This window comes from Ictalurus furcatus, chromosome 1 (genome assembly GCF_023375685.1).
Source record: "Ictalurus furcatus strain D&B chromosome 1, Billie_1.0, whole genome shotgun sequence".
Classification (NCBI taxonomy): domain Eukaryota; kingdom Metazoa; phylum Chordata; class Actinopteri; order Siluriformes; family Ictaluridae; genus Ictalurus; species Ictalurus furcatus.
The window spans coordinates 22426231-22497689 of NC_071255.1; the positions used below are offsets into that span (position 1 = coordinate 22426231).

The 71459-nt window shown below is 37.0% G+C and overlaps 2 protein-coding genes across 3 annotated transcripts; both read right to left on the reverse strand.

The window, feature by feature from the left end:
* Positions 1–47276: 47276 nt before the first annotated feature.
* On the reverse strand, positions 47277–54476 carry paqr7b (progestin and adipoQ receptor family member VII, b). 2 transcript variants are annotated; one of them, XM_053632548.1, is made up of 2 exons: positions 54235–54476; positions 47277–52287 (listed from the first exon to the last, which is right to left on the reverse strand). In XM_053632548.1, exon 2 carries the CDS (start codon positions 52252–52254, stop codon positions 51190–51192), a length of 1065 nt encoding a protein of 354 aa, XP_053488523.1. In that variant the 5' UTR covers positions 52255–52287; positions 54235–54476; the 3' UTR covers positions 47277–51189. The 2 variants fall into 2 exon arrangements, with proteins under 2 accessions (XP_053488523.1, XP_053488516.1); XM_053632541.1 differs by lacking the exon at positions 54235–54476 and adding an exon at positions 53199–53947.
* A 1999-nt stretch (positions 54477–56475) lies between these two features.
* stmn1b (stathmin 1b) lies at positions 56476–60086 on the reverse strand. Its single transcript, XM_053632561.1, has 5 exons — positions 60017–60086; positions 57981–58026; positions 57681–57853; positions 57221–57412; positions 56476–57122 (listed from the first exon to the last, which is right to left on the reverse strand). The coding sequence occupies exons 2-5, from the start codon at positions 57994–57996 to the stop codon at positions 57054–57056; spliced, it is 450 nt and encodes a 149-aa protein (XP_053488536.1). The 5' UTR covers positions 57997–58026; positions 60017–60086; the 3' UTR covers positions 56476–57053.
* Positions 60087–71459: the final 11373 nt, after the last annotated feature.

Genomic DNA, 71459 nt, shown 5'->3' on the forward strand with positions numbered 1-71459 from the left:
CCGCCCGATCGCCCTTCAACCCACACACACACACACACGTGCACCCACACACGCACCCCCGCTCACCGATTGTCTTGAATAAATCTGTGCTCCACCCACTGCTGGCTAAAATCCCTACAATATACAGTGGTGTCACTCTTCAGAAGCCGGCCAGGCCAAAATAACAAACGAAAATACCCTCTAACTTTACAAAAAGAAAACTAACTAAACTAGAAGAAAAGAAAACAAAAATACACCGTCTTCCCTCACTCCCTAGCTAACCCAAAACCAGGAGAAAAGAAGAATCAACACAAATTAACCGTGCAATATTTACAAAGGTGACTATTAATGTGTTAATTAACAAAATAATATATACATATATACACGAGTGTATCACACGAATCGTAACGGGGCAGAGCATAAACAAAGTCAGAACAGGCATAAAGTCATATGCAGGCAAAAAGCACTTCTCTCCATACACAACGCAATGGCAGTGATCTGCCATGGGATAGAGACTGACGAGGCTTAAGTACACTTCCAGAAACGTGCAGGCAACCAATCCTGTCGCACAAGGCCGAAGCAGGCGTGGACAAGACGTGATCATCCACTAGCAAGCTGGAACATGCAGTAGGCGGGGCCTAGAGAAGGGGGAGGAGATAAAAGAAACCCATCCCACCACTGACATAGACACACAAATGGTACATAGAGCAAACAGAAATACATTGGATAACGCAACATATGGCATCTCAGATGTAAATATCACAGGTTTACATCCCAAACCACATTCTAACAATACATTTTGCCAGTACACTAATAATGCCATTCCTATTTATGATTTAGTGGGTAGTATGTGATTTGGTACTGAATACTCGTTAAATGTATATTGACCTGTAATTGAATGTATATTAAAATGGGTATTTCAATAAGACTATATTTTATAAACAAGAACCAACAAGCTGGAATTAACTACATCTAAAGCAACTACTTTCTTTTTCATAAAGGTTTACTTTCTTCATTTAGATTCACAGAATCCCACACTGTGTAATGCAGAGAACTGTGAAGAAATGAAACCTTTGTGAATTGTATATCAAGCACAGAAATTAAATGAACACATGAAAGCAGCACCTCTTAAATCTCATATTAGAGATGTACCAATGTATCGGGCAATAATCAGTATCGGGCGATAAAGGCTATTTTTCCCACTACCAGCTATCGGCCGATAGTTTAACAACATCCGATGATCAGGGCCAATTATATCCTGTCAATAAAAAGAGGGCGGGAAAACACATCGATTTTGTAAAGAAGATGTCCCTTATGTGGAATGATGACAAAACTGCAGTTTGTAAGCTCTGTAATCTGTGCACTGATAACATTTTACACCGGAAGTAGCAGCAGTAAAGCGTTTCGGCATCGTGTCTAATCTCCCCCCCAGCAACCCCCACCCCCCCACCACCCCATACCACCCTCACGCTACTCGCGCTGCTAGCACTAAATTAAACTGCCAGTACACTGTTGAAAGATTTAAATGAAGATGAGTTGAAAAAAGGTATATATTGCATAGAAAAATATTTGTAGAGTAGTATATTTCATATGTAGTTAATGTTAATATGAGTATATGAGTTAATATCATCAAAATAAAGGTTTATATTAGGCCTATATATTAGCAGTTTGATGTTCAGTGATGAAGTAGAAATGATTTTGTTTGTGGTGAGTTAATGTGAAGCCTAACAGGAGGTTTTTAAGAATTCAGTCATTTAATTCTGTTTATATGAATTAATAACATTCAATAAGTTAAGAAATCTCATTTTAATCTTCAGAATTTAGTTAATATGTTCATGTTAATTTGAGTAATGTGTTTTCTGTGTGAGACCAGTTACTGTGAAACAACTTGTTGAAATGGAGAGAATAAAGTTTTTATTTGCATTTCCTTCAGAATTGTCGAATTAATTCTTATTAATTTAAAAGAAGGCATAGAAGGCAGAACTATCGTTAACGGTTAGCGGTATCGGCCAATATCACTCTGTATAATCGGTTATCGGTAATCGGTATTGGCTGAGAAATTTAGTATCGGTGCATCTTATATATATATATATATATATATATATATATATATATATATATATATATATATATATATATTCACGTGTTCATGTTCAGTGAAACAAGCAATTATTGTTGCACATGCACCTGTGGAACAGTCCTTAAGACACTAACAGTTTACAGGCGGTAGGCAATTAATGTCACAGTTACAGTAACTTAGGACACTAAAGAGACCTTTCTACTGACTCTGAAAAACACCAGAAGAAAGATGCCTAGGGTTCCTGCTCACCTGCATGAACATGACATAGACCTGCTGCAGGGAGGCATGAGGACTGCAGATGTGGACAGAGCAATAAACTGCAATGTCTGTAATGTAAGACGCCTAAGACAGTGCTACAGTGAGACAGGAAGGACAGCTGATCATCTATGCAGTGCAAAATTACATGTAACCATGTGCCATGTGTAACCATTATATATATATATATACTTGATTTTTTTTCCTTCTCAGAGCATTAACAAAATTTATTGCACTACTATCACACTTGTTGTTCTGCTAGGGCTATAATAGCATTTCACCTTTTCATGGAATTAATTATCAGTGGCTAAGTGAAGAGCTTGTGGTTGTCTTCTCTTATTATGCTCACTCAGGTTTCCCCATGGGATAATTAATGTACAGTCATGTTCTGCTATCATCTGTCTTTCTATGTAATTGTCCCTCTGCAGCATCTCTACCTCACCAACAGTTAATAACTTACACAATATTTTGACTACCGTTACAGAGCTCATAGACTGAACCAGCTGTTGAATAATTCACCATTAATAAATGCTCTTATACAGTAGGCATTCATGTTACTGGGTCTGTGTGCTTTGTGAGTGGTGTGTCAGCAGCTCATTCTCATATTCCTATTTACTCATAACAGTTATTTAATAACTTGTAAGACATTCATTAGATTATACATTTGGTTTAATTTGCATACTTCAGTAAATGTGAGTGTTGATGACATTTATGGTTCAACTCAAGTCTCTTTGTCACAGTGTCTGGGAATGGTAACCTCAGAATCTGATCCCATCAGATTGAAGTGAATTAATTTTTGATTGAAGAGATTGCCAGTATAGTTGAACAGAACTGTGCTGTCTTCATCTAGGAGGTTTTAGACACTCTGAGACAGTCAGTATTTGCCCTGTGTGCCACGTAGCACACAAACACACAAGTGTCAGTAAAACAAAATCAGTGTTGCAAACTGTCAAATGTCAAATTGCTGCCCCTTGCACTAGCCTTCTCAGTTAGGCATGATTGATGTAACTGCTGCCCATTTGTTCTTAATCCCATGAATTTTTAAACAGCCATGCAGATGCTGATTGTGAACTCATTGTAAAAAGTCTGTTGCTGTATTGTAATGAGAGAGAGAGTGCTGCTGTGATACTTTCTACACATAACACTCCCTGGTGATTAACAATTTAAATAAAACCTAATATTAGACTAGATAAATATAGCATAAAATCATATATATATATATATATATATATATATATATATATATATATATATATATATATATATATATATATATATATAATGAATGTAAATGATGGTTAAAATGGTGCAAATTGATTGATAAAAGATATAATAAAGCAAACTGATGATCTCATGTAATCATGTAATTATTGCAAATATTATTATTATTATTATTTTAATTATATTTTTTTAATATTAAAATATCCTGGAAAGATCTAAAAGAAAAACCACAAATTTAAAAGGATTTGATTCAGTTTAGCTTTGTTTGTGTCTTTGTATTTGTAACTACACTGTTATTGAATGATATTTCATCCATGGCTCTGTATAGCTTAGCTTTTTCCACAGTAGAATTGATTTTATTTCTGACTTCTGACACTCATCCAACCCTGTCTCGTACATGTGCCTGTAATATATTGCATGACCCAGTAAGGCAAGAAGAAGGAAATAACTTTAAAAGGAGTGTGTTAAATATTTCAGTAGGTCTGCATATTCTTCCCATGCTGAGCATAATGCTTCACTTCTTTCTCTCTCCATCGATTCTTCTTTTCTATGAGGAAGTAAAACTTGCTATGGCATAATTTCACATTTGGCATTTTGTAAATTATTAAACATCCATAGCAAAAAGAGGACAACCTACACAAAGTCACACAGTTGTGTTGTGATGGTAGAAGCAAAAACTGAAGACAAGGAAGCACCTCAAGGAATTTACTCAATTCTGTACAGATACAAGAGCAACAGAATAAAGTGAGTTTTCCAACAAATTTCAGAAAATTCTGGCATTTTCCAGAAAACATAACTAATTCATTATCAAAGAGCATCAAGTGAACAGACTATATTGTTGCAAACCAATATTGAGTGGCACATTTTTTCAAGTATTTGAAGGATCTGTATTTGTGTCTGCGAAGATACAGATACACCTGCAGTACTGAGAGGCATATGCATACATGTATTGTATGTTTATTGTATATACAAAGTGCTGATAATTTTATATCTGAAGGTACTACAAAACATATACCTCTCAGAGATGGCTACACTGAAATTATATAAATTCAGAAATAATCATAATACACAAAATCAATTACTGGTGGTGGATCATAATTCACTTATCCTCCTTACTCTGAAGTGCTAATTTTTTTTAAATAGGGAGTTATTTAATACTGTGGGTTCCAGGAACCAATTAGCAAAGGCATCGGAATATGGGCAATCATAATTATAGTTACTTTTTTCAAGAGAATTAGTGTTTTACTCAGTAGCACTGTTTCCACTTCCCCGAAGCAGCCCTCTGTGACAGAAAGATGAGACAGTGTGCGAGACAGTGATGACAGGTGAACATGGACTCTGTGTTCTAATGAGACTCTGGGATAGGCTTTAAGACCTTAATCTCACCATAAAGGCATAACAGCATGGCAGCCATGATGGACAGTAATGGGATGTTGCAATGAAGTGACATAAAGTAATATTAATGGTGTGTTTAACATGAATGGGAAAACCTAAGGTAGCACATGGCAGCCGTTGATGACAAGAAAACTGATCAGTTTGACAAATCTTTGTTACCACATGTTGTATTTAGAGAACTGTCATTCTCACTGAAATCCCTATAACAAAGCTGCATAGACTGTCACACTATGACTTCTGAGCTCAACATGAATGTCCTTTAGTTGCAGTATACAAGCTGTAAGACCACAATGATGTACAGTTCAATTAGATTTACGTGCAATAGAAGAAAAAATGCAATGTGTGACATCACCTATGGCATATCAACCTCATCTTTTATCAACCTCAACATCTACATAGCATTCTGCTCATATACGGGTGCCCATGGTGCACAGTTACATCCTGATTCTACCCTATGCAAATAAGCCTCATAGCTGGTGCATCCAAATTCATTGCCTTTAATATTGTTCCAACAAACTACTGGTAGTGGTTTGGTGGCTTTCAACATAGATGACATGACCTCTAGCAAGTAATCATAAAGAGTAAAATATTATTACTGTACCAGCACAAAACAGGCTATTTGGTTATAGCAGATATGTAATGGTTTTGTCAACAGTAGATTTCAAAAGTTAAACTGGTAGTTTCTATACAAAAACTATCTAGGAGTGAAGTCAGCTGTGCAGACTTCAGAATTTATTTTCCAGTGGTTAATCTTACATCCAAAGTTACTTAAAGCAGGTGTTACAAACTTGAATAATACTGATGGGAAAGCCTGACCCTTCAGATAAATGTAGTAACTGTCATAAAAATGTGGTAATTCTAAATGTATTAATCACAGTATTAGGATAATTTATATACTACTAATGTTGACACACAAATTTCACATATTTTTGGAGATCTATTTTATGTTGAAACTTCATTTTGTGGCCAAACTGCATTACATTGTTTTAGGTGTCATTGATCACAGCTTGTTTGCTTTATTATTTGCATGTACTCATGACTGTAGTAATAATCTATATTTTTGTTCCTTCACCACTGACTTTATAGTATATTTGATGGTTTGTATTTATTTGTACTGTATGACTTACATATATATTACATATAATTAACAAACATTAAAATCGTTAATGCAAGTAGGCCAGGCTCTTGTCAAATTGCTGTCTTTTAAACAAAGAAAGATGTGAGAATAAAAAACACATGTCTGTGTCTCATAAGAGTATAATGTATCAACATGCTTGGAATACAACATTTCACTGCTTCAGTATTCAAACTTCTCAGTGGTGGAATGAGTTTCCACCTCCACTCATAATGCCTTTTGTTGTCCTGTTGAGTCCACTGAATAAAATTTAATAAGTCTTTGAATAACTTTTATTTATTCAATGATTTGTTTTAAATTATCCACAAATAATTACAGTAATCTACAGTAAGATTTTACATCTTGAAATCATAGATATGTTTGAATTTGATCTTTAAGGAGCTGGGACTTGGGCGTGAGCTGGGACTGTTTCTGGACTGTAGTGGACTCTCTGAAAGGATAATGATTGATATGGGAAGTTACTCAGTGTTCCTTCTCCTTTTCCTTTAAACATAGTGTAGAAAACAATCTGTTCTAACTGCAGGAGTGGCACTCAGCTCCATTATCTCAATCATTTCTATGGCTTGTTTATGCTATTTATTTTCTCTTTTTTTTTCAAAAAAGAAAGGATGCAAAGCCACTTTTGTATGGTCTTTTATTCTTCTTGTGACTTGTTGATTTACCTCTTTAATATTTCAGTTTAATCCAGGCTAGCCAAAACAATTGCTTCTTAATGTACACTCTCACTAGTACATTAGATTAATTGAGGGTCTATATAAGCTAATCAAGCTCACATTCTTCTCTTCATAGTGCTTTTAATATATGACTTTGCGCTTTGCCAGGCACACTGTAATCCAGAAACATAAAACAGCACAGCAGCTTACCCTGAGGCATCCAATCAATTATATGTCTGCCTGCATGTCCGTAAGAAACAGCTTTCGATATGGATTATGTACATTATACAGTACATAAAATACAGACCACAAGTAATCAAACAATTATGCCATTTTTGTTGCATTCCATCTCATTGAATAATTATGAGGTTAAAACTAAGAATGACAGCACTGATGAAATGTTATAGAAATCTTCTCTTGATGCACCATTAGTGCATGCACACATATGCTAATAAATGGTCTACCGTTAATTCTAGATGTGATATCTGAATCTGCTTTGTGCAATTGCCACAAACAAAGACAACATTAAAACTTCATGTCCAAAGATTGTAAAATGCAGAGAAAGAAGACCATTATGAATGTGAAAAATTTGATTACATTCAAGACCTAGCCAAAATAGTGCATTCATCAAAATCAACATTTTTTTATATTGTTAAGAAGTAAGGATGTTTTATTTCTCATTGAAGAAAGTTATATATGTTTAGTTTTATGTAGTTTAGTTAACAGCTGGTATGGATGACACACTTATGAATAGAAGACATCATTCTTCTCAAAAGAACACAAGTCTAAAACTCTGTTGTGGAATTTAGTACAGTATGAAAAACACACAAGTCAATGACTTTTTTATATCAAAATACTCATTTAAGTACTTGGTGAAGAGGTAGGTCTTTAGATATCATTTTAAGACAGCCAGTGAGAACAAAAGAGGCCCCAGCGCTGAGCCTTGTGGGACACCAGTGGAAAGTCTGTATGGGGAAGATGTGGATCCCCTCAGTGTCACCTGATATGACTGTCTCTCCAAGTAGGAAGCCAACCATTTCCATGCAGTGTCATGAATTCCAAGGCTTATAAGGATGGACAAAGTCGATATATTGATATATTGCAAATTTGATATATCAATATATCAAGCGGCTGGCCTTAACCCCAATGAACCCCCTTTAAGCTGAATTGGAACGCTGACTACATTTCAGGCCTCCTATACCCGACATCAATGCCCAACTTCACTAATGCTCTTGTGCTTGAATGAGCACAAATCCCCAAGCAACATTCCAAAATCTAGTGGAAAGAATTCTCAGAAGAGTGGAAGAGGTTATAGCCACAAAAGGAAGGCCAACTCCCTTGGCCTCCCTTTTTAAGTATCAAAATACAACACCATTTTAAAAATTACTCACAAGATCACTGTAATCATTTGCTGTTTGTTTTTCTAGTGATCTTGTTAAATATCTTGGGATAATATTGTTGTCTCCAGGGTTGGAGGTTTGGTTCCTACCTGTACTCTGAGTGTGCAGAGTTTGCATGTTCTCCCTGTGCTTCTGTGGTTTCCTCCCTAGTCATGCATTGTAGTCTGATTGGCATCTCTAAATTGTCCATAATGTGTGAATGGGTGTGTAACTGTGTCAGGGTGTCCCCCACCTTGTGCCCAGAGTTCCCTGGGATAGGCTCCAGGATCCCTGCGACCCTGTGTAGGATAAGTGGTACAGAAATCATATGGATGGGATGGGTACTATTGTACCAATGCAGTGCTACCGGTTTATCCACTGGGAAGTAGGAAGTAAGTTCTTTGTTGCTGAGACATAACATTAATTAGGTCTATCAACATGAAATTGTTCCTATTAAATGTCACAATTTTTGTATTTTAATATGTAAAGTAAAGTACAATTGATGAATGTAATGTTATATACATATATATATATATTCATAAGTCCCTTGTTTGTCCAGAGCAGTTACATTGAGGTGTCCATAGTGTACATATTACCATTATTATTATTATTATTATTTTACTACTCTAATTCTTATTTTTCTATTCCTATTGTGTGTGTGTGTATATATATATATATATATATATATATATATATATATATATATATATATATAGATAGATAGATAGATAGATAGATAGATAGATAGATAGATAGATACTTTATTTCAATTCTATTCCTATTTAATGTGTATTCTTTCCTATCTGTTTTTTGTGTAAACGAGCTGCTGTAACGAGGGAATTTCCACAGTGTGGGATCAATAAATGTCATCTTATCTTATCTTAACTTATCTTAAACTGCTCACTGTTCTTCAGAAAAATTCTTCAGGTCCTGCATATTCTTTGCTTTTCCAGCATCTTCTGCATATTTGCCCCCTTTCCAACAGCGGCTATATGATGTTGAAATCCATCTTTTCATGCTGAGGACAACTGAGGGACTTGTACACAACTATTACAAATTGTGCAAATATTGACTGATGCTCAAGAAGGTAACATGATACATTAAGAGCCAGGGGGGATTTAAACTTTTGAGCAGGGTGATTGGTGTAAACTGTTATTATTTTGTTTAAAGATCTTTTTTTTTAGCAGCTCCTCTTTAATGTTCTGTATAAATGCAGCACACCACAGTGCCATAATATGATGCAGAAGAACCTGTGGCAATTGGTGTATCTCTAATGACAGGATCATTGGCTGTAGCTTAGAGAGAGTTCATTAGCCTCCTTTTAATTTAGCATGTTTATTAATTATGCATATTTTTCAGCAAAAAGGTGCATTTTGGTTAAATAAATCCCTCTTTAGTAGTTAACAGCAGAGTACTAAACCTTATGTCTAATGTCCTGTGCCGCTTCCTGTTTCCTCTCTTCAGTTTCTTTCTACAGAGAGGAAAGTGTGTTGCTAAAGCCTTTCATCATATTCACTACATTCATTTTTACTACACTGAGCTCTTAAGAAACAAAGCGAAACAAGAAAAGCGTCTTTGTGCTTTTCCTGAATTACGTTCTGCTTCTACATTGTCTATTATACTGGAACACATCAGTATACATAAGATTGTTTTTAGATTATGCTGAAATTTCAAAGTTTTTCACTGTGAGTGATATCTTGATTTGAGCTGGTTTATTCCTTAAGACACATCATTCTGTTATCCTGCCTTACAATGCATCAACACAGGGACCAATTAATAGGATTAAGCTTGATTCGGCAATTATAGAATTAATTTGCGCTGTTTAGTTCAACTATATTTGTTCAGAAATTTCATAATATCCCCTGATTTAATTGTTAACTCACTGTAAAATGACCCTCCTTCAATCACTTGATAAAATGCACCTTCAGACAACATTTACACATAAATACACAACAAACATAATATACATAGCATAATATATTTTACTCCTACTCTTATTAATCATTGAAGTTCCTTTTCTTTCATATTTGTAAAGCATTTAGTAGTTGCAGCAGGTACCTTCAGAAGGAGACAACTGTGACACACACACACACGCCCACACGCGCACACGCACACACACACACACGCACACACACACACACACACACACACACACACACACAATGTCTGCCTTGCTCTGATTTTAAAAGGTGCATTAGCTCTTTCAAGTAAACTCAACATTCCCCTTGACATTTGATGGAATCTTATAAGCTCATAGTGAAAAATCAAAGGGAAGCTTTTTCCAATCCTTAATGTAATTCTACTATTTATCTTTGGTTGTTGGGATAGAAAGTTTCCTAATCCCTTCTCTCTGTGTGTGTGTGTGTGTGTGTGTGTGTGTGTGTGTGTGTGTGTGTGTGTGTGTGTGTGTGTGTGTGTGCGCGTGTGTGTGTGCTCATTTTATTCCCCCTATCAGATGGTGAGATGCCATCAGTCAGTAATGTGAAAATTCAGTATTTTTCAATTGCCTTGATTTTAAGACTTTGAAAGACAACACATAGGTTCCCTTACCTAAATCTGATTAGACTTTTTTTTTAACATAATCTAAATGGATAGATTCTCAAATAATAAACATGCCATAAATGTTCATATTTTTTGGTAAATCGTAATAGGCTTTAATATTTTTTCCCCCTTTCACATACACAGGAACAAAATATCTTACCTCCAGGACCCTGATGCAACTTACAACACCAAATGGAGCAGAGCAGTACATGAAGGACACAAGGACTACATGAAGTGTTAAACTTTATGTAAAATAAGAGCAATTTATAAAATCAAACAAATAATAAATTGCAGACGAAAATAATACATGCACAGGACTGGTAACTACACATTACACATTAAGTGCATGACAGTCTGTGTTGCTGACTTTATCGCACTCCAGATGGCTCCAGATGGATTGATGGCTTCAATACCATTCCTAGTCATCAATATACCGAAACACATGTCTACTAGTATAAGTTATCTAAATGTATTTTGGTTATATAACTATTTTTATATTCTTCTAACATACATAGATCTGACAGTTGTTATGTAACTGTGTGCTATAGGATTCACATTTTATAGTCCTCTGCATCACTATAATGCATTATTTCTCTGTATAGTTGACAAGGTGTCTTGTGTAGCATAGGCTGTGAAGTAAAGACAGCCAGAGTGAGCACTCACATTGTTTTGATAGGAAAGTGTCTCCTTTGTGAAGATTGTGGATATAACTGTTCCTTGGTCCCACTTGGATAGTCTTGTATAATTGAGCAAAGATCTTACTTATCATCTGCCATTTTAAGCTAAATGTGCAACTCTGACATCAATCAGCTAATGCTATGTAATTCTAGGTATGGGCAGATTTGTGAGCTTTTTGTGTTATAGTAGCAACAACAGCATGGCATATTTCAGTATTTTGTTGACTTAACCTTATTACAGATTTTGTTGATGTCCATGTGACGTTGACCAAAGCTTTTAAAAGTGCATCAGCAGCAGTAAAGAGGGAAATAGTTTTGTCTGACAGAGAATAAAGATCTTTTACTAAGCCCATGGGGGAAAGAATTCTTTTCCTCCCGAATAACTAAAATCTGTCTTGTGCTCATAGTGAAGAACAAACTACAACAATTTCTGGCTCACTTGCTCCCCCTGCTGAAAGCTAGATACTCTTGCATCAGAATCAGAAAAAAAATTCTGCATACTGATTCGAAACCACTGAGCATTTAAAGTTGAATAGACCACGATTATAATTCCCACCATCATCATTAATGTATGAGAAAGCAGAATGGTTTAGAAAAGATGAATCATTCAAGCATTTTTAATCATTCATGTGTGCATTTCAAAAATAACCATATGAATACAAGAAAGTTAAATATGCCAGTAAGTATGTTCACCTAAACATTTCTAGATACAGTGCTGTTTCAAATGCAGGGGCAAAGCTAAGGGGTGGCCTTGAAGTGATAGATCATTGTTCAATTTGAAATTTGGAGAACAAGCACAATTCAGTCATTATGTCATTTCTCATGATCTTGAGATTTCCAGCAACTTGTTCATAAATTATTCCATCCTTTCATTTTCATATGTACATAGAGAAAAGGAATTCAACTAACAGGAATCTAGTAGATGACATCTCAAAGGTAAACAATGACAGTTAAATCTATCCTAATTTAAGATATTTAAGATTTACACAAATGACAGATTTGCTCATTTATATGCCGTGCACGCTAGTGGCAGTGATGGACAGGTAGAAAACAGGGTTGCCAGATAAAATTGACCAGTCAATCAAATCACAGTTTAAATCCTGTCCAGTCGGCTGCCAACCATCTCAAACTGTGGTTAAATTTAGCACAATGTTACCTGTAGATTAATTGGATTAAAAATAGCCTACACGGTTTAATAAATCTGTAAATTCATAGAGAATAATGGAGAGAAGTTAGCACATTTTCCCTGTTGTTGTTGTTGTTGTTGTTGTTGTTGTTTTAGAGAAACTACTTTATAGTAGCATGAATGAATATAGAATGAATATGGTCCAATTAACAATTAACCTTTATATTAATAGCAATTACCAATAATGGAAGAATTCAGTTCTTTAGCTGTAATTTTACAGTGCTTGATAATTTCAAGTATTTTTTAAGTTAATGTAAAAGAAAAACTTTGCATGAATGCCTATATCAATGACATTTATTTTAAATGGTGACACTAGAATTTTAAGAAACACCTTAAACCCTTTGAGAATCATAAACTGTACATTATAGTAATTTGGCTAACATTACCTTAAATAAGACAATAAAACCACAGTCATGCATGTGATCTTGTTTTGAACTGTGCTTCCGCAAAAACAGGTTGAGTTTCTCTCTAATATTACGTTGTTTGTCATGATTCTTCTTCTCTCTGCCTAAGTTAATTAATTCACTAATACTGTCTGAAGTAACTAGCTCCATTAACATTATTGTTGGTGAGTAAGAGCTAGCTTTCATGTAGTTTGTACTAGAGACAGGCCTGATTAAAGTAATCAGCAAATAGCAATGCTTGTTATGCTTACTGCTTGTTAGAGAATTATAAAACTTCTCAGCTTGTTAGAGAAAAAGGAAACAACCATATTGTGACTTGTCAAAAATTATGTTGCCTTTAATTCTTTCCACAGGACCGTCCTCTCTGGTGTGCTCATTGTATACAGTGGCAGTTGATGGAGTCATTGTAAGCACGACTAATCTGTTTCACCAATGCCCTAATCTGGATGTTTACCTTGTACAACTGCCTGCCCTGTCTATGTTTGAACTAATAGCTACATTAGTTCACTTTCTCACATTTAGGCATTTAATAAATTAATTAGTTAATTTGGCCATTGCAGCCAGATGCTCCACTTTAAGCAAGCATAATTATTGTATTACTTGTCTATACATAACCCATAACTGTCAGGGTACATTAGTAGTTCTAGCTTTAGCTAATTCCTTTGGTGTCATTTGGAATAAACATATTCAAACAAATAGACTATATATTAGATATCTATGTTCTCTTCTTCCAAATCATTGTGCTTCAGGCATATTTTGTTATATCAGTAAATGTGAGTGAGCCGGTTCCATATAAGTCATTTTTACATAATTGTATTAATATGGTTTTTTAATAGTTCAACAGATGCATTTTCCACACTAAGCCTGACAAGGGAACCAAAGTCGAGAAAATCAAGAAGCAATCTGCTGTGAATCCAAAGGTTTTTGCTCACTGAAAAATTGGTACACTTTCATATACGGCACTTGCAGAATAAAGAAAGGTAACATTCATTAACATAGGAGCATACTGGATGCTACAGATGCTGCTCACATACAGCTCGTTTACGAAGTTCATTCATTCGTCTTCAGTAAATGCTTTATCATGGCCTTGGTCACTGTAGTTTAAATCACTAATTTGTTCATATTTTGGTAAATAGAGACAGCTATATTCGTTAGAATACATCACAGGCAGCTACAAGCAAAATAATTGTGGGAACAGATGGGATTGGTCAAGAGACTGTGCACGATTGAGTGGGATTGGTCAGAGTTCATCACGTTATTGTTGCTTTTTTTTGTCTTGAACATTAGTTTATTTTCTCAAGTGTATTTATAATGTTGCTTTAAGTTATTATATCCTGCAAGCACTTGTAGCTGTTGTCTCCATGTGTTTCATTTGTCAAACACTGAAACAATAGTATTGTGTGGTTTCTTTTCTTTATGATGTTAAATTTTAATTTGCTGTTGTATTTTTATTTTTTAGGCATGATTGACTGTGCATTATTAAATGTCTGAGCATGTATGTAGTGTATATAATTATGTAATATATTATTTTCACAGTTTTATTTTATTTTATGCTGTTTTATTTTATGCTGCCATCGAGACGGCAGAGAGAACGATTGGTCGACGCATGGAACGCAGCGAGAACGGTGGATTCAGGACCGGACATGGTCGTTGCTCGATGAAAGACGGGTCAAGAAACGTCAGCGCGATCAAGCAAAGACTGAAGAGGAGCGAAATGAAGCATCGCAGGCATACCGAGAACTCGACCGCAGGGTCAAGAGGAGTTGCCGAGCAGACAAGAAGGACTGGCTGGACCAGAAGGGCACTGAAGCACAAGTGGCTGCGGACCAGGGTGACAGCAGGACTCTGTTTCGTGTGGTTAGAGACCTCACTCGGGCCCGAAGCGGTTCCACTGGGCCGATAAGGGATACAACCGGCAGGATGCTAGTTAGCAAAGAAGAGCAGGACGCGCGTTGGGTGGAACATTTCAAAAACACCCTAAACCAGCCGGCTCCCGTAGCCACACACGACTTTACAGTCTTTCCTCCTCCCTAGGAGCTGGAAGTGGACATGAGCGACATCATGGATGCTGAGGTCGCTGCAGCGATTCGTCATCTGAAAAACAACAAAGCACCTGGTCTTGACCAAATCTCGGCAGAAATGCTGAAAGCGGGTGGTGATGAAGTTGTACGGGTGCTCACTACGCTGCTCAATGACTGCTGGCACATGGAACGTGTCCCAAATGACTGGAGACAGGGTGTCATCGTCAAATTACCTAAGAAAGGTAATCTCGCAGACTGTAACAATTGGAGAGGCATCACCCTTCTGTCTGTCCCAGGCAAGGTTTTTTGTCTCGTCCTCCTCAAACGGATACTGCGAGCAGTCGATCAGGCTCTACGGGATGAACAGGCCGGGTTTAGAAGCGGTCGGTCGTGCACTGAACAAATCTTTGCTCTTCGAAACATCATTGAACAAAGCTCCGAATATCAGAAACCACTCTTGGTCAACTTTATAGACTTTAAGAAGGCGTTTGACAGTGTCCACCGGAAATCGCTTTGGAACATCGCACGGCTATATGGCATTCCACAGCGGTTTATCGCCATTTTCCAGAACTTATATCAGGATTCTAGCTGTTGCATCCGGACGGACACAGGTCATACTGCCTTTTTCACCATCGAGACCGGAGTTAGACAGGGCTGCATTCTTTCACCATTCTTTTTCCTCATGATGATGGACTTCGTCATGCGACGAGCACTAACACAGCCAGCGTCTGGAATTCCGTGGACAGGCCAGGGACGCCTGACCGACCTGGAATTCGCCGATGATATTGTGCTATTGGCGCAGAATGGGAAAGTTTTACAGGAGATGACCACTAGCCTGGAGCACGAAGCAGCCAAAGTTCGGTTACGGATCAGCACTGACAAGACCAACGTCATGGCGGTCGGCCGGATGACGCCGGTGCGGATCACGGTGAGCAAACAGCTGATCGAAGAAGTCAAACAGTTTACCTACCTTGGCAGCATTGTGGCTGCGGATGGTGGGACTAACGTGGATGTCAATCGCAGAATCGGCAGAGCATTTGCAGTTTTCCAACAGCTACAGCCGATTCGGGCTAGGCGAACTATCCACACCAACAACAAACTTCGCCTGTTTAATAGCATCATCATCCCAACCGCCATCTATGCATCTGAAACTTGGACGAGCTCGAGGGCAGTCATCCACAAGCTGAATGTGTTTCAGCAACGATGCCTGAGAAGAATACTCAGTGTATCATACCGTGATCGTATTTCAAATGAAGAAATTCTAAGAAGAACAAACTCCCGCAGCCTGGCAGAAATGGTCGTAGAGCGAAGAATGCGCTTTGCAGGACACATTCTACGGATGTCTGACCACCGCCACGCAAAGATCGCGCTGCGCTGGACGCCGCCACGGGGGAAGAGAAGAGTAGGGCGGCCGCATAATACATGGCGACGAACATTCATGGAAGATCTACGAACGCTCGACGTCAAGTGGGAAGATGTGGAAATCGACGCTGCCGACCGAGCCCGCTGGCGAATGCTTGTTGCCCGATGCGCCCCGCTGCTGGACGGAACTAACTAACAGTTTTATTTATAATAAATAATATAATGACAATTAAGAAACTTAATTAAAATTGTAAATAAATAAGTATAATTGCAAAATAATAGTAACTGTCAGTTTTCCAGAAAAGTAATTAGCATTTAACAGTTTGTCTATTTCAATTTTCTACACAATTAATTAAATTGAACTATAATTAAAGCTTGAACTATAATTTAAGCTATTTTATCCCTGCTACTACCCATGACCAGTTTTACAGGATTTACACTACATTAAAAGTGTAGCTGACTGGTTCATAGGGGTTTTACCTGTAGGTTTTTTTTTTGTCCTTTATTTAAACTGTCTTGTATTCAATGCCCTTGATTTTTCTATACTTATCAGATTGCAGGTTTTAATTGCTAAGTGTTATATTTTTTACATTTATGGCATTTGGCAGATGGCCTTATCCAGAATGACTTACATGTATCTCATTTATACAACTGAGCAGTTAAGGGTTGAGGGCCTTGCTCAAAGGCCCAGCAGTGGCAATTTCTTGGTGCTGGGATTTGAATTCATGACATTCTGTTATGTAGAATACAGTACTGTATATCAGTAATATATGTATGTTTTCATCCAGACAGCAAATTAAACAACATATCTGGTACCAAAACATTCTTCTAGGCATAAATGATTTCAAAAACTAAAATTCTTCATCAAAATTTGGACCAACTTCAAATACAATGCAAAAGATTCTATTGCTGTTCAATGTATTACTGTGGCTGCATCTTAATTGACAGCATGCCTCTCTATTGCTGTTAAATCTGATCAGGAGAGTCAGCACAGTAGCTAACTGAGCCAGCTAAGCCAGCTTTTGATTGGTGTCCATCTAAAGTGGATAAAAAGTATACACATATAGCAGTAAACTGACTATATCTTATAATATCTATATCAAATCTAAACTTACTTAACCTACAACAATAATCTGGTTGCATAAACATGCACACCTCTTAACTAATAATTTGTTAAAGCACCTTTTGTTTGTAATACAGCACTCAATCTTTTTGGGTAACTTAACACATCTTGATTTGGCAATTTTATTCTGCTCTTTCATAGAGCTCTAGCTCTATCAAATTGCAAGGGGATCTCCCACTCTGTGCTTTCGATATGATTTAGATCTGGGCTCTGACTGGGCAATTCCAAAATATTGATCTTCTTTTTATGATACACTTACTTTGTTGATTTGGATTTGTGTTTGAGTTGTTATCGTACTGGAATTTTAACAGGGGTGCGTAGATTTTGTATAGCCACTGTATCTGACACACCTCAGGAGCAGTGCGGGAAGGGAGTGCACTGATTGCCTCACTCTGCGGGACTCCTAGAGACAGGGAATCATATGAAATCAATGCTTTCAAGAATTTGCATTGTTAGCGAACTCACATCATTCGAGAAATATCTGGTGCACAGATGGCATTTCATGTCCTTGAGTAGGGTGTTTATGAAATGCTTAATATACTATGCTGTCATTCACGTGCTGGTTATATAAAATAATGGAGATGGCCCTGGATAGATGTAAAGTCTTTTTACTGCATTTGACGATTTAGCCAACAACTACACAGTTTCCAAGACTTTCCCACAAGACAAAGACTTCTAGAAGTAATCAAAGCAACTTGAGCAGCTCATTTTGATCTGCCAGTTGAGACGTAATTGCATCATTCCCTGTTCAAAACGGGCAATTCTTTTCACCCTCTATCCTCTATCTGTGCTCAGTTCTCAGCGCATTTGAAATACTCAAGTCATCAAAACTCATTTACACAAATCCCACTAACTTTCACAAACTTCTTAAACACTAACAGCTGCCACACCTCAGTATGTGTGTGTGTGTGTGTGTGTGTTTGTGAAATCATGCCCACTTATTTTTATAAAAAGGTCATAACAGATAACAGTGTCATTCAGCCTCTTGTTAGCTGTTTACTATTAAATAAAGGAATGTTTTTCTATATTATTACGCTAGGCAGAGTTTCTACTATTCATGTATATATACAAAATATATATACATATACACACACACACACACACACACACATATATATATATATATATATATATATATATATATATATATATATATATATATATATATATATATGAAATTACTCTGGGTTATTGGTCAGAAGGTCAGGGGTTCAAGCCCCAGCACTGCCAAGCTGCCACTGTTGGGCCCTTGAGCAAGGGTCTTAACTCTCTCTGCTCCAGGGGCGCTGTATCATGGCTGACCCCAGCTTCCTAATATGCTGGGGTATGCAAAGAAAAGAATTTCACTGTGCTGTAATGTATATGTGACCAATAAAGACTCATTATAAAGTAAGACGTTTTGAAATAACATTTTTGTTTGGCTAAAATAAATGAAGCGAGGCTAGATAATTCATCATAGCTGGCACACCATTCACATACACCTAGGGTAAAATTGGCATAGCCAATCCACTTACCTGTATGTTTATGGACAGGATGAGGAAACCATAGGACTTGGAGGAAACCTATGAAGACATGTGAAGAACATGCACAGAAACTCTGCACAGACAGTAACCCAAGATCAGGATCAAATGAGGAACCCTGAGCTGTTAGGTTCCACTTCACCACCATGCTGCTTCCAATAAATACACTCAGCAGAAATATAGAAATACAATTGGGATGTTGCAGTATGTGTCACTTTGCCTCAATGTTTGTATTTTGTATATCCCTTTTTGCACATTCCTGTACATATATTTCGTATTTCTTATATTTTTAAATCATTAATTCCTATTTCTATTCATTCTTATCTTTTTAAATTTTATTTTAGTATGTATTGCACAGTCTAAAGAGGAGTAGGCCAGGTTTTCATTTCACTGCAAGTTATATACTGTATATAATTAGGTATGTGACAAATAAAAATCTTGAATCTTGAATGCTGTATTACCTTCTTTACAGAATCCATCATTCTACAGCCATTGGATTAGTACTGTATTTCCTGAGAAAATACTACCTTACCCCACTGAGAAATATGTGTGAACACCACAAACATTTCTCATTATGATAAGCCTCTGGATAAATTTAGTCTGATCATTTATCATCATGGAAACACCAACCTCTACATCTACATGTCCTTTAAGGCTTGGAAAAGAGCACGGTATTGCTTCACAAAAATCTAAAACTGACACAGGACAAAGAGTGAGCTTGAGGCAGAGGCCATTTCCATTTTCCTCTCAAACGATCCATGTTACGACTTTTGTTTTTTCTGTCTTGCTTGGTTGTGGATGTGTAGCTTGACATCCAATAAATTGGGAGCCACATAAAAACATGGCTTTTAATGTTATTCCGAATTTCAGCATCAAAGAGCAACAGCCCCAGACTAAAAGAGAATTACATTTTATTTCACCTGTTATTCACACAGTCTGTCAGCTACTTCACTGTACTAAATGCTAGCCTGATCTTTCCTCTAATGAGTTAAAAGAGGATAAACATACATTTTGCCATAAATACCATTATATCCTTGGGATGCTCAACCATCTACTGTGCGCTTAAGCTGAACACATGACATTGTTCTCTGTGTGTGTGGCGATCTTGCCAGTACTCTGCATTTCAGGCTGATTGTGTTGCCTTCAGTGTTACCGTTACAACCAGGTTAAGATGAGCTGCTGAGAGAGAGAGATAGCAGAGCAAAACAAGAGAAAGAAGATTGAACTGAGTGAACCAATAAATAAAGAATGGGGATGAAACCTACAGGCTGCAATTACAGGAACAAGCTTATGGAGCACTATTGTGGTTTATGAGATACACACACATTGCTCTTTGACAATACTTTCAAGTTTTTTAAAAAAAGAAACAATTAAACAGTAAAACAAACATGCTGGATGTGTCACCTATACACTAACTCACTTTCACTTTAAATATTATTTTCCAATTACTGTTCATTGGTATTCTGTTGTAAGGCACCTGTAACCTGTCAACCTGTCAGAGATAGCAGCTTTGTGCTTCAGATGATGAACAGTCAACATGTTAAAGCAAAACACTCATTAGAACTAATTAAGCTCATGGCACAAAGCAACTGAGTCTCTTTGAGTATGATCGTCATAAATATTATTCTTGAATGATATGTTTTTGCTGGTGTTTATAGATTTATAAATTTAAGTTGTACAGAGTGATTATATGAGTTACTGTATCCTTCCTGGCAGCTCAAAACAATATGACCATTTTCCTCTGACCTCTCTTATCAACAAGGCATTTCCACCCACGGAGCTATTGCTCACTCAATGTTTTTTTGTTTTTCGCACCATTCTATGTAAACTCTAGAGACTATTGTGTGTTAATTTCCCAGGAGATCAGCAGTTTCTGAAATATTCAAACCAGCTCATCTGGCCCATTCTGATGTTAACATTAACTGCTCTTGACCTGTATATGCATGATTTTATTCATTGTGCTGTTGCCACATGATGAGCTGATTGGATAACTGATTGGATAAATTAGCAGGTGTACAGGTGTTAATATTAACAGTATTAACCAGAATTACCTGTGAGAAAAAGATTGATGAGATGAGAAAGAGGATGAGAAAAAGAACCTCAATTTCATGATGGACCCAGCACTTCCTTGAACTCATATTTCGGTACCTAGAGGTGATATCTCCCAAGTAAAACAAATAGAGAAAAATAATTATACTACACTCTGTTACTGAACATCCAAAAGTAGAGCATTCTATAAACAGGACTGCGAGGGATTAAATGCCCTAACTATTCTTATTAATCACAAAATCTGACTGTTCACATCCATCTATACTGTTATGACAAAAGGTAATACCAGATAATATCGATTTCTTATCATAACATACAGCCTCCTCATCCTGGGTTAAAGCTAATAAAGCCCAGTTTTATTTCCCAGAGATACTACTTGGGCCAGATCTGTCCACACAAAAGAAATGCAGCCAGTCTCGGTCAGCACAATTTCCCTTTCGTTATTCCACAGTAGTCTTAGTCCAGGCTCATCAAATGCTTCAGGTAGTAAACTCAGCTCATAAAATATAGAAGGCAGGGATAGATTGGGTCCCTTAGGCATGGCACTGGCCTCTACACGGAGATGAGAACAACTCAACATCCTCCCTTGACCCTCCCTGAGAAAAGTAAGCAATGTCTCCTCAATCAAAAATGCAGTTGCATGCATATACACCGGTGTAGTTAGTCTGCAAGATCACTACATGACTATTCTTTAGAAATTCAGCATGTAGGCTATGCAGCAGGAATTCACAAACAACAAAATATACACATATACATGGAAGCCTGGGAAAACTGGTTTTGTCCAATTTTCTTTTGACATTTTCTACTATATATCATTCTAAATACTACAGGATTACCTTAGCATATATATTTTTCTCTTTTCCACATATCTCAAGTAGAAATCAAGTTACTGCATTTCACTTCCTCTAAAAGTAAAAAGAGAGAAAACTGTATTCAGACTCATATTAGATATGAAAGACCCACCGCCTACCGCTACATATTGAAAAACAAAATTTACTGCCAAATTTTAAAAATTATACGTTTACAATGTGAAATGTGTTATCACAGTGATTACCAACACCATCCGCATCAGCCTCTGTCTCATCTACTGAGGCAAAATTAAACCATTGAAACACAATCCTCATCATCATCTCTTCATTCAACTGATCACTGTTCATGTTACCATCGGTGGGAAAATAATCACTGATTAATTTAATCAGTTTTGTTCTCTTGGCTAAAATTACATTTGGTCATTCAAACATTTAAAACTCTGCCTGCTGTCATCTGTACACAGCATGTAAGTGCTCTTTCTTGATGATTTTTTGACAGTGCAGGAGGATAAGGAATAATTTAACAATCAGTATCTGATCACAGAATAAATTGAATAAGCTTATGTCCATTTCACTACAGCACATACTGTACAGTATCTATGCAAAGAAATGATCAAAACACTTAGCTAATGAGGTTTTAGTCATCTTTATGGAGACTGCATACTTATTAAGGATCTAAACTGATATCTGGATTTCTGTAAAACTAAGTATAACTAAGTATATAACTAATATAAAAAAGAAAAGTGAATTAAATTGTCAGTGTTGATCGAGTGGTGGACCAAAAAGAGAATATAGCTAAATATAATATATTTTTAAAAATCCACATTGTTATTAATTATATAGATATATGGTCCATAAGCCTGGTATATATTTTTAAACTGCAAAAATGTCTATGCTGTGTGGGGGGGTGCATGAAAATTTGAACTGTAGAATGAAAATGGTCAGCCTGCTGCTGTGCTAAGAATGGTTTTACAGTAGTCCTGTGGAGGTCTTTTTTTGCATTGATGGACAGGATAGATTGAGCATAGCAAATGGCTACAGTCTGTAATTTTATATCTGCAAAGTGGTAAATGTGGCAGTTGTATCTGGCAAAATGAATACAGGTAGTTTTCCACATGCATTGGTGTGTAAATTAAAAATAAATCAATAAATAAACATCCTATACAACATTACTACATACAACATTGTCTTTTACAGAGGACATAAAAGACAATGGTTCTCCTCCATATTTTGGCTCTATCATTCTCCTTGTGCATAGTGTTCAAGACAAAAGCACGTTTTGTGGCAACAATCACAACAGCACATGTTCCCTCCACATTCCAATAGTTCTTATGGCTGCTTACCGAGGAAGAACAAATCCAGGAAAATAATTAAAAGAGGATTGGAATGTCATTGCCATTTTCAAGTTTACTACTGCATTCTCCTCCCCACCATCTGAGTCAGCATCTGTCAGGACCACATTCACTTTAGCGCTTTTGTTTGGGAAATTTGAATAAACAAAGGATCTGAGTGTGACAGTAGTAAATTATTTTAAAATCTAGTGCTATACAAGCTACAAACTGTTACATTAGTCATAGAGTTACTGCAGTAATAGTGTATTTCACCATGCATTTATTCACATTTTACTGCATTTGCCTCTTCCTGTTTTACTGTAAAAAATATGAAGCAGTTTTTCTGTTGAAACTCACAAAGTAAACAAATCATTAGTATGTTAGCAAACTGTATTGTTTTGCATGATCAAACTGTAGGTGTCATTTTCTCTGTACTGTGACTAGTACATATTCTTGTAAGCAAACTCTTCTTGTTAGCAAACACATGGCTGCAAAAGACTGATGTCTTTACACTCCACTGACACTCTTTCCTACTGCATATTCCCATTTCACAATCCACCTCTACACCACACAATGGTTCCAGCCAAATGTAGAATAACAAGTGTTGCCATCTGCATCTCGTAGGTTTTGCCAACTCTCCTCTCCATATGTACTGCAACCTGGCATCACAGGGGCAAGCGAAAACCAAGCATGCTTTACCTGCTTGACTCATATTACACTAGCCTGCAGAGAGTCCTGGATCATGATTAAGTCACATTTGCATTTTAATTTGCTATTTTGCACCAATGTTTTTGTGTTCTTTACTACATTTTGCTTGTTTAATGGTCCTCAGTTAAATGAATGGCCAAGTTTGTACTGAACAGAGAACTTCATTATGCAAATGCAGAGCTCACAGTACACCACAGCATTATAAAAGTGTCTCTTGGGATAGCCCTTGCCCCATGAAATCCTACATGAAAGAGGACACAGTACACATGGTCATGTTTTTGTAGTAGTGGTGCTCTCCTTGCTGAAAATTTGGGGTTAAAAAAGAAGTAAGGCCTATGGGTGTGTTATTGTTTGTTTGTGAAAGATGGAAACAGTGGGAAGAAATGCCAGTTTATCTTAGAGCTAGGCCATAAAAACTTTTCAATAAAGAATTTATTGATAGTGTAATTTAGACATAAATGCCAAGAGTAATCCTGAACATGGTCCTATAAGATCTTTAAGTGTCCCTGTAAAATCCTAACTAGTATAATTTTCTCATAGAATGCAGCTATATTTTCTGCATAAAGATCAAATTTGAACTGTAAGGTTTAAAGTTATTTAAAGTTATTTACTCAATTCTATTTGCACCTTGAACCTTTTTCTTGATCTGCTTCTTCTTCATTCATTTTTTAAATAGTGTGAAGAATATATATGCTCTTTTTTAATATTTCTTCTTGTTACAAAAAAGTGTGACAGGGCATGTTCCAAATAAACATCTCCTCAGTGAAAACATCACCATATCAGTGATTATACATGTTTAAATCCTTTTATGTGGAGTGTCTGCCCTACAAGTCCTTGTGTAAGTCATTACTATAGCATTTGTTATTATAACATTCTAATAATTGAATGAGATGATTAATATAAACCTTGGAGCCAGAACTACTGTCTGAACCATGCTCATATAGAAAATTAATCAAGACTTCAATATATACATCATATTAAAATAAAATATATCTAATTTTATTTTCCATTTCTTATAGCTAAGACATACACACCTGTAATTAAATGTATTTAAGCACCAAGCCTGTACTTGGCATTGTGTTCGAGGAGGGAAATTGTTATGCTGTGGTGTGACCATTCAGAGGTGGAACTCTGCACATGAAAATATTTATCACAACATTGTACTGTAGAAAGTGTGTGCACCTATGCCTGTAAATACAGTAATCTATAATGTCACTGAGTTATTTTGCAATGTCTTTTCCAAACCATAAAACAAACCAGCTCTTTCTCTAAAGATTGATAGCACAGATGGATATGATAATGAGAATTAAACAAGCTATAATTGGCATTGATTTACAGACATATTACTCAGTTCCCTTTGCGACAGACCAGGCATGGGCATGGCAGAGATAAATTGAAATTGCTCATCATTTTGACCTTGTCCTTTCCAAGGATCATATTCCTTGCTTGAAAATGTTAGCTGCCCGTAAAAAATTATACCCTCATTTCCTTGAAGGATGACAGAATTATAGTTGATTTGAGTCGCCAACACACTCCCCCAAAATCACTGTCTTCCACCAGTCTATCTGCAGTCCTCTGAGAATTGTCATCCTGTATCATGCCATCTTACACGATATCCTCATCTTATCCATATCTCTTTCTCTGACAGAGTCTGAAAGAGGCTTAGAGTCTTGTCCAAAACCATTCTGCAAATCTGTTATTTATTTTTCAATCCCTGGTTGTCAGGAGAGTTTTAAAATATGCAGAATATCTATTAACCTATGAAAGTTCTTTGTGCATTTTCAACAAGGAATGTCCACCAAGCAATATACAATTGTATGTCATGCTGATAGTTCAGTCACAAACACACATACAAAGAGGACAGATCTATCTACATATTTTTGGGAGGTGGGATGAAACTGGCAAACCTGGGGGAAACCCATGGGGGCACAGGGAGAACATTCAAAACTCCTCACAGACAGTAAGCCAAGCTCAGGATCAAACCAGGGACCCTGGAGTTGTAGAAACAATGTTTATAAACCACAGCCAGGTCCTGAGGTTAACAATCACCTTATTATCCCATTGGATTTACTGGTCATTGTATTATAACAAGATACATACCACATATTCAGCACCTATGAACATATATGAGATTGAGTGCAATTTCAGTTTAACATACAGTAATTCTGACAGATCAGCTACTCAGGGTGCATATTTTCAGGCCTCAGAGTGTCTACTAACTTATTATTTGTTAACATCTTCACCAGTTCTGGAGTTCCTTTATTCAAACTTAACAACCAGCTCAAAAAGCACTTAGTGGCAGTTTAGTGTGTATTGTAGATAAGCCTGACACTAACCTACTTATATGGTTTCCTGATTCAAGTCATTCTGTGTAGATTGATAACAGTTGTTAAACACTTAATGCAAGTAGTTGGTCTTTTCAGTCTGCAGCATCTGCCACCATATTCCCTATACTTATGCTGTGAATCATCAGTTTAGAGTTCTTATTGTAATGGAGGAATAATAAGCTAGAAATACTGAAAGAAGCATGATGTATATGTCTTTCTTATTATAAAATCATATTCAATGTTGTATTGATTCTGCCATTGAAAGATGAAATATTGGCCTATAGGAATTCTCAGTGACAACCTCTTTTGCACTCAAAATCCATTAGGTAGCATGATGAGGGTGTGTTTGCATTTGCACTGTAAATTGCCAGTTCTTAAGAATACTACTATGGAGAAATCCTTCCAATGAGCATCTTACTGGTCCTCCATCTGGCTTCATTAGTTTAGATGCTACGAATTCCTCTATATTTCTGCAAATGATTCCTGCAGCACTTTACAAACCTGTTAACAGAGACTGCTTTATTTTTAGCCCCTCCTGATGCAGAACATTGATTTAAGCATTTACAACTGATTTAAACATTTACAAGACAGATTGTAAACTCTGTACTTGCACTCACACTCACTCACTCTGTCTCTCTCTCTCTCTCTGTGTCTCTGCAGATTGCCAGATCTGGCCCAGCCTATTTTCCCTGCTGCTTCAGATAAGTAGTGCACCAGTTATTTGTCTCTGTCCTAGTGCCTGCATCATTAATCTTGCTAGATATTAAAAACAGCTAAACTTATGCATTTGTCCACCAGAGCTTTTATGAACATTTAATAGCATTCTCCAATTAGATGATAACCCACTCAAGAGCCAGGATGACAATGGAGGTCAATAGTGAGATTTTACAGGGCATGATCACTTCACAGATCCTTTTTATTTGGTGCTTGGTGCCAAACATGATGAAGATTTCTTTCACTCCTTGAAATACCAAATATGGTAGTCCTTAGGTTACCTTGGTTACAGTGACATGATCTAACTATAGACTAGGAGAGCAAAGACACAACTACTTGGCAGCCATTCTGTATGTCATACACATCTGCCTTCGTAGAAGACCCAGAATCATCTCAGGAAGTCATGTGTTATGCAGAATTCATTGAGGTATTCAGTAAGAGGAGAGCCACTAAACTTTCACCAAACTGTGTATTTGATTGTGCAATCAAACTCCTAGATGGTACCACACCTCCATGCAACTGCATTTATCCATTTTCCTGCAAATCCATGGAGTATATTCAGGAGGCTCTCTAATGGGGATTAATCCATTCATCCAGTTCCCCAGTGGAACAAAGGGACTTAATACTGAATAATCAGTATTTCAATATTTAATTTTACTATATCCTATCAACCCTGCCATGGACTGGTGTCCCATTCAGGGCATATTTCCACCTAGCATCCAGTGTTCCCAGGATAGAATCTGGATCTACCGCAACCCTGACCAGGATAAAGCGGTTACTGAAAATGAATGGAAGTATGAATGAATGAATGAATGAATGAATGAATGTGTCTTATCACCCAGAATCAAAGTAAAAGTTGATGCTCTGTCATGCATCCAGGAGGACAAACCCTTTCAACAAGCAAGAGGCAGCATTCTGTCAGAACTTTGCGTCCTGGTGCCTATCATTTTGAAGTAAATTAGATGGGATACATAATGCACAAGAACCAGGCCTTACACCGAATTTCTGTCCAGATGTACTTCGTACAGTCATTTAGGAATTGGCTTTTGGTGTCTGCAAACATATCAGTATGCTGTATGCCACAACAAAATTGCAAATATAAAAAAATCACATTATTACATCAGCTAACTAGGGAGGCATCAGAGATTATTGCTGTTTTTTCCAAGAAGAAGACATTGTCCAAGGTTGTTTATTGGAGAACACTATTGAGACATCTTGTAACAGACATAGTCATATGCCACAGCACAGTGTAGGAGGTGAGAAGTCACTACGGACAGTAGATATGTTTTGTTGTTTTATTTCAGACAGGCCTGGGCTCGAATACAAATTTTTAGCCTGGAAACTTCTGTATAATAGGTTCTCTGTTGCTGTAAATTGGAACAGTGGAGGCCAAACTGCATGGTGTATTCTGCTGATGAACACATTATGCCTAATCGATTGGTTGTTGTCTGTAAGACAGCTGCTCAATTGCAGGGAGCATGTTGACAAACTCACTGGGTAGTCCAAATCTTCTAGGTATGCATGCATGAAAAAGTGAAAAAGTACATAAAATTTTTTTCTGCACATAATGCTATAGTGCTTTGGTAGGTGTTCCAATTCATATCAATTTATAATAATGAATTATTTGTGGCTCAATTTGCCTTTTTACTTATTGTATATACATATATATATATCTATGCATTAATTGAAATATATATATATATATTGTATTATTTCTTGCCATTGATATGAGAAATGAAAATGTGATGTAATAAAATTTGATGCACTGATGAAAGTGCTTTCATTATCCAAACTTTGCTTAACTAGGAACCCTTGCTCTTTGTGATATCCTTAAATATCCATCCATCTTCTATACCGCTTTTTTTCCTTTACAGGGGCACAGGGAACCTGGAGCCTATCCCAGGAAGCATCGGGCACAAGGCGGGGTACACCCTGGACAGGGTGCCAATCCATCGCAGGGCACATTCACACACCCATTCATACACTACGGACACTTTGGACATGCCAATCAGCCTACCATCCATGTCTTTGGACTGGTGGAGGAAACCGGAGTACCCGGAGGAAACCCCCGCAGCACGGGGAGAACATGCAAACTCCGCACACACAGGGCCACGGTGGGAATCGAACCCCCGTGTGAGGTGTGAGGCGAACGTGCTAACCACTAAGCCACCGTGCGCCCATCCTTAAATATGTCTAAAATTTTTTAATAACTAATGTTTGTAACTTTGTCTGGTCTGGATCCAACACTTATTGACTAAACACTGCTCATTACCTGAAAAAATACTGTTAATTATTTTTACTTTTCCTTCATTTGTTTCCGTTCCACTTCCTTCAGCCATCTGTTGGAGAGATAGAGAAGACCCTCGCTCACTGGCAGTGCCTGTCAGGGGCCTGAAGGCACACCACTACACTGTGTATCACGTTCTCCTTCTTGGCACCTCCTCCCCCACTCCATATGTCCAGTGCTCAAACTGACACATGATGACAACTTAAGATCCATGTCAGACTATAGATAGAGGGAAGCTGTTCTTTGGTTCTTTACTCAGTAATTAAGGTATGCATTTAGAGTAGAGCCAGTCAAATGGCTCTATTCAAAATTCTTCCAATTAGATCTTTTTGTTGGCTGTCTTCAGTGATGAAGTGGACAAATTAAAAACAGGTGCTAGGAAGCTGATTAGATTGGGCTACAAATATCTCATTATACAGATGTGGCCTTTAAAGGGAACCCCCACTATGAAGACTTGTACGGTTTATTAGATTAACGCTGACATCGCTATATAAATCCGCTATACAAAACCACTCTAGATGTCAGGGTTTTTAAAAAATAAATTAAAAAAAATCCTTTCACTCATAGACCACCATGTTGTTTACTTCACAATGCATTCTGGGTAGTAATGTAAAATGGTTGCAATGCTCTTGATTCTCCAGCGACCCTACAGTGATATAAACATACCTTCTGTTCAGCCTTTTCAATTTTAACCCAAGCATAACATAAGCGAGGAGGCTAATATAGAAGACGTTAATCAAAATGTACATCAAAATGAATATGATCAGAGAGGTGAGGAGGTGAGAGTGGGGCAAAATCAATGGTGTCTGTGTAGCAACTGCACAACTATGCCAATCGGGAGCATTTGTTGTTCAAGGTAAGCATATGGATTAAACTATCGTTTTATGATCAAACATATTCTAATATCTTAGACATATTCTAAAATGTATTCAAAACTTTTAGAGATTAACAGCCATCTCGCCGTCGTATACTTTATCCTGTTAAAATTGCGATGGCCAGCCAGTGTGCTGTCACCATGTTATGAGCAAATCTTCGCTATCTAAACAGCCTCTGTGTGCATGAAGGTACTCATATCTTTGGAAAGCAAAGATTCTTGTGATTCGATTGATATAAACCATTTTAAGATGCAATGACAGCAGCTACAATTAACGTCTCTGTCAGACCACCGATACACAAACAAACACTTAAAAAACAGGGCAACTTACCGTATATGAAGCCTCATTGTAATCCACTGATCCATAACATCCTGACAAAACGTGTTACACTGGCAAAGGTCCAAACAATCCAATTACGTAAAAATATTTTATCCATTTTTAACAAGAGACCAAAACCATGCATGTACTTCAAATGGTTGAAGAACAGCTTTAATTTTACTTTGGGTATACCTTGGCTAGGCGTTTTAGGCTAATTTTACAGGAACTCTACATTATGAGAATATACCGAAAAAATGCACTAACAGGCTTACGGGTTTGATTTTATTTACAGATATCCCGTGTATCACAGCACAGAAGAACTAGAAAATTCCAGCCAAAAGCAGCACAGTGTGACATTCTTTTCCTGCTGCAGGGGCTAGTAGCTTCTTCTTTTTGTTTAATGGCACTAAGCTGGAGTGTGGTTTAGAGTCCTCAAGTGCAACCATTTTACCTTATCGACTCAGAGTGCATTGCGCATGTAACGTAATATCGGCCTCCGAAGATTAAAACATGTATTAAACATTAGGGATTTTTAAAGTAATTTAAATATTTCATGTGCTTTTAACAATGTATTTTAGTAGGAGAGGGCAATTATTGCGTATTAAGTACTACAAGTCTTCATAGTCGGGGTTCATAGTCGGCTTTTTTATGCGGCATCATGCGATTCGTCACGTGTGATCACGAGGTACCCTGCAGGCAAAGTTCTAAGAATTTAAATTAATTTGTCGTGCTTCACACAATAACCACCAGGTGGCGCATGGAACAACATACAGTAACTGAACACAGTACAATAAAAATTGGAATGTGTGGTCGAATGGTTCACAAAAAATGTTTCTCATCAAATCTTATGATAAACCTAATTTAAGCACGTTTCTATTTATAAGATTTAAGTATATAATGTGAGTGTGATTGAGTCGCGTGGTACAGGTATAATAACTATGGTACTAGAATAATGCATCAGTAAAATGCAGGTTTAGTATGCCATTAACCGGCGTTCGAGCCTTAGCTCAGTTTAGTGTTTTTTAAATAAGCATGGATTTTTTTCACTGCAGAACGTTCCTCAAGGTAACGTTGAATGAATTCCATCTTCTCCTTTCATGCCAGTGGAAACTTTTGTTCTTTTCTTAGTTCCTAGTTTGTTTGTTTTTAATGGGTTAAAATTAACACAGAAGTGTGGACTTCTGTGTTCACTTTAAACCGGTTTTTAAATAGTAAAACTTTTAACCTAAGAAAATAACAAAAGTTTCCATTCTGAGAGAGGTTCAAAGATCCATGTGCCAAGCACAAGCAGATCAAGGGCTTCAGTACAAGAAACAGCGATGTTTGGTTGGTAAAATAATATACGTGTATATAGAATGTCCAGGCAGAACTACTGTATATACTAGCAAACCGTGTTTATTCAAATGAAACATGACTGCCCCCTACTGGTCTTGTATTTCCGATGCCCGCAGCATGCGCGTAATTCTGCGTAGGATCCTGTTTCCCCTGACGTGCATTTTTAATGTGATGATTGTGTGATGATTGTGTGAAAGCTAATATTAGGGAGCAAGCTATATTACATTAGATAACAGTAGCCAGGTCTGCAAATGACCTAGTTAGACTCAAGGTACATCTGGAATAATAATAATAATAATAATAATAATAATAATAATAAACATCTTTATTTTATAAAGCACCTTTAAAAGCATTCTCAAAGCGCTGTATACAAAATAAGCAGTACACAGAAAAAAAACAAAAAAGTTAATAAGAATAACAACATTAATGATAATTATAAAAGCAGACATCAACAGTCAAATGCAAGTTTAAAAAAGTGTGTCTTAATTTGAGCTTTAAAAATGCCAAAGGTCTGAGCTTCCCTAAGTTCAGGAGGAAGAGAGTTCCAAAGGGAAGGAGCATAGACAGAAAAAGCTCTGTCACCCATAGGTTTTAAGTGTGTTTGTGGAACAGTTAACAGATTACACTGTGAGGAGTGCAGTCTGCGATTTGGGGTGTAAGGAATTAATAAAGCAGATATGTAATGAGGAGCCAAGTCATGTATTGCCTTGTATGTCAGCATCACAAATCGACACAGACCCTTACCCGCTATTCAGGCACAGAAAATTATTATTCATCCACGTTTTTATCTCAGAAATACATTCAGAAAGAAAACAAATATCAATGTTTTCACCAGATTTTGAGTGAATGTAGATTTGGCTATCATCAGCATAAAAGTGGCCGAGCGATCCCAGCAGATGCCCAAGTGGAGATAGATAAATATTGAAAAGTAGAGGGCCTAAAACTGAACCCTGAGGAAAGATTTACTTCTTAATCTCTCTGGTGGATGGTCCAATTCTAAATCTGATACTTAGCCTCCAAATCCATTTTCCATCTCTCAGAAATGTGCGGTGTGTTTATTGACCATTAAGTGAATTCATACCTCCAGTCAATATCTAATACAACTCGAAAAACCTCTTAAATAGATTCCTTTTAAAGAATTGCACAAACTGGTTCACAAGTCCATCTGAATCAAATTGGTCTGTGCAATTGTTGTACAATTCTAACAGTTTAAGTGTATAAAATTTTGTCAACAGTGAACTAAAATGATCTTGAGAACCCATCCATAAATTCTGTACCGCTTATCCTACACAGGGTTGCAAGGAACCTGGCACCTATCCCAGGGCACTTGGGGGGATGAGGTAGGGCACAATTCCACACACATTCACATGCTATGTTGAATTTGGAAATGCCAATCAGCCTACAGCGCATGTTTTTGGGCTGGGGGAGGTGGAAATTGATCTCCCAACCCTGGAGGTACAAGGCAAATGTGCTAACCACTAAGCCACTGCTGCCCCCCAACTTGGGAACCTACCAGTGCCTTCGTCGATTCCAAGATCCATTGCCATTGTTGATGAACTCACTGAGTCAAACATCATTACTTTCTCAATGAGTTTAATGAGGCTGATTTATACTTCTGTTAGAGTGTATCTGCATGCATGTCAAAACTTTGTGCACGGATGCCTGCACAGGGTGAAGTCTTCATACATGCATGTAACATGACTTTGTCCTCTAGGGGGAAATTTTTTATTTATTTTTTTCCATGTCTGACACAAAATCGCCCCCCACAAACAAAACATGAACTCAAGAGTAAATTCCATAAACCACTGTGACATTAAGGTAATACAAAAGTTTGTTTGCAAGGCTGCTAAGCTAATAGGCTACAGTGACCAACAGCAGTTAAAAAAAAAAAAAAGTAATAATATTTCATAAAATTTGTGGTTTCTTGTTTGTCATAAGAATCAGTGGCATACATTCATGAAAATAGATCAAAGTGGGGAATGTATTAAACATCTTCCCTAAAAATGATGATACAAACTGTGAATGCAAGTAAATAAGCTTCGACATGCATGGTGCAATTTGGAGGTTTTATATCTGTCCAGGTGAAACTTGGGCATTCATCATTTAATCAAAATGAACAGTTTGAAAGAATCACCTTCCTGTCTCTATGTGGTAGAAACATATTCACCTATGGTTAAAACATTGCAGGATATTACAAATTGCCTGAGCTTATGCCTTTGAAATATATGGATTTGTGAATATTAGTATGGTATGTAATTTTTCATGAGATTTGTTGTTGATTATTATTTTTTTTATACGTGTATTTTGTTTGTTTGTTTGTTTGTTTGTTTGTTTGTTTGTGTTTATTTTTTAAAGGTGTGCATAGCTCAAATATATTAAAGCCACAACTTTCCCCCCACACAAACAGAACTTATTGTATTCCAGTTAAGTAACTACACCACATTTTAGAACAAATAAACTGTATGATCAAATGGAATTATAAATTGTAAATTAGAGTGATGTTTGTGTATTTACATGCCACTATGGAGCTGAAGGGGGTCTATTAAGCTTCTAATAAACCCATCTTAACCTTTACTGAAGCCATGGAATGAGTCCCACAGATGCAAAAAGCGTTTAATTAAACATTCTTTCACAAATTCCCAGGTGTTATCATCAGAACACCCCAACTCCTTATCGCATTCTGCCAGTCCCTCTATAAATATTTACCACCAAACTAGCTGGGGCTGACAAATACAAATGCAAAGCCAAGGACCTTTAAATATCAAGAAAGGACTGCATAGCATGCCACTGAGATTTTCACCAAGAGGGCACAGATTAATACTGCAAATATTTCTCTTTAATCAATCAGTGGCTCTTTTTAATGTGTTTATTTAGGTGAGATATCCATATTGAAGCAGAGAATGTTACTTGAGGAGAATTTTAAATGGCCTGTGAGTGCATCTGCATGTAATATTTTAGGCAGACGAACCTTGAGCCAAATTGAGAAGAAAAATTGAAAAGTGGTTCCGTTGATTATAGCTAAAGACATTAAAAGAAACTTGAAAGAATATTTCTCTGCATGTTTAAAGTTATGATATTGCATTTCTCCTTATTTAATTAAGAAAACAAACCTTGATCTTAACGAATAATACAGAATCTTCTATAATTCTGAGCGCTGTGATACCAATATGCAGCTTAACAAGACAAAATGCTGATAAGGCTTCAAAGCGTACTTCATTTATGGAAAATATGTGCTCAAATTCTGAGGTGCCAAATATCTTTCTTAAGTACCTAAAGATATCCCAAGGCTTGAAGAGTGTTGCAGAGCAATTTGGGTTCTGCTTTGTATCAGTAGTTATCTGGCCACTCCAGAATTCTTATCAACTTTAGTCTTTACTCTTGCTCTTCATGATTTAAGGCCATGTGCCAAAATGCCACTACTGACTCATCAGTATGAAGGTGTTGATCCAAAGACAAGACTTTTCAAGCTTTTACCTACTGCCTGCTCATTCCTTGAGTTCCCTCAGACACTTCCATTTAGATTTTGTCAAGATATTTGCAACACAGTGCTGTGTTTTGTGTAAAGACTAGGGCAAGGCTCCTTTCTGTGCTTCTACTTTTTATTGTGCAAAAGAAAGAGAAATTCTAGAGTGCACAAGTAGTATTATTGCTGCTGATGAGGATTTCTTTGCTACAAAACTGCTTATAATTGCATGAACCATTTGCAGGCGTAAAGGAAAGACACTACAAACTCTGTGCAAGTGAACATAATGGTAATTGAATTTGTGAAACAGAACCCTAACCACAATGAAAGAGCAACTTAAAACTGCAAGCAATTTATGTAGCTGTGTAAAATTGCCTGACCAGCAAGGTTAGAATGGTGTTTATTTTTTTGGTATATCAGTTAGCTGATTTTGAACCAAGAACATTTCTGTAGATTTTGATCAGTTGCCAAAATACTCATGTAACAGAGGCTGTGTTTATACTTACATCAATATTAAATAACGAACCAACCAATCATGTGGCAGCAGGGCATAAAATCATGCAGGCACATCAAGGTCAAAAGCTTCAGTTATTGTTCCAGCAAACATCAGAATGGATGAAAATGTCATTTCAGGGACCGTGGCATGGTTGTTGGTGCCAGATGGGCTGTTGATCTGGGATTTTCTCCCACTACAGTCTATAGAATTGACACAGAATGGTGCAAAAAAAACAAACAAAAAAAGCACATGAATGGCAGTTTTGCAAGCAGAAGCACCTCTATGAGAGAGGTCAGAGAAGAATGGCCAGACTGGTTCAAGCAGACAGAAAAGGTACAGTAACTCAAATAATCACTCTCTATAGTCGTTTTTGAGAAGAAAAACATCCCAGAACACGTACTGTATCTCAAACCTTAAGGCAGATAGGTCTATAACAGCAGAAGAGAATAGGTTTCATGAGGCTATAGTGGGCACAGGATCAGTGAAACTGGACATCTGAAGATTGGAAAAAGACCAGGAGAAGATTTTTTCCACTCTGTCATTGTTGATAGACTTATATATAAAATAAACACAAACATAATATTTTTGGCTCTGCTGACAGTTGCTCTATCAAGTGATATGGCCTTTACAGTGTCCATTGCTGTCCTACTGTTCTCACTTTGGGATTAATTGGATTGATTTAAGATACTTGCTGTTCCTAAACACTTTGCTGACATTTTACACCTAGCTGAGGGCCTTACCAGTAGATATTAGCTTCCTGGTAAAGTGCTCCACTACAGTGATTTCTCCAAATTAACCTTCCTTCAGCCACCCCAGAGGAGGGCAATTACTCACAGAAAAGAAAATTACCTAATGTCAAAGTGAGCACATTGTGACCCCATGCTTTTTAAGCTAATATGTTAAATCTCCCCATATAACTCCCCTGCCAATCAGTTTCATTTATAACCAAAATTAATTTTCATAAGTCTCCCACCATCTCTACCAAACTCTCTTTCACAGAATCTTTTTAAAATCTAACTTTTTAATAAGTTACCAATCTTGTTTTTTACTATTCACTGATGCCTTTAAGTAATCTTTTGCTCTACTGTCTTTACAATTGACGGGATTTACATTTGAAGACCACAGTGAAAAAACGATCAGAGTCACAAAACTGTATTTTTGGAGTTGTGCATCCACGGCTATTGATTGAGCATTGAAGAATGATCTCATAAATGTACTTGGATGATAGAAAGATCCGGGTCACAGAATTTTCCTTTTAAAATAAAGCCATGCTATGGAAAAATGATCACAGTCCAGTCACATGACCGAAATCAGCCAACAGGCTTTGAGTAATTTCATTGTTAACTTACTGTCAAATTTCTTCAACATATCTCATTAGTAATTGCTTTAATATTAATATAATAATATAATAATAACATTAATAATTAATAATTAATAATATTCAAGTTGAGATTGATGTATAATGTATATTCTGTGAGTTTTCAGTATTTAAATGATGATGATGCTCAGTTGAATAAATTAGTATAAGTTCATCACTGTATTACAGTGAATACCCACGAAAGAAAGATCAGAGTCCGCACAAGCATTTTTTCATGCTTCAATTAACACAATGTAAACAAATAATGGCTGATAACTTTTGGTGTCTTCATAAAGACTATGAATGGGTCTAGTGAACATATCATCAAGATTTTCTCTGTTCTCAACTATTATGACATAAGAAGGTTCTGAACTTTTAAATTCAAATTCTGGAATTCAAGCACAATGTGACTCTGATTGTTTTATCATTGGTGCCTTCATTTGGTTTGCATTTATTTATTTGGCAGATGCCTTTATCTGTAGTGACTCACTGTAGAAGTGAAACAGAATCCAATCCAGTCATGTTTTATTGCTATTAATTCTTCAAAATTGAATACACACTTATTAAACACAACAAAAAATGGCCTACTATTAATAAATCAATCTAGAGGTACCAAAAGTTATTTTTTATTTATATTAGAGGAATGAGCAGTAACAAGATTAAATACAATCCCAAAATATATGCTCAATGTAACCTTTACAGTAACCTTTACAGCAATATATTAATCATAACTTGACTGAGCACTTTGTTAGCTGAAGCTAATATGACAGATGCCTCAAGCTAGCTTAGATACATCATTAACAACACTGCCTACCACATAAACTAAATCAATGGTGTTCAATCACTAATTCAATCCAATCACCTCACAAACCTTACCAAACTGCAAATGACCTATCAAAATATTAAGTCCATTAGCTAAAGTCTGAGATTAAATTAAGGTGAAACTAAACAGTAGCCTGCATTAAATCAAAATAAAAGTATTTTAAAAAATCATATTCTATTAACTTTCTCCTCTGAACAGTGTGTTTCTTCTCTTTCTTTGGCTTGTCAATGATTTATATCTGAATGCTGAACCGTCTGCTGGCCTTTTTACAAAAAATCTCTGTGAGTGCTCCACTTAATTCCATAGATTATTATTGCACCTACTGGTCAAAAATGGGAACTGTAACAAGCACTGACAGAGGCCATCTGGGACAGGAAACACGCTGCCCCATGCATGAACATTTTCAGTGGTGGAGAAGCAGCAAACAGGGTAGTTAATATCAGGGCTGCCAGGGTTGCTGTTTTACACCAAAAAGTTTTCAAAAATTCTGTGGTCACTAAGATCTTGTTTTATATGAAATATCTGAATTAAATTAAATAAATTTCTGCAAATGTCTGAGTGCATAGTGTGTCTATGATGTATAGAAGCATTTCTTTTGTAAGATACGAATATTGCAAAGAATAGGAAATGGAAAGTGAAATTATGAGGATGTCTCTACATCAGAAATGCATGTACACCACTTGTTTCTCATGCAAAAGTCTGAGAAAATGAAGAAACACTTGTTGTTTTCCAATGCCTTGATTCTTTGGGCTAGTTTCAGGTCTTTTTGGGATGTAGAAATTTTGCTGAAACCTGGCATCCCTGGTTAATAATATTAGCTGTTCTGTGTTGCACACTTGCTGTATCGAAAACAGTTGAACAAAGGTAAATCTTAAAATGCTCAATATGAGCTGCTACATAGACTGTATGCTGGATAATTATGTTAAGTCTCAGCTGCATATTATGGTGTTACTCTAAAAATTCACTAGATTTAAAGTGTGTAAGTCTTTCAACTTAAATTTGTATGAGGATATGTCATTATTAATGTTGTCCTGCCCCACCAAAATCTATGGTCACAAGCCACTGCTGTTCAGACATCTTCAGTAAACATTTTATCCAGGTCAGGGTTATGGTGGCTCCAGAGTCTTTCTCTGGAACACTGAACACCAGGCACACACACACACAGAGAGAGAGTATGGAATACCAATCCTAGCTTTATATTACATTTTGTCATTATTTTAAATTCAACAAATACTCATTTGTGTGACTTATTTGATTAATGATATGAAGGTGAGGATAATATTTTTTAATTGAACTTTCACTTTCTGACAGAAATGTTTTTAGCTCCCTCCATGGAGATTGCAGAAATTGGAAAGAAAAGTTCTTATGCCCTCTGCCACAAAGCCACTACTCCTTCTTAATGAGGCCATTCACGTCAGTTAAGTCAAGGTAGACAGAGCACCTCTCACAGCCAAGCTAAAATACACCTTCTTGCACAATCATTAGCTGTCTAAATGCCCATAATGTTTATGCTGATCTATTGAACTATGTCGTCAGCTGAAAGCACTTTATCCCCTCTACATTGATCCTGCTGTGGACCTTAAATCTCTTAAAATCATTTAAAAGAATGAGCTTCATTTGAGCTGCAAAAGATTTTAATATGTTGCTGGGAGATCTTGAGACAGCTCTCTTCAAGGAAATGTATACTATATTCTTATATATATTAAAACACTTTTTATTGAAGCTGTGGTGTATTACCTGTACAGAAACTTTTGTTACATTTTCAGAAAATAAGCACCAATACGAACAGAAAGTAAATGAATGGTAAATGTACATATAATATTAAAAGTAAATGCATATATTCAGGATCTTTTTACTGTGAATTTGTACACTGACAACATTGTGGGATTATTAATTATTTGGCAAATTGAAGTGTCATTAATGATTACATTTAATGTTTTTAAGATGGCATAGCATTATCAAGTAAGCATCTTCTATAACTGAGCATTAGCTTGACATAATGTAGAAGTTAAACAAGTAGAACTCAACTCCAACAGTGATAACAGAGATGCCTCCTAAAGATATTGAAGAAAAACTATTTCAGACATTTGACCATCTTGACCCTGTTTGGATCACTTCCAAAATCTAATCAGTTCTGCTGCTTCCAATAATATTCTATGAAAATGATAATAATCAGAATCTCGAACAGATGCACAGAAGGAAATCCTGAAAAAATAACATCTCCTCCACCTAGTGGTGGAGGCATTTCATATGTGTATATTGGCTGCACATCTATGAGAGACATCAGACCCAATACCAACGAGCTGAATGCTGCTATCAAAGCGACCTGGGCTTCCAGAACACCTCAGCAGTGCCACAGGCTGATCGCCTCCATATCACGCTGCACTGATACAGCAATTCATGCAAAAGGAGCCCTGACCAAGTACTGAGTACATAAATTAACATACTTTTCAGAAGGACGACATTTCTGTATTATAAATTCTGTATTCTAATATTTTGAAAGACTGGATTTTTGATTTCCATGAGCTGTAAACTGTAATCATCAAGATTAAAACAAAAAAAAGGCTTGAAAATTTCACTGTATGTGTAATCTAGAATATATTAAAGTTCCACTTTCTGAATTAAATTACGGAAAAATTACTTTTATTAAATTACTTTTTCACAATATTCTCTCTCTATATGTTCGAGGTGCTGCTTTCATGTGAAATGTGAACAGTCCCAGTGTGCATTTAATTTCTGTGCTTGATATGCAATTCACAAAGCTTTCATTACTTATTATTCACAAAGGTTTCATATATATATATATATATATATATATATATATATATATATATATATATATATATATATATATATATATATAGTATTCTAGGTCACATCAGTGCAGGATTAGCCACAAGAGATTTTTTTCATATTTTACATTTCTCAGGGAGATGACAATAATAGATAACTGACAAAGAGAAGGTAGAAAAAGAATCTCTACTTATTCAGGAGCCAGCAAGATTGACGAGGAAAGAGAGTAGAGTTTGTGGTCACAGTGAAAGGATAGGGTAATTTAATAACTCAGAACAAAGCTGAGACTTCCAGTAAGTCCACATTTTAATTACCCTATGTGATCGGAGACACAGGCTGCCTGGTATCACTTCACCAACCTTGATACAAATCATGTTCTAGCAGAGCAAATGAAATGTTTAGAAAAAGACGTGCAAATGTGGAGAGAGACGATGCTCTGGAATGCTGGCAAGAGGAAATGTGGATTGGTGAGGCATCATTTCAAGTGTACAGATTGAAAAATTTACGGAGACAAGAGACGGAATTGATAGTTTGAGGACAGGAAGAAGTAGGCAAGGTAATTATTGCTGTCTTGCCTGTGTGATTTAGAGGCCTCTAACCAAATAATACAACACAAGGAATTCATCAGAGCACAAGAACCAATTTACACTTTCCTTATGTATCAGAGAAAATATCTAAAGTAAATACACTTCTATGACATGTGGAGTGTGATGTGGAGTGTAAAGTGTGGTGAATTTAAGAGCTTAATATACTACTGTAACATGCAAGTGATAGTGTGTATAAATACATGCACATACATACATTCTTTCTCTCTCTCTCTCTCTCTCTCTCTCTCTCTCCCTCTCACACACACACACACACACACACATATACACATACACACTTGCAGACAGCATGCATTCTGTTGAAATTGCTCTCTGTATAGCAAAAGGTTTAACGTGTGCACCACTTGTCTGGATCCTCTACGTGGGCAGAATTAGCAAAGGTATAATTATCCTTAAGCTGTACTTAATTATCGGCTGCCCACAGATCCTTCAACCCTTCAGCCATTCATCTTTTCAAAAGCATAACTAGAGGGTCTGAAAGCAAGAGATAAAATGTTAGCATGTTCTTAGAAACACAATAAACATGTACATCAGTGTTGAAACATCCCTGCATCCACACACCTACTTATAGGTATAATTGCTGTTTTTAAAGTGCTCCTAACATATAAGACACTAGATGTGTTAGTATTTATCGAGCTATGTTCTGCTTAAAGGTAATAAATAAATAAATAAATAAATAAATAAAAGAAATTCTTTAGATTTCCATCATTTTGTCAACCAGGGACCACTTTATTTGTAAAATAAATCCCACAGACCCCCTGAGTATGGATTTATTTTATAAACATAGTCCATCTATTCAAAAATTAGGCACATTATTTAAATGTGTACAATTTTTTTGCCTATTTACTGGAGCCAAATAAACTTTTTATTTCTGAATCTTCCACCAGTAGAACATATTTTTTATTAAAATTTTCATTAGATTCAACTTGACATTTACATGTTTATATACAGCATGGTAGTGCAGCGGGTAACGCTACCTCACTGCCTCTCTGTTCTTCCTGTGTCAGTGTGGGTTTTCTACCAAAAACATACTGGTAGGTGGACTGATAACTAGAAATTGGCCCCCTAGATGTGAATGTGTGTGTATAGTGCCCTACAATTAACTCATGTCCAATTCACGGTGAAACCCAGTGCTTCCTGACCAAGATAAAGCCGTTACTGAAATGAATGAATTATTTATAAGCTGTTTTTGAGACAGAGGTTTGAACTTTTCTCCCTCCTTCAGCTGCTCCCTGTTTGGGGTCACCACAGAGGATCACCTGTTTGCATATTTTGATTCTGGCATGTTTTATGACCTTCCTGACACAACCCTCCCCATTTTCCAGGCTTGGGACAGGCACTGAGAATGCACCGGCTCATGCAACCCTCCAGCGGCTGGGGTTGGTTCCCTGACCGGGAATTAAACATTCTCTCACAGGGGAATCCGGAATTTAGTCCACCAGGAAACCAGTTAGATGTTTGGATTAAACATTTGGTTCAAGTGATCATTGAACTAATAACACTAAAACTAAATAACAACTATAATAGCTTTGTAATAATGGTGAGTTGTGATTGCCACCACTGTAACAAAAAAAAAAATCACAGCCCCTAATTAAATAATGGGTTCTTGTCTTGCTTTTTGTAGGTCTTCTTGTTTTAACAGTGTGAGACAAATGAATAAATGCACAATTAAATTTAGCACAAGGAATGAATAATACTTCCCTAAAATAAACAACTTTCACTTGTTATTTTCCCATTCCTTCGCTGTTCGTTGTTTTCTTATGTAAATGTGATGCAATCCTCATTTGCAGCTGCAGTACATATCATTCCTCACTGCCAGTGGTGGGATGCAGAGGCTAGGATGGTGTGTACAGCATGGTTTCCTCAGCAAGAAGTGGCTTTTCAACCATGTTCCCAATGAGGCAATCCAGACCTCAGTCTCTCATGGGTCAGGCTGTGTAACAGCATGTGGTCCTTCACATTCTCACCATCACATCATTTATAGAACAATCACTATTATTCACTATCTATTATTCACCTAGGAAAAAAAAATCTTGACACCTGGAGGGTGAAAAGTGTGCACGGATTCTGGACACTTTTATAAAATAAACAGGTGTGTGCTTTTTTTTTTTTTTAAAGGGGAAATGAGTGTGTTTAGAATTATAATTAACATTCAGTAATGAATTGGCTTTCTTTTGCTATGGTTCTGGTGCAAAGTGGGAAATTTCATAGACATTTTTTATATTTGTGACAGCCAATAACCTGATGTTTTACTGGGATGAATTTGGATGACATTTAAAGTTGAACACAAATAAAATCAGGAATCATGTCAATCAGATCTCAAGTAGAAAGTCTGTGAGAGTGGAACAAGCTGGTCTTTTTAGATTATATATTAAATCCTACTAAGATGCAGCAGTCATAGGACAGGTATCAGACCTCTTTTTTTTTTTTTTTACACAACAGCTCAAAAGCTTGAATGGGCAGGAAATGGAAGGCTAAGATAGGCAGTGAAGCACACAGAGCTCTTATCTGAAGTCATCCTGCCCTTTCTCAGCGGGACTAGCAATACGTCTCATGCATCTGCACCAGCAGAAAGAATGATATTCCTGGGAAACATGTCCATACATCCTTGAGGTATTCAACTTCAAATTAAAATCTAATTACCAAGGACATACAAGGACTTATATTTATATTAGCTGGCAATATTGTGTGCTAATTCAAAGTATTATTCTACTACTATGTTCTTTCAGCAAGAAGGAAAATACATGTTGAGATGTTTTGAATGTTTTCATGCTTTGGCAAGACTGCCACCTTGTGGTCATCTCTGCTGAAATGGGGATTTGGTGCCAGATCTTAAAAGCACCTTATTGTAGATACAATATGTTGTAGAATGTGATTTAATTGACACTTTAGCTATTACTGAGTTACATTTCCTTGTGCAAGATTTACATTTGCTATAGTCACAGGTTGTACAATTATTTTGTATTATGTACAAGACGCACATGTCTCATAGGGCGTACAAGGACATGCAGTGCCCTCCACTAATATCGGCACCCTTGGTAAATATGAGCAAAGAAGGCTGTGAAAACTTGTCTTTATTTGTTTAACCTTTTGATCTTCTGTTTAAAAGAAATCCCAATAAATACTCTGCTTTCATGGATATCAAACAACATGGATATCAAACACAACACAGGTTTATTCACAAAAATATCTTTGTTAAATATAGGTGTGCAAGAATTATTGACACCCCTATAACTTATATTCCCATGGACATTTTTAAAAACCTTTTGTAAACCTGGGTGATTAGGAACAGGAAATTGTTCAACCATGACTTCCTGTTTCACAAGTGTATAAATATGAGGTAAAACATAAGCCAAATTCCCTTAGTCATTCAACTGTAAATGTTATGAATCAACCTGGAAGAGTATGAATCAACGTGTATCTATATTGTCTCAATGCACTGTGAAGAGGATGGTTCAAGTGGCCAAAAAATCTCCAAGGATCACAGCTGGAGAATTGCAGAAGTTAGTTGTGTCTTGGTGTCAGAAAGTCTCCAAAACTACAATCCAAATTCACCAACATCACCACAAAATATTTGGAAGGGTTTCAAGAAAAACTCTCATCCAAAAACAAACTCAGGTGTCTTCAGTTTGCCAGACACTACTGGAACTTCAAATGGGATCGGGTTCTATGGTCAGATGAAACCAAAACAGAGCTTTTTGGAAATAAACACCAGAGGTGGTTTTGGTGCACACAGAGAGGTAGCCATGTGGAAAAGTACCTCAGGTCCACGGTTAAATATGGTGGTGGCTCTTTAATGTTTTAGGGCTGTTTTTCTGCCAGAGAACCTGGACATTTTGTTATGATATATGGCATCATGGACTCCATCAAATATCAACAGATATTAAATGAAAACCTGACTGCCTCTACCAGAAAGCTTAAAATGGGCCATGGTTGGATCTTCCAGCAGGACAATGATCCAAAACATACATCAAAATCAACACAGCAATGGTTTACTGACCACAAAATCAAGGTCCTGCCATGGCCATACCAGTCCCCTGACTTGAAACCCATAGAAAACCTGTCAGACCTGTCAGACCATATGCCACACACTGCATCAAATTGGTCTGCATGGCTGTCTTCCGAGAAGGAAGCCGCTTCTAAAGATGATGCACAAGAAAGCCTGCAAACAGTTTGCTGAAGACAAGCAGACTAAGGGCATGGATTACTGGAACCATGTCCTGTGGTCTGATGAGACCAAGATAAACTTATTTGGTTCAGATGGTGTCAAGTGTGTGTGGCGGCAACCAGGTGAGGAGTACAAACACAAGTGTGTCTTTCCTACAGTCAAGCATGGTGGTAGGAGTGTCATGGTCTGGGGCTGCATGAGTGCTGCCGGCACTGGGGAGCTACAGTTCATTGAGGGAACCATGAATGCCAGCATGTACTGTGACATACTGAAGCAGAGCATGATCTCCTCCCTTCGGAGACTGGGCCACGGAGCAGAATTCCAGCATGATAACGACCACTGCCTTGCTAAAGAAGCTGAGGTTGAAGGTGATGGACTAAACCCTATTGAGCATCTGTGGGGCATCCTCAAACGGAAGGTGGAGGAGCACAAGTTCTCTAACATTCACCAGCTCCATGATGTTGTCATGGAGGAGTGGAAGAGGACTCCAGTGGCAACCAGTGAAGCTCTGGTGAACTCCATGCCCAAGAGGGTTAAGGCAGTGCTGGAAAATAATGGTGCCACACAAAATATTGACACTTTGGGCCCAATTTGGACATTTTCACTTAGGGGTGTACTCACTTTTGTTGCCAGCGATTTAGACATTAATGGCTGTGTGTTGAGTTATTTTGAGGGGACAGCAAATTTACACTGTTACACAAGCTGTACACTCACTACTTTACATTGTAGCAAAGTGTCATTTCTTCAGTGTTGTCACATTAAAAGTTATAATCAAATATTTACAAAAATGTGAGGGGTGCACTCACTTTTGTGAGATACTGTATGTATATAACACTGTGTTTTGTTTGCAAATTTTTGATATCTATGAGAGATCCATTTTCTGAACAAAAGATCAAAAGGTTAAACAATAAAGACAATTTTTTATTGCCTTCTTTGATGAAATTTACCAAGGGTGCCAATACTAGTAAAGGGCACTGTAATTATTATGAATGATATAGTATACAAAACATTGTTCACTATCAGCACAGAGATATCAGCACTATTACCTGTCAAGAAAGTTTCATTTTATATTTTATTGAATATTGTAATGTCACTTAACAAAGGGCTTGATATCTGAATTTGCTCATAAAGTTAGACAAGCAATAAAGAATTAAAAGGAATTGCTTGCATTGATTTTATACTAACTTTTGATTATCTTTCCTTTACTCCCTCTCCGCTTGTCTTTATCCATTTGCAGTCCCATTTTTAATAACAGAGTGTAGTGATATCTCAAACTCCACCAAATTAAATTCAAGTCAATAAAAGGTTTAAACAGCATAGCCGAGAGAACCTAATAAAAACTGAGATTAAATGCTTGCTGAAACTAGAGGTCATCTGTTTTTATTCAGGCGGTATTACTTTTAATATTTCATTTACACACATAGGTGAAAATGCTAGATGTTAGTATCAGTGGTTATAGAATAATTCAATTTCAAATTTGTTATACTGTATAGCCCTACTTTCCAGATTAAATATACAATTTTCGTGCTCTTTATTTCTAAATTTTAATTTTAATTTTATTCATTCGACTTCAGTACCCACTTTATCCTGTCAGGGTCACACTGGATCTGAATCCTATCCTGGTAATACTGAGCGTGAGACTACCACCTACTGGCAGGAGGTGGGAGGAAACTGAAGAACATGGCACGTTAGTGGAACAAAAAGTAAACAGTTACTAGTTGTGTGAATTCTAACACAATTATAATGTTGATATTGATGTCTAACTACATGACCTTCTCAATTACTTGGCTTTATCCATAAGATGTAACTGTAGCTATTAACAAAATAAAATAAAATACCATTAAAAATATCATGTGTTCAACAGTATCACAATTTACATGCACACAATGACAGGACAACACTTGTTTATTTATTTTAATTCCACAATGCAACATGAGTTATTTTATACATTGTTGGTTTTGTTGTTGTTGATGTTGTTGTTGTTGTTGTTGCTCTGTTTTAAATAGACCCCAGACATTTTTACTCCCCCTCATGTCTCTGCAGTATGACATATGACTGTTAGTCAAAGTGAGAGCAGAGAGTTTAACAGTGAACGCCAGTGCTAACCTCATTGAGACACTAAACACTTTCCTAGCAAACCTTTCTTATGATGTATATCTGGTCGTGACCATAACACAAACCCCAACTTGTATTTAACTTATTAGTTAAATGTATTAATACAGAAGTATTTTAAAATCTGCTCAGATTCTATTTTGAGCCAGATTAAATGCAAAATCAATTTCACAGTTTAGTTGTGTCAGTCATACTGTATGTAGTGGGGTTTTCCCATTAAAAACATTAAGCTAAATTCTGACAGGCTATTCAAGCCTGCTCGTGCCTGGTGATGACCTCATCGTCCTACACTGACACGGTGCCAGCTTTTTGCTTCCCCTTAACATGTACATCTTCCTTATAGCATTTAATTTTAAAGTCCTCAAACATATAGCTTCTCTCAAATACACAGGGTAAATAAGCTGCATTTATAGAAAAAAAAATACATTAACTGTGCAGTTTTTGTAATAACACATACTTTTCAAGAAGTAGTACAAATTAGTCCCAATAACTAATAAACCTGGTACAGTAAACCAATTATTTCAATTAACAAGGAAAAGGCTGCAGTCATTTTATGGCACATATTCCTGCCACAGAAATCATCATTGGTCCAACAGTCAGTCACTTCATTAGACTTCATGAGACAGTCAATGGCATCATCGGTCCATGAGTCCATCTATCAGTGACATCATACTTATGGTACTCTGCTGGTGCAGATACGTTACACAACAAATAATTCATATAACAAAAACACTCTGTTTCCCAAAAGCACTGCAGAGTTGCACATCTCTGCTATGGAGTGTTCAAAGTGATGCTTCGTCTTGCACTTGTTTGTGCTACAAATCTTTTGGGGAAACTAAGCCAACATCAGGTAGCATGTTATCCATCACAATAAAAACCCTTTCAAGTTAATGGCATATGCAGAATGTTAAACGTAAAAGAATGTTTACTAAAACTAAAACCAAAACTAAATCTAATTAAGGAAAAATGCCTTCTAACACTTATTTGCTGGTTTATTAAGTGCAACTACCTTGTAACTACATTCACTGGCCATTTTATAAGTTACATGCACTTGCAAGTGTAGATGAGCGATTACTGACTCAAGGCCTTCCTCAAGGTACCTGATACACTCATATCAGTGCCACCAACATCTGTGCATCTGTGTTCCTGCTGTGCTGAGAATAATCCAATATCCAAATAAAATTCAGTCTAGTCTAAGAAAGTATAGTGGTCCAGTTGTGGTCCCTTTCCAGTGATAGTAGAGTCAGACTGAAAAACCGATGGACCTCAGTGGTACATGATATACCATATACTCAATGGTATATGGTAGTGTAGGCTAGTGTGATTTTTTTTTAAAGGCAATGAGTGTAGGTATAAGGTAGATCTCTAATAAACTGGTAACCATTATGCACCCTCATACTGCATTTACATGCAGCTAAGCAGTGTATTAACTAGAAACTGCACACACTCACTACACCTGTACGTTCACTGGCTCACATAGATGCATGCACATACTGTATTCAGGCACATTAACACACACTAAACAACACTAAACACTTCACCCAGGTAACAATATGCACAACAGCATTGACATCATGAAGTGTTAAAAGGCAAAATTCAACACTGTAAGCCCTTTGGGTTCCAAAATAACATCTTGATGACAAAAGCATTAATCACATAATTACAAAATCAAGGGCAAACAATCCGTTTCTCTAAAGCCCCTGTGACCAAGTGTTAATAATTGACATCATAAAGTCTCATCAGTACCGAATCAGTTCAATCAACATTGGATGGACTTTCAACTTTATATAATGTTTATCTCTTCAATTTTTTCGGCCTTTTCATTCTCAAAAATAAAAACGTAAAATATGAAAACTATCCTGTTTTACTGCAGTGCAAAATAGAAATATATCAGCCGTAAGCACGAATATAAAGCATATTGGCACATCTTCTGAAAAGAACAGGCATATTGATTTCAATCAGCCAGGGCAACATCAAGTGGCAGTATTTAGAGGCACACATGACACTCAGTGATTGCCTTCACACAATTATGGAACATTTTCAGGTTTCAGGAGCTTATAAGCAACAATTGGTGAATGAAGGCAAGTCAACAGTCAGCTTCAAGCTGTTTTGTGGCTTACATAAATATGATACACTAAAGCAGAACTGGTATCAGTATTTTCTGCCAATTTAAGGATGTAAAAACCGATTTAAAATGTCCCTTCTAGCAGCCATGCCCTAAATGCCCTTGAAAGCACCAAGAAAGTGAGCTTCTTTGAGTCAAACTCATTTCAGATCTCATTTCTCATGCTGCTACTTGATGCTTTACAAACGTGATCAGAAGCATCACACTGAGAATGTTTTAAAAGAAGAACATGGATGGTGTGCAAATTTGATTGGCTTTTTTGAGATTGCAGCTGTGTCTAGAATGGTGTACTATGCAATATTTTCTACATACTATACAATAAAAGTGTTGGTCAGGCCTGGGATCCTGTGAGACCTGACAAAAAAGTCATGGGAGCGGCCATGCATTCACCATGTTCAGTCATTCGTGTTCTCTAACTACTTTTTCCGGACAAGTGTACAGTGGTTTCAATTACTATTTTATGTATATTTTGGGAAACATACCCAACTAACTGCATTAGCAAATATAGTAGACAGGCAAACCCAACCACAGGAGCAGGCGGAATTAGTCAAACTTTCTGAGAGAGCAGGATGGGACTTTCTGCAAGTTAATTAATTTCTGCAGGATGAGATTCTTAGTTGTCCCACACACATCTCTACTATACACTATGTACCTAAGTAGTACCTAGTTTTTGTAAGGATGTAACCTGTCTCAAATCAAACATTAACTTATAGACGAAGCTGGCAAACTCCCACTGCTGGCCATTGAGCAAGTGCTTTATCTCTGCATGCTTCAGAGGTGTCTTATCAATGGCTGATCCTGCGCTCTGCCACAATCGTCCCCCACAAACTTCCTAGCAAAAAAATATGTAACAATAACAGCTGCTTTTACCATCCAATACCTCATATCATTGACCTACAACAGAACAGCAAAAGGAAAAATTTTTGGAACAAAAAAGTTATTTGTTTAAATTTGTGTCTAATGGCGTTCTCAATTACATCTGCTTTCCCCTCCTCCTGGCGTTGTGATTCGACCATTAGGTGCAAAATGTTTCCACACATTTTTTAGAGGTTTTAGTCCATCATCAGGGTATTAATAGTTTCACTACAGCTCAGGTTTCACAATTTGAACACATTACTGACAATAACATATGCATAGTACGCCAACTGAGGTGGGGTCAGAATTTTTGTCCATCAACATTTTTGCAATTCAGTCCACAGTGCCTTTGCACCCACAAAACAGATCACACATTCATGCGACTGGACTTTCACAAGCCTTTAGAATAGAGTAAAATCTCTCTTATTCCTCATTTCATTTCCTTTAGTCTCCTGTCTTCGTGTGTGTTTTAAACTATAAATGTTGTGAACAGTACATCACTGACTAAAAATACATTTTGGTAGTACAAAAAACAAATACAAGGCTCACACTCCAATTCCCTTCCCCACCTCCAAAAATGGGATTAAATGACAACAGGTCCCTAACTGTCAATGTACTTAGTATACCAGTTTGATCATTTGCTCAAGGTCTCCCACTCAATTCTCGCCTTCCCAAGTCTCCTCACTCCTGCTTTTTAATGGTGGCAGGTTATTCTTGTTTTTCTTCAAGGTAGGCTTTCACTTGCTTCCGCACATAGAAGGCGGTGAGGGCACTGCAGCACGTTGTGAAGACGAACAGAGCCGCAGCGTCATGAGCCAAGTCACCGTGCAGGCGCTCGTATAAGGGCCTTCGCTCAGTGTAGTCCATGCGCACAGCCTCAATCTGCATCAGCGTGCACAACACGAGAAACAGATGAAAGATCTGGTGGCCCTGGCCAATAAAGTCGCAGCGCCCAGGGAACCAGCACTCTGGATGAGGGTAAGTGAAGAAGAAGGCACTGACCAGAAAGAAGAGGACCTGATAAAAGTGGAAAGTTACAGCTGGGTCGGTGCAACCCTGCTGTGAACTGTAGCACGTGTAAATGCGATGCACCACTGGGCTGATATCTAAGCAGTAGGCCAGGGCTGAGGGCACCATCTGACAGAACTTGTGGCCGAACCTAGGCAGGCGGCGACTGGCATACTTGCCATAGCAGCAACCAGCACACGAGAGCCATGCCATAAAAGCAGCAGTGGGCAAGAAGAAGCCTCGAATGTAAGCATGCCATGTTTCTTCTATCACGTAGTAGAAATGCACCAGGGCGCTGCCATACTGGTACACGGCTACGCCCACATAGTCCAGGAAGTAGAAAGTGTAATTGGAGAGCTCGGATTTGGCAGAGAGCAGGTGGGCGAGAGAGCTGCAGGTCAGATAGGTGAACGCAGTCAGGAGACCGATGAAGAGCGGCTGCGCATGTGAGTCACGCAGGAAGTCCACAGTCTCTGACACTTCCTGAAACTTGACGAGTATGACAAGCGAGGCTAGCAAATGTGTCCACACATTTATCGTCTCGTTATGCCGCTGGAAGAGAGAGAGGAAATAATAGCGCCAGTTGTGGTCAGGTGGGCGGTAACCTGTGAGGATGTGTGACTCCCTGAAGACGCGAGGCACATCGCCGATGCTCACTGTGCATGGCAGTGTGGGAAAAGCAGACTCAAGCAGCTGGGGAATCTGACGCAGTTGCTGCACGTTTATAAACAAACGGCCAATCTGCTCCATCACCACGGTCGCCATGATGAAGGTGAATGAAGCTGAACTTTCTGGGATCTGTAGTGTGTAAAAGCAAAAAACATCATGGTTAATGATCATTCTTGTCTTTTTTTTTTTTTTTTGTCTTCAAATTAAATTGACCAGTGTTCAATTTAATTAATTTTATTTGTATCTCACTTTAACAGATTCAGAAATGTGGATGTCAGTGAAGATGTTTAGTTCTGGTCTTGTATTTGGATTGTATTCTGATTAGATTTTAACCATGTACACTTGTGATACAGTGCAGCTCTTGTTCAGATAAAATCTGTTTGCTGTAACATATAAATATGCAAATCAGCCCATCACAAGTGACCACCACATCCTGTGGTGTTCCTCATGCAAAAGATTGCTGTCTAATCACAAACTGCAATTTTGCATGTGTTTTTTTCTCATTGAAGCTTCAGCATAGGCAGTCATGGACCATATTCATTGTGTATTAATGTATTAAGCGGGGTGTTTATTGTCAGTTGGCAAAAATGGTCTACCAGTTTGACCAGCTCAGCCTGTAAAGTACCTGTCAGACATCCTGAAGTGGTTTGAGTGATCATTTTCAGTACATCCATCATAAAAATGTCTTTATGAAATCTGATCTCATGTAAAAAACAATTTGGATAAATGTGGTTGAAATAAGCACTAGCCAAGCCCCCAGTGCTAACCTTTGTAGCAGTCTTTTAAGACTATTTCTTGTTACACTTTACAAGATAATCACAATAAAAACCTTGGTTGAATTATATAACAGATTGTAAGATAGCATGTGTTCTCCATGTCATATTATACGATGAAGCTCCTCTAATGACAGACCAGCGATTGAAGCAATGAAGTCATCAGACCCACATCAATGTGGGTTCATACAGAAAATGGGGTTGTGTAAAAAGAAATGTTCTTCAAAGTGAGCTTGAGATAATACAGATGTTTTTCTGTCCATTTACATGTTTCATTTATGTTTCCATTGTCACCAAGGTGTTTGCTGTTGTCCTCGATGTTTCGCGTAATCCTCTGCTGCCCTCTTATTCATGGCTTTCAGCTGAGTGTCGCAACAGCACTCACACTATGAGATTTTAAACGTAAACTTGTGACCCTGCCAGAACTATGTTGTCGGCTGCTGTCTTTGCTTGCAACGGCATTAAATCGCCTGCCAAGCTCAACTCACAACCCAAGAATTCTTTCAAGATGTGATTTTTGTCTGTTACAACAAAATCTGTCTGAAAATACTAATTTACTATGTAAACCTAGATTAGGATCATTTTATGCTGATACTTCCAATCAGGACAGACATAACTGATTGATACTACCAGGTAGAAACTAGTAAATTATCAACATTCGACAATTACGTAGGACATTGTGTAATCATTGGAGGAATGTAAATAGCTAATGTGGCATTTTTTCTGAAGTGTGTAATTTCTCAACTTCACGAACTGGCACTAAAATGTCTTCATGTGGAAAAACTCGCCTGTTAACGGGACAAAGGCAAAAGAGAAGTGTCTGTGAATTAACTGTAAGGTTAAAAAATCTCACTACGAGGACTAGACAGAGTAAAGCTCTGTGAATCGTTTAGTAATGGCATCTGACAACAGGCCAACGTTCTCCACAACCTCAAGTAGGAAAGCTATCGCTACAGGCTGAATAACTGGAGAATGTTCTAGCTAATGTACTTTACAGAATAAACAGTTCAGGACAAAAAAAAAAAAAGAAAGAAAAGAAAAAAAAAAGACAGCCTTTTAGATGTGCCGTTCCTCTGGTGACAATTCAGTTTGTCCTGTAATCTTTTAGCAGACACTTACTATTTCAGCGATATCAGGCAACATTATATATATATATATATATATATATATATATATATATATATATATATATATATATATATATATATATAAACGCGCTCCATCTATCCAAATATGGATAATTAAGATTTGGTATTTTCTCATAACCGTCGCCTAACACTCGTCGGTATATATGGTAACTTACCTTTTCAAGAGCCAATCAGCGAAAACGAATTTGTGCACGACCTTTTATACGCTCTTGAGAAGACCTGAAGCATATACATGACGAAAGCGAAATATGTGTTGATAAATGTTCCAGCGGGTGAAGCTCCTGTCAGCGCCCTGCAGAACCGGACAGCCGAGTTGTATAGACCGAAAGAATGACAAGCGGCTCAGCCAATCAGGTCAGCGGGCTGTGACTGACACAGCGTGTTCTCTTGATAATCCACCAATGGGAGAGAAGATTCTATAGACTGCAGACTTCAGGACTAGGTTGTTCATACAATATATGAAGAGGGTGAAACGGACCCACCCACTTCCTAATAACGTCGCCTCAGCAGCAAGCGAAGGAGAGATGATTCAATGCGGAAGACATTTATTAACGTTAAAACTTTTCGTGGGTCAACTATGATGTGAATTCGCGAACGAAATACTAAGGTGTGGGCAGGATATTGCGAAATGTGTCACTGTCTAACACAGAAGTGATTGTATGTGACGTGCAGAATAGACCTATAGTGATAGTCGATGCATGTATACCAGTGTTAATTACCCATTCATAGGTGTTAAATTACTTTTTCTTCTTTTTTTATTTTATTATTATTATTATTATTATTATTATTATTTTTGCTCAAATGCAGTTTTCTATAAGGTTCTTATTTTTGAAATAAACATTTGCTTTTTGTAGGCCTAGAATAAGAGCTGGTGTTTCTAATGAGTATTTTGTCCCTTTTGGTTTGGGACTAGTGTGTAAATGTCCTCTCTTTACCCACACGGAGGCGGGTAACAATGTGGTTTTGTAGGCCTCTGTGTGTGAATAGAGGTCCTTCATCATACATTTAGACACAGCAGATCCACTAAGCATTTCTTCACTTTCTATTCCCACTGTAACTGCCATTTATGATAGGTATTGCATGGGATCTTAAGCCATATTGACTTTGAGGTTTTCTTGATGTAAGTGGACAGATTTTGTGGTTATGGATAAAAGCTAGTGTGAATGTATCTTACATCATTTGAATGACCACATATGTATTGTGCGATTTGGTCTTTTTACTAAGGCCAGAAGAAGACTTTATCTCGCAAGAGGAAATTACTGAAATCCATAGCAGAACTAAGTGTCTGTATCTGAAACAAAAATGTCACCACATTTGAATAACCACACTTACACTTCAAGCACAGACAAAATCATTTTTAATTCTTCATGCTGAAAATGGACGGTGCTAGAAAGGAGTACATGAAATTGCAAAAGGAGTAAGTCATTTTACATTACTAAATTGAAAAATTGTCCTACTTAGACAAAAAGGCCTAAGTTGTAATGTAAAACCTTATTAAGTTTACTGTTTATGTGGTCATAACAGGAGATTCAAGGTAAAGATTAACTGTGTTGGAATTTGGATTTGGGATTTTGGGAGCAGTTTATAAAAACAAATGTTAAAAAAAAAAATCTCAGTGCATGGTATTTAAAAACAAAAGTGTATTTACATTGTGGAAACAACATATTTGGAAACACAACTTATTTTATTCAAGAGAGTCAATTGAGCTCAGATTTGCATTGCATGGGTATAATAAGCTGATCAAAAACCCTCATTCAGTTGATATTTCAGTTGCAGATCACGTCTTCCCAGCAACCTCTTAGAAAAAAACATTCAAGAATGAAAAAGTGCCATGCCTTCAAATGGGCCACTAGGTGTCAACACATACAAAACAGACTAGACCTTACTGCCTAACATTACTGGAAATGTTCACACGTTTAAGTGAATGCTATTTTTTGGTTCCCCTCTTTAGAGATAAAATACATCCAATATAGAAAGTGTGTTTATGAATATCAAATACAGGTCATATTGTCTGAATCATTTAGTAATGGCATCCGACAGCAGGCCACCGTTCTCCACACCCTTGAGTAGGAAAGCTATCTCTACAGGCTGAATTACTGGAGAATGTTCTAGCTAATGTACTTTACCAGATAAATAGATGAGGAAAAACACTGCAACATGCAAATAAAATGACAGCCTTTTAGATGTACAGTTCCTCTGGTGACTATTCACTTTGTTCTTTACTCTTTCAGTAACACATACAAAACAGACTAGATCTTACTGCCCAAAATTACTGGAAATGTTCACACATGTATAAGTGAATGCTGTTTTTTGGTTCCCCTCTTTAGAGATAAAATGCATCCAATATAGAAACTGTGACTTTATGACTATCAAATACAGACCATGTTGTCAATGCAGTTTGATTTTAGTATGGATCTGTGTTTCTCGACAAATATTAACAAGTTTACCAATGACAAGGTAAATGCAGGAATGTGCTTGTTAACCAGATGGAAAGAGAGTTACACAGACAAGCGGATATTATCTGTTCATAAATGAATATCTTCAAAAAGGGCAGATCTAAAACTGTTAAATGCTAAAACATAACAAGCAACTGTGCACCTTTATTAAGCTCAAAGAACTGCAGTTCTGACATACACAGGTACAGGTCAACTTGCACAATGCAATAAACAAAGCCAGAGACCTATGTGTAACACAGGCATGCTTCCCAATAGGATAAAAGACTGCTTATTTAACAGGCCAAAAGCTGCAAATAGACAACTCTACAGGTGATGGAAATATAAAGTAGGTCTGAGCACAGGAAGGTAAAAGATAATTATGCACCTGCTTCTCCCCTAACCTTTAGCTAAAGCGCGTCAAAACAAACACATAATACTGGCCATATAACGGAGCAAAAATAAATCTTTGGATAAGTAAAAGAAAAAAAAATACCAACCCTAAAACTGAGTAGCACAAAAGAAGAAAGAAAAAAAAACCCTCAGTTCTCTTCAGCCTCGCCCCCATCTTTTGTTTCTTTGTTCTTTCGGACTTCTTCAATTTTCTTGTCCTAAAATGAAATTTAAAAAAATAATAATCATAGGATTAATAGGATTTATTCCAAGCTTTGTGACTTATAAGTGAAAGATTTTCAACATGAATGCTTACCTTCTCCTTAAATTTCTCATTCATTGCTGCCATCTGTTTTGTACGGTTTTCTTTGTTTGCTTCCATTTTCTGGTTGAGTTTTTCTTCTGCCATCTTGCTGAAGTTGTTGTTCTCCTCCATTGCTTTCTGGAGAACCTCCTTCTCATGTTCTCGCTTTTCAGCCAAGTGCTTCAGGACCTCTGCCTCATGATTCTAAAGAGATTTGTTTTAAATAATCATAATCACTGCATCATATGTCCAAACTAGCTAGCAACTTGTAGGAAAAAAGTGAGGCAAGCAGGATAACCAAAGAGTCCTTAAGGGTTATACAGAGTATACTATTCAGGAAGACATTATATGAAAATTTATATGTGACTAATATTAGAATAATTACAACACTCTCTCACATCAGTGTTATTTATACAAAACATCGATATGTTTTTACGCATAAATAACTGTGTATTTACAATAATGTTATTACCTTACGTCTCTCCTCTGCTGCATCCAGTTTCTTCTGGATCTCATCCAACGACACCTCCTTCTTTTTTGGGGTGGATAGAGGAAAATCTCCCTTGGCATCTGGTGCCGAGGGGCTCAGAATGACCTCAAATGCTTGTCCAGAAGCACGCTTGTCCAGCTCCTTAACATGGATATCTGTGAATGATAAAACACTGATAATAATAACTATACAATATGATGTTCCATATGGAAAATGACTTAATTAAGATGAAATAAAATGTGCTGTGTAGCAGAGCATATCTGTGTTTGTTTTCCAGATTACCTCCAGAGGACGCCATTGCACTATTAAACTTGAGGGTTTCAAATACCTACAGAATACATGCAAATAAAAAATGATATCATCATCATCATCAACATCATCATCACCTTGCATGACAGAAAGCCCATTTCTTTCTCTCTTTATAACCCAAACCACCAGTCTGTAAATGACAGATGAACAGCATAATCTTCAACAGCCCTGTTCTCCGGTAAACAACAGTGGTCTGACAGCATCGCCTACCCAAGCAGCATGTTTTCCTCAATACTCTATTATTATAACAATGCTTCAGATGTAAAGTCAGAGTCTGTTGCACACAAAAAAAAAGGAACACAGTTCTTTCTACTGTCAATTTCTGTCTCTTAGCATGCTGGAAAACTATATAATGAAGGAATTCACAATATTACTTGTGTGTGTGTGTGTGTGTGTGTGTGTGTGCAAATACATGTGAATTTCTGTGTTATTGTCCCTTGGCCACCAGAGTCAATGGGATTTGGGAGTGGTGGCTCCTGATCAGCCTCCTTTTCAGTTTCTATATCAAACACGGATGTTCTGTTTACAAATATTGTGTACGTTGAGTGATATACAGGCAGTCAAGAAAGAAAAAAACGACACAAAATGGGTCTTTTTTGTCCCTTGAAATTAAAATTGCCCTTCTATTCTGGGAGTGACGAGCAATTAAGTAGCCTAAAGCTGGACACCCCATTACCTGAAGCTCTTAAAAATACATCAACGAGAGGAGGCATCAAATATATTCAGTATTAGCTAAAATAAGAGATGTCTGATTGAAATCATTGACATCGATTTGCAGTTTATAAACACCCAGCCCGTTAAGCGGGGTTAGGTGAACTGGGCGGCAGCTCAAGGACGGAAACAAAGGAGATTTTGTGTCTGAAACGAACAAAGGCGACGGCGGCGTTTTCCTCCAGTCAGTTTCACACATGTCCAAGTGCACTCAGCATGACCGAGTGAACATCACACTGGACCTTATATAAAACCCTGAATGAGCATTGGGAATCCGTGTGTGACATACAATCTTATTTTTAAATGAGTACACGATCTGAGTAAAGACGATACACACGAGTATATCAGTGTTTGCATTTGTGCAATTCTACGATTGCAGCAAAAATGATCAATGCATCATGCATAACATACTGAGTAATGAGTTTCATAATCAGTAGGCTACGGATAAATAATGGGTCACGTGGTATGACAGAAGCTGTCACACCCAATATCTCTAGATGTTGTTGCTGTAAAATTGCATTGCGAATTCCAAATGTCGATGTCCGTAATATAAACTCGTAAGATATAGCTATATCTGGTTTACAACAGTTTTTAATGGCTTCCCATTACCATACAACCTGACAACAATCACTGTGTTCAATGAAAGGCTGCAGAGACAAAGACAGTGTTGACTTACATGTGGTACTGAGCATATGTCCTCCAGTTATGGCTCGAGACATCACAGAAATATCTCGATAAATCATCAAATCAGTGTCGGATCGACAATTATTTTCTGTTAATACCTGCATCTTATCTCATCGTGTGAAAGCAACATTTGTTCCCTTTGCCAGAGACTCAGCAGACGAGCCTTTTTTTTTTTTTGAAAACGTGGCCAGCTATGAAAGACTCAGTGACCCCAAACCAAACACGTCAAAATCTATTGTCATTTCAGATCATTTTCACAAATTCCTTTAATGAATTAGCGATTTATTATGCACTGATAATTCATACCTATGGAATTAGCTGCCACCAACCTGCAACATCAAGGTAAAAACAATCTATAGCCCACCTACTGAATTAATAACATAATTTAACTAGATGAACAATCACCCAGCTGGACCACTATACATGATGTTGCATTCATGCCTATTGTCTGCTTCTAACGCTTATTTTTTAAATACAAATTCACATTTTAAGACTTTATAGAAACACTTCTAATGCAACAGACTTAACAACGTTTTTTGTTTTGTTTGTTTGTTTTAAATAATAGCAACAAATACACATCACAAAGCAACAAGAGAACTGAATAACACACCCACCTCGAATGCTATAGGAAAAGCACTGCCAGTCTGACTCTTCGGGCGTTCAGGCTCCGCTCTGCATCAGTACCGCGCGCTCGCGCAAAAGTAGGACCAAAGCGGGTGACGTCACATGTGACTCTAATCGTGATTGGTTGAACTGGACACTTGAACAACGCAAGTCGGTTTGTGAGAATTTTGGGATATGTAGTTAGTGCATCTCTGTCGCTGACGACGATTTATAATGAATTTACTGTTTAGGTTTAGCAAATTCAGGTTAGGTAACATTAAATGTATTTTTTACCCAGTACATGACCTCTAATGCATGTTGTTACATTATAGAAAGGTAAAATGTAATGAATACATCTGTGATTTAAAAAAAATAATAATAATAATGATAAATGTAATAAATAAAACCCTCTGTCTGTGGTAATTGTTCTAAGCCTATATACACTCACTGGACAATTTAATAGGAACACCCATGAACACCTCCCTCCCCACTAATTCTTACAATTGTACAATCAACCAATCATGTGGCAGCAAAACAATCATACAGATTCATCTCAAGATAGTCCATACAGGACTTCAAGGCTTTTTTTTATTGTTGTGGCCATAAATGCTTGATTTTGTGGTGGCTTTTTTTAAAAAAAAAAAAATTGTGATGCAATTTGCTGATTTTTGTGCTTTTTTGTGGAAAACTACTTAAATTCGCGAAATTGCAATTTCAAGAACTTGTTTTACACGGTCTTTTGAAGTGATATTTGTTGGTAAATGAGACTTTTTAACTGTAATCAAATGATTTACTGAATGTCTATACAGGGAAATGTGTTGTGGGTTAGAAATTGCTATCTGCCACAAGTTATTTGCACAACTTCACACAATATGCACTCTAAGGGGTAAAACTGTATTCTGTGCTACCTATAATAAAACTTGATTTATATAACAATAGTACTGTCTGTGATTGATACGGTTCACAAGAAATGGTGGATTGTGCTTTGGCTATCACAGATTTCTAAAAGAACTGTGTCTCCAGTCTCACAAATTTAACCTCAAAGAATAACTATAACATTAATAGAATATACATTTGCCATTTTTCCTTTAGTTAGACATGATTTATAATAATATTTTTGTAAAGACTTTTCAATTGATGAAATAATTTTTCATAAGTCCATCTTCAGTAACATCTGTATCATGATCAGGGTCCTGGTGAATCCAGAGCTTTTCCACTGGACTTGAGACAGGAATACCATCCCACTCAAAATAATTGTTGCATATATTATATTGTTAGATCACTTTCTTATAATGAATGCAAATTCCTCTGTTCATCATATTATCCTCAATTTCCAGTACACACCAGTGTATTTTAGAAACACTTGCTGCAAGTAGATTGTCATTTATAGCTAATCTGGTCTGTATATATCGGTCATGTAAGGTGAGACTTCTTCAATTGCACATGATGCAAGCAGCTAAACAGGGTTTTTGTTCAAAATACAGTGATACAGTGCTGTGAAAAGTATTTCTTCTGTTTTTGTGTATATCTCATACCAAATAGTTTTAGATCTTTAAATAAAATACAACATAAAACAAAGGTAACCTGAGTAAACACACAATGCAGTTTTTTATTTAGTATTTTTTAATGAAGCAAAAAAAAGTTATCCAAAACCTATCACCAATGTGAAAAATTAATTGCCACTAAACTTAAAATCTGGTTGTGCCTCTGATAACTGGAGATCAGTCTTTCACTTACTTCTAGGACTAGGACTTACTCCTATGCTTTGGATCATTGTCTTGCTACATAATCCAGTAGCATAGACATACATAAAGCATAGACAGAGATATTCCTTGCTGAGTCTAGTACTCTCTCCAACAGACATAATGTTTTCCTGCGGTGCCAGATCATTAAGTCAGCTGCTTAAATAAGGAGCATTCAAACAAATCTAGGGCCTTGTGCAGTGCACTTAGAGATTCTCTTGTCAAATGTTATTATTTGCATCTAATAATTCAGATTTGTAATAGCATATTCATATGTAGCAGCATTCACATTCATATTCATATGTGTTCATTTTTAAGTATTACTTTCAACAAATCTGTTATTCAGAGGTGTGGAAATTTTGCAGCACAATCAAATGTGTGAAGCTGAAATCATAGCTTGATACAGTATCTTGTGAAACAGTTTTTAATGTTTAGCCTTGGTCAGGGGTTTGTGTGTAACACCTAGAGTGAGAATGAATTCAGGGTCTAGCTTTGTATGCTAGTGCACATGTCTGGTCATGTGAGCTGTAACAAGGAGACGTGATGTCACACAGTCTGCAGTGTTGTCTTCTTTTTAGATCTGAAGATTAGACAAGAATATTCAACTACTCTATTCCAAATAATCTATATAAAAATGTACTGGAAATATTGTGCTGACTGTTGATTTAATACAAACAGACAAAATCAGTTCTTTAAACAATAATGCACTCTGTGTCCATTTTCCACCAAAACGAGCACTGTGGATATTGAAGGCGCAAAGTGGGTCATTTGCAAATGCTCATGGTACACTCACGTGACTCACTTGCAGGCTGTAATGCATGATAGGTCCCATCTGAAGCTCTTGCAATTGTGAATCACATACAGGACCTAAAATTCCTAAACTCAGCTGAGGAAGCAGATTTAACATAGAGGCTTCAACATTTTGTAGAATTTGCAGCTTTATTTGGCTCCTTGGGTGACATCATACTGAGTGACATCACAGTGTTATGTAATACGCAGCCTCTCTTCCTGCCATAGAAGAAATCCTCCCCTCCCCCACCCTGCCAGGCATGAAACACATTCACATGTTCTGTACATGCTGCATTATATAAGATATATCATTCCCTCTTATTACTTCTCTCTCCTTAAGAATGTTCTCCCTCACACTTCATGGAAATAGAACAGTAAAATAGCAGAGACTACTCCTCATCGCTCTAAAAATAAGTACATAAATAAATCTATAAATAAATGTCATGGTCATGTGATGATATTGACCATTTAATGTAATGTATACCATTAGTTCACCATTAAAGTAATTTACATAAATTGTGCATGAAGTCTCACCAATATCCATTAGTTTTACATAATATGCTGACTCATAAATGAAAAAGGATTTCTCTTGAATGAGCATGTACCTCATTTATATATGAGATGGAGCAATAATTCTGAGCAAGACCTACATGACTTGATTCTGAACATCATAAACACCTCCTAATCCATACAGTACTAATTCATTAGCGAAATACATACAGTGCTGTGAAAAATGCTGTGATTTGTTTTGTTTTTGTGAATATCTCATACTAAATTGTTTCAGAATTGAACAAAATATAAGATAAAACAAAGGCAAAATGCAGTTTTTAAATGATAATGATATTTATTGAAGCAAAAAAAGTTCTCCAAGACCAACTGGGCCTGTGTGAAAATGTATTTGCCCTGTAATTACTAATTCTATAAAACTGCATTCATAATGTTGTTCAGCTGGACTAGACGCAGCCAGGCCTGATTACTGCCAGACCTGTTCAATCAAATCAACACTTTTACAATAGCATGGAGTTGGTTCAAAGGTCTTACCTAGTAACATTCTATGCCAAAATTGAAAGAAATTCCAGAAATTATTGGGAAGAAGGTGATTGAAATACATCAGTCTGGGTTACAAAGTTATTTCAAATGCTCTGTTCAGATAATGAGAGCCATTATCTCCAAATGAAAAAATTCAGAAAAGTAGTGAACCTTCCTAGAAGTGGCAGACCCTCCAAAATTCCTCCAAGAGCACACCAACTACTCATCAACCAAGTCACAAAAGAGCCACAGACAAGTTCAAAGGACCTACAGGCCTCTCTTGCATCAATCAAGGTCACTGTTCATGACTCCACTATCAGAAAGCCACTGGATAAAAATGGCATCCAGGAAAGAGTGGTGAGGTGAAAACCACTGCTAACCCAGAAGAACATTAAGGCTCATCTGAATTTTGCCAAAACACACCTTGATGATCCTTAAACCTTTTGGGAGAATGTTCTGTGGATTGATGAATCGAAAGTGGAACTATTTGGAAGACCGGGGTCCCATTACATCTGGTGTAAACCAAACACAGAATGCCACAAAAAGAACATCATACCTACGGTCAAGCATGGTGATGGATGTGTGATGGTGTGGGGATGCTTCGATGCTTCAGGGCCTGGGCAACTTGCAATAATTCAGGGAAACATGAATTCTGCTCTTTGTCAGAAAATCTTAAAGGAGATTGCCCGGTCTTCAGTCTGTATTGAAAATTACTGAATTATGCAGCAAGACAATGATCCAAAGCATAGGAGTAAGTGCTAGTTTTAGAAATAAGTGAAAGACTGATCTCCAATTATCGGAAGCGTTTGGTTTCAGTTATTGCTGCTAATGTGGCACAACCAGATTTTAATTTAAGGGGGCAATTAATTTTTCACATGGGTGAAAAGTGTAGGATAACATTTTTTTTTTTTTTGCTTCAATTAAAAATAAATAAATAAAGAGTGTATTGTGTGTTCACACAGGTTGCCTTTGTTTTATGTTGTATTTCGTTTGAAGATCTAAAACTATTAGTAGTATGAGATACAGTGCCCTCCACTAATATTGGCATCCTTGGTAAATATGAGCAAAGAAGGCTATGAAAAAATTTTGTTAAAAAAATTCACAAACAGACTCTGCTCTCAGGGATATCAAACAATTGCAAAAAAAACAACAACAAATGTTTCTCCAAAAACAATATATATATATATATATATATATATATATATATATATATATATATATATAATGTGTGTGTGTGTGTGTGTGTGTGTGTGTGCAATAATTATTGGCACCCTTTTAAACAATACTTTGTGCTACCTCCCATTGCCAAGATAACAGCGCTGAGTCTTCTCCTATAATGCCTGATGAGGTTGGAGAATACATGGACCATGAGACCATTCTTCCATACAGAATCTCTCCAGATCCTTCAAATTTCGAGGTCAACAGTGGTGGACTCTCCTCTTCAGTTCACCCCACAGGTTTTCTAGGGGTTTCAATTCAGGGGACTGGGATGGTCATGGCAGGACCTTGATTTTGTGGTCAGTAAACCATTTTTGTGTTGATTTAGATGTGTGTTTTGGGTCATTGTCCTGCTGGAAAATCCAACCACTGCCCATTTGAAGCTTTCTGGCAGAGACTTTCAGGTTTTCATTTAATATCTGTTGATATTTGATAGAATCCTTGATGCCACATATCCTAACAAAATGTCCAGGTCCTCTGGCAGAAAAACAGCCCTAAAATATTAAAGAGCCACCACCATATTTAACCGTGGGCATGAGGTACTTTTCCACATGGCTTCCTCTCTGTGTGCACTAAAAACCACCTCTGGTGTTTATTGCCAAAAAGCACTATTTTGGTTTCATCTGACCATAGAACCCGATCCCATTTGAAGCTCCAGTAGTGTCTGGCAAACTGAAGATGCTTGAGTTTGTTTTCAGATGAGAGTAGAGACTTTTTTCTTGAAACCCTTCCAAACAACCTGTGATGATGTAGGTGACTTCGGATTATAGTATTTGAGACTTTCTGACACCAAGACGCAATTCTCCAGCTGTGATCCTTGGAAATTTTTTGACCACTCAAACCATCCTCTTCCACATCCACTTCCAGGTTGATTCATAAAATTTCCAGTTGACTGGAATTTCTTAATTATTGCCCTGATGGTGGAAATGGGCATTTTCAATGGTTGTGCTATTTTCTTATAGACACTTCCCATTTTGTGAAGCTCAACAACCTTTAGCCGCACATCACAGCTATATTCCTTGGTCTTACCCATTGTTATGAATGACTAAGGGAATTTGGCCTATGTGTTACTTCATATTTATACCTAAACTTGTTTCATTACTGTTCCGTGGCTTTAAATGTAACTGCAAGGGTGAGACAATGAAAACCTTAAAAGTGCGACATACAAAAAGAATTGAATCAAATTTGTTCTAGAGTAATCCAGACCCTCCTTAAGCACTGGAACACTTGCACGGAATGAAATGGAGGTCATGTTGTAAACTGATACACCTTTGCGACACCTATTTGCAATATATTTTGTAATATTAAAAAGGTTTCAATTTGACTCAGCCTTGTATAAACTGATAAAAAGTATGACATTGTCCTTTTTATTTATTTTTTTTTTACAATGCATTGGGACATTGCTGTGGTATAACAGGAAAAAAAACACTTCTATTATAGGAAAATAATACATTTTTGGATTGTAACAGGTCACATCACATTAAATTTGTCATTTTTTTCCTCACTTCTTTCACAGAACTTAATGTAATATAACATTATGTGTACTAGTCTTTAAGAAGAGTCATTATATATGCTGTATATTGATTCTATGACAAGTCATGCATGTTCCACTTTTCTGTTACATAATAGACAAAATCTCTTTGACTCTATAGGGGTCAGGAGGACAGCTCCAGTCTACTTTCTCAGTGTCTGGTGCTGTGACCAAACCAGAAATTGCTGCCTCACTCAGTCATTCACAGTTTAAGCAATATCACAAGATCAAGTGTGCAGTTGAACTAATTGGCACGGCAGTGAGTCACAGGTAATCAGGTTGACTGTTTTATGGAACAGGTTTTATAAATAATATTTTTACAACAGTTTTATAACTAAGAAATTACTATCAAGTAACTGACTTTTCAGACACAATATGGCCAAATAATTTGTTTATTTGAAAATAATTCCTGAAGAAGCCACACTCACTGATAGCCCATCAACTTGCTGCCTAACTAGCACACAGTGATTTGTACATTCACATTAAAGATGCATCCAGTGAAACTGGCTTCCCTTCTTTCATTTCATCTTCATCTGACAAGCTTTCATATTTTAAATCAGAATTTATATTCATGAAAATGTACTGTTTGCCATGTCCACTAAATCTACTAAAGTAACGGTTTGAGTGGGACTGTTACTAGAATTGGAATTTTACATGGCAAACACAGACAAGCAAAGGGATATAAGCACTGCAACAGCCCAGTGCAATTACACTAAATATCAGCACTCTTGTAATGCTGCTCGTCCAATCAAATTAGTAGACTGGAACTAATTGTTGTATAATTACTACATAGACTGATCTATATAGACCACTTTGTAGGGCAGCAGTAAAATAGACACCAGAGTGAATTCAGACAGAGGTGAGAGCACCAGAAACACATCACTGTGACCTGGCATTAGATTTGAATGTTATGAATTACCTAGCATGTATAGCAAATACAAAAGTATCAAAAGAATTTCTATATTAAATACACCACTAACAAGTTCTTCCTGGCATTAGTGGCTATAAAACATCTTTTATTTACACTGCTATATCAACTTGGCTGCTCTGGTATCCATCCTGACATCTTTACTGTATATTGTGATACAATATGTAATGCAGAAGTAGTGTAAGTTGTACACGGGATTTCAGGTGCACTCGGGATCATAATGTAGTGCACTATCCAGGGAATATAACACACCTTCAAATCCATAACATTAGAATCAGGTGATCAAGATTGGGTGCCAGTTATTAGAACCCGCTTAGGGTGTGCAGGTGGAACCTATCTTATTTAGACCCCTCTTATAACTAGTGTCTGGTGTTCCCTTTGTTATTGAGGTGTGTGGTGTGATCATGCCAAGATCTAAAGAGTTCTGTAAGGCCTTCAGAAAAAGGTTGTGGATGCCTATGAGTCTGGCCAGGGATTTAAAAAAGATCTCCAAATTATTTGGAATACATCATTCCACTGTAAGGAAAATAATATACAAATGGCACAGATTTCACACGACTGCCAATTTGTCCAGGACTGGCCATCCCAGCAAATTCAGCCCAAGAACAGACCGTCTGATGCAAAAGGAAGTCTCCAAGAACCCCATAAGTTAATCACAGGATCTGCTAGTAAGTTTTGCAACTGTTGGTGTCAAAGTGCATGCTTCTACAATCAGAAAGCAATTGCACAAATTTGATGTACATAGGAGGCGTGCCAGGAAAAAACCTTTGCAAGACTGCAGTTTGCCAATGAGCATATAGGCAAAGACCAGGCCTTTTAGAATAATGTGCTCTGGACAGACAAAGATAGCGTTGTTTGGCTACAGTAACAGCAGACATTTTTGGCACAGGCCAAAGAGAGCTTTTTGGGAGAAGCACCTCATACCAACTGTGAAGCATTGTGGTGGAAATGTTATGGTTTGGGGTTGCTTTTCTGCTACAGTCACTGGACAGCTTGCATTAATTGATTCAACTATAAATTCTGCATCATATCGAAGAGTGCTTGAAGATAATGTGAGGCCATCTGTAAAGGTGGATATTGAACAGGATAATGATCCTAACCACATTAGCAAATCCACCAAGGAATGTCTAAAAATAAGAAATGGAGGGTTATGCAATGGCCTAGTCAAAGCCCGGATTTGAATCCCATCGAAATTTTGTGGTGGGATTTGAAACAGGCAGTACATGCAAAAAAAAAAAAAAAAAACTAAAATATCTTGCAACTGAAATAATATTGCATGGAAGAGTGGTCAAAAATTGCAAGCCTGGTGGACAAAACGTCTACAAGAAGTTAGTTAAAGGAGGGCAATACTAGCTTGTGAGGGAAAGGGTGTACTTACTTTTTCCACAGAAGAATGTCACATCTATTGATATTTCTGTTGGATAAATGATTGAAAAAGCTCATTTTCCTTGTGGTTTTGTTCATTCAAGAATATCAACTTTATTAATAGGCACTGTTTCACAGAGGATCAAATGTTTGCTGGTCCAAATATGTCCAAAAAAAGCCAACCATTTCCATGGGTCTACTTAATCTTTCACATAACTATATATATAAACAAAATGGTTGAATCTCAAATAGTACACTATATAGTAAATAGCACATGAATTACTTTAAAGCATTCTTTGCAAAAGTACATTTATGATCAGCATGTATTTTTAATCTGTATATGCACCACTGAGCTGCAGACTACAATGATATTGTAAGAAAGATTAGTGTAAATCACATTCCTTCTGCAATAAACAGAAGCAACACTCATGTCAATTTCCAGACTGATATGTAACCTCTGTCTAGACTTGTCTAGTCTGCAGAATGTGGGTGGAGTCTGATTATTTTTGATTATATTTTGTATGAAGTGATGCTAAAAAGTCCAAGTATCCTTGGTATATTCACTAACTGTTAGTGCCATTTCATCTAGTGTGTATAATTATCCCCTTACTAGCCTTTCTTTCTACGCTCTCGCTGCAGCTCTATATTTGAATCTCTCAACGGCACACAAGTGGAAAAATACCAGCGTTTCCTTGGAGGGAGGACTGAAAGAGTGACGGTTGCGCCAGTATAAAGTTGTAATCCTGGCAGCCGCCTCGTGCAAACAGTACAATAGAGAGGCAGATATCAGTTGCCCAGGCCTCTCCCAGCCAGAGGAACCCACCAACATCTAAACAAAAGATCTGATTATAATGGGCTGAATCAGACTGAATAAGCACGCAGTGGCTCACCAGAGTGGAGACATTTCAGTTAAATCTTTCCTCTTGCCTTCCATCCTAGTGAGTAATGACACCAAATGTTTTCTAACTTCAGTTAATCTCAAGAAGGGTCACTGGGTTCTACACAATGTTGACATGTTTTTAGACACATATTATGTTTCACCTATTTTCACATGTGAACTTTTACATGTGCTTTTTTTGTATGATTCATTTATTTTCATGTGATTTTTTGCTTGACGTGAGTTTTTATGTATTACACATGATTCATTTATTTTTCATATATGATTGGTTACACGTGATTAATTTCAACATGGGATTTTTTCTTTTATTTTCTTTCATATATTTAAAAAAATTATGCATGATTCATTTATTTCTACATGTGATTTTTTTTAGACATGATTCCTTTATTTTGACATGTAATTGTTTTCGATGATTGATTTATTTTCACATAATTCTTCCATCTACACGTGCTTGTTTGCACATAATTTAGTCATTATTTTCATGTGAGTTTTTATGATTAATTTATTCTCACATTGTGATATTTTTAGACAATTCATTTAATTTGACATGGTTTTTCACATGTGGATTTATTACATATTATTCACATGATGTCACCTGCATTTGATATGTTCATATAAATTCACCTGAATTCATATAAGCAGGAAATAACACCTTCATATGTTTTTCACATTTGATCAGATATGACTCATTGTTATATTTGTTTTTGACCTTGTGTTAGGGGGCGAGGTGGGGGTCACGGGGGGTTGCATTCTATCCATCAGTATTAAAAACTTCAGTGTCTGACTACCAAATCGACCAAATGTAATCATCATCATCTTCAGGTTTAGATCATCAATGATACATCATGCCTCATCCCCATTTCCCATCACACATCTCCATCCAGTCTGATGGATGGATGTCATGTTATAGGAATTGTCCTGCTTGGGCTCTGCAAATCTCTCTCATTGTTGTGACCTTATCATGTGCTTTTAGCTTCCAGATATCTAATTGCTAATTTTAATTGGGCTTTTTTTTACAGCATAAAATCTCACCTTACTCAAGCACCATACTCCACTGTTTTTCATTTTGAACAAAATATTAGCTTTCCACAAGTTATACCATTTTTGGATTATTGTTACTATTATTGGTCTCCTGAGATTTCAGTCTTTTTTTGTGTTCTGTTTCTACTGCATGTTCTATGAGCGCTTTTCTCTGTGAAAGTTTGTATCTGTGTCATTTCTAACTTCTGTTAGAGCTCATATTAAAATAAATATTTTATGAGAAATTCACTGAGGTGATACTCAGTGGAATCAGTTGTTATGGCTGAGGTTCTCTAAGTGGAGACCCAGGATCCCCAGGGTCTGTGATATTTTTTTATGTTGTTACAGTGTGGAACTGTATTCTACCATTATCAAAGCTTTTATATTCATTAGCGAGTTCTTATATATATATATATATATATATATATATATATATATATATATATATATATATATATATATATATATATATATATATTATATATATATATTACTTCATTGTAAATTTCATGAATAAAAAGCTTTAAATAGGCAAAATATTATTGGAACCATTTAAATAAAGAGTGTAATGTTTAACTAGTTGGATAGTGTTCGCTTAAAACACAATTGAGGGGGTCTGTGAAATTTATTTTCAAAAGTTTGAGGACCCTTGTGTTTTGGTACAATCTCTCTCTCTTTCTCTCTCTCTCTCTCTCTCTCTCACTCTCTCTCTCAGTAGAAGGCAGGTTGACAGAATGGCATGTTAAATGCTGTGTGCAGTGTCTGATTGTGCACTGCTCACTCCCACCCCTCCCTTTCCTGAAGCACACCAGCACCATTCTAATTACATTTCATTGGCACGGCTCGATGCATATCATTTGCTACACCATTGGGGGCAGCCAGCACTTCTGCCCCAGTGGAGCTGAGCTTTCAGGAACATTGAATATATGGAATA

Bases quoted from the DNA above. Each gene is read 5' to 3' on its own strand.
- stmn1b (XM_053632561.1), bottom strand. The intron at 57,413-57,680 runs GTAATAACATTA...AAATCTCTTTAG, and splicing joins CAGCAGAGGAGAGACGTAAG to AATCATGAGGCAGAGGTCCT. The intron at 57,123-57,220 runs GTAAGCATTCAT...ATTTCATTTTAG, and splicing joins ATGAGAAATTTAAGGAGAAG to GACAAGAAAATTGAAGAAGT.